The sequence below is a fragment of the Mobula hypostoma genome, chromosome 1 (genome assembly GCF_963921235.1).
Source record: "Mobula hypostoma chromosome 1, sMobHyp1.1, whole genome shotgun sequence".
Lineage (NCBI taxonomy): Eukaryota > Metazoa > Chordata > Chondrichthyes > Myliobatiformes > Myliobatidae > Mobula > Mobula hypostoma.
Genome location: NC_086097.1, coordinates 60,161,303 through 60,233,391, shown reverse-complemented (window position 1 = coordinate 60,233,391; position 72,089 = coordinate 60,161,303).

Below are 72,089 nucleotides of genomic sequence, written 5' to 3'. Positions count from 1 at the left end.
TCGTTACAGCCGCACCAACCAAGAATAGAGCATAAATATAGCAATACAAAAACCACAAACAATCAAACAACAAAATGCAAACTATGCCAGATGGAAATAAGTCCAGGACCAGCCTATTGGCTCAGGGTGTCTGACCCTCCACAGAAGGAGCTGCAAAGTTCGATGGCCACAGGCAGGAACAACCTCCCGTGACGCCCAGTGTTTTATCACAGTGGAATATGGCCGGAGTCCAACAGCAAAAAGTTCAATATCCAGTCTATAAAGACGTTCCTCGATTGTAATATGACCCAGATTGCACCATCCGTTATTAACCAGAACAGAAAGCACCCAACTCCTTTATGCTTACTGCTCTCAGTGCACTTCCGGTCAGCCAGAACGGTCTGGAAGCCGTCCATGGAAAAGGTTTGATCAGGTATGTCCTTGTGCAGCCCCGTTCCCGTAAAACACATAAAACTACACTCCTGAAATGTTCTCTGACGCCTGGCTAGTGCCGTGAACTCGTCCATTTTATTACCCATCGAACTCCTCTTCTCCATAAGTCTCTGTTGTCTCAACCCAGTCCTCTTTCCTGCCTTTGTGATCCCCCTCTGCATCCTCTGTGTGTTTTCCTCCAGATTTCAGCAGGGGTGTCCGCTGCTCTGCTCGCTAAACCGGCCGGCTTAAGCTCAATCAGCTGGTCCCTGGAATAAATGATGCGACCACGCTTCTTCCCCGCTAATGAGACGTGTCGGAATGTAACTATTTCCAGCTCTAAAAACTCAAATAAAGCTCTCTCTACCAGCAAGTTAGAGAGGGTGCAGCTTCAACGTGTTACCATGAAAAAAGATACAAAAACCAACGTAAGTTAAGAGTAAGAAGAAAAAAGTAAGAATACTTGTTGGAACAGCTGTAACAGGCTGCATGCATGACCGACGCATGCACACTAAGATGTGCGCATGTAGATGTACTCAATGGTTGGGAGGGTTTTACTCGTGATGTACTAAGCTGAACACACTACCTCTCGGAGGATTTTCCATTCAAAGGCATTGGTGTTTTCATACCAGTCCGTAACACAGCCAGTAAGCACACTTTACACCAGAGAGGTTTGCCAAGGTTTTTAATGGCATGCCCAAACTCTGCAGACTCCTGAGGAAGTAGAGGGACCATAGTACTTTCTTCGAATTATATTTATATGATGGGTCCAGGACAGATCCTCTGAGATAGTGACACCAAAGAATTTAAAATTAATGACCATCTCCACCTCTGATCCTCCAATTATTACTGGTTCATGAAACTCTGGTACCCCTCTCCTGAACTCTACTGTCAGTTCCTTGGTCTTATTGACATTGAGTGAGAGGTTGTTGTTATTACACTACTCAGCTTCCTGGCGATCTGTGGATTGAAAATGTACACCAGTGGTTGGTGATCAGTAATGAGGGTAAACTCACTTCCATACAAGTACTGGTTGAAATGCTTTACATCCCAAACCAGACTCAAGGCCTCTCTGCCAATCTGTGTATAATTTTCCTCTGCAGCAGTTAGAGAATGTGATGTAAAGGCTATGGAACAGACACTTCCGTCACTCATAACATGTGACATGACTGCACCTATAAAATAAGGTGAGGCATTACAAGCAAGCTTAACTAGACAATTTATATTATAATGTGCAAGTACAGTGTCACCTGTCACCATTTCCTTTGTCTTTTGGAAAGCTGTCTCTCACTGCATTGTCCATTGCCATTTCTACATGATCTGTAGTAATAATTTGAAGGGGTGGATCAAAGTAGCCAGGTTTGGCAGGAAACTGTTAAAGTAATTGGGAAATCCTAAAAGGGACTGTAACTGTGACACATCCTTCGGCCTTCGGGCATCCACTATTGCTTGAATTTTCTCAGAACCCTCTTGCAACCCTTGTGCATCAATGGTGTGACCACAGTAAGTGATGTTTGGTTTAAAGTATTCACACTTGTTGTGTTGTGTCATGGTCCGATCTGTGAAGTCCGCATTCCAGTTCACGGTCCGGTCCGTGGACTCAGGACTCCGGGTCTTCCAGCTGTTCCTTGTCTGAGTTAGTCATAGGCACCTGATTCCCATCTTTGGGCTTGCAATATAAGTGTTGCTGAATTGTTCTACTCCAGTAAGGTTTACAAAGCATGTATTGATGGTACTGGGTTGATGGTGATGTTAAAATCACTACAGATCCTGACAGACCTATTCTTCTTGGTTACTGGGACCAAACTTGGAAATAATTCCTACAGCAACCATGCAATCTAGCTCATTGGCTGTGGATGGTATAAGGAACCAGGCGAGCTTTGTAAAGCTTGGGTGTGACATTTTCCTTTAACTGTTTTTTACCCTTGATAGGTTTGAGTTTTCCATTGCCATCCCTGAACACTGCTGAGCCATCATCCAGAACCTTTTATTTGCTTCCAGTATACTCTATTACAGGGATTGCGGCATGTAAATTGTAAATGGATCTCCAATCAATTTGTAGTTCTCTCAGCCAATCACAGCCACACAATGATGCCCCTCCTGCTTTTACCACAAACAAGCCCGATGTAGCTTTTTGGCTGCTGTATTTCACTGTTACAAGTGTCATCTCCACGGGAGTTATCTTTTTTTCCAATATAAGGTCTTAGTTTGATATCTGCAGGCTTCAGTTCAGTATCTCCGTAATGCCATTGGAACTCATTTTGTGGAATAACTGAAACTGTGAAGCCAGTGTCTAATTTCATTTTAATTAATTTTCCTTTCACTTGTGCTGTAAGCAATATTACTTGTCTCAAGAATTTTCATATTATAAGTATAAAGGCTATTCAGTCATGTGCCACTCTCATCATTAGTAGATTGTTCATCAGCAGCATGATAGGATAGTAAATTGGATTAGATATTGGCTTTGTGGAAGAAGCCAGGGAGTGGTAGTAGAGGGTTGCTTCTCTGTTTGGAGCCCCATGACTAATGGTGTGCCACAAGGATTGGTGCTGGGTCTGTTGTTGTTTGTCATCTATATCAATGATCTGGATGATAATGTAGTTAACTAGATCAGCAAATTTGCAAATGACACCAAGATTGGGGGTTAGTGGACAGCAAGGAAAGCTATCATGGCTTGCAGCCAGATGTGCATCCGCTGGAAAATGGGCAGAAGAATGGCAAATGGAATTTAATGCAGACAATGCGAGGTTTTGCACTTTGGTAGGACCTACCAGGATAGGTCTTACACAGTAGGGCACTGAGGAGTGTGGTACAACAAATGGATCTGGGAATACAGGTCCATAATTCATTGAAAGTGGCATCACAGCTAGATAGGGTCATAAAGAAACCTTTTGACAATTTGACCTTCATAAATCAATGTATTGAGTCCAGAGGAAGATATGTTATGTTAAAGTTGTATAAGACATTAGTGAGGCCTAATTTTGAGTATTGTGTGCAGTTTTGGTCACCCACCTACAGGGAAGATGCAAACAAGATTGAAAGAGTGCAAAGAAAAGTTGCAAGGATGTTGCCGGGTCTGAAGGACCTGAGTTATAAGGAAAGATTAAATAGGCTAGAACTGTATTCCTCAGAACGTAGAAGTTTGGGAGGAGATTTGATAGAGGTACACAACATTATGAGGGGTACATATAGGCTAAATGGAAGCAGGCTTTTTCCTCTGAGGTTCAATGGGACTACAACCAGAGGCTATTTGTTAAGGGTAAAACGTGAGAATTCTACAGGGAACATGAGGGGAAACTTCTTCACTCACTGGGTCTTGGGAGTGTGGAATGAGCTGTCGGCACAGCTGGTGCATATGAGCTCAATTTCAGCATTAAGAGAAGTTGGGATAAGTACATTGATAGCAGGGATATGGAGAGCAATGGTCCTGGTGCAAGTGGATGGGAGTAGGCAGCTTATAAACTATCTCAACATGGACTAGATGGGCCAAAGGGTCTGCTTCTGTGCTGTACTTCTTTATGACTCTTATGAGTCCCCCACTAAAGGAAACATATGCTCTTTGTCCACTCTATTTAATATTCTATAGGCTTCAATGAAATTTCCTCTCATTCTTCTAAGCTCCAGCAACTACAGGTCATCAAATGATTCTCATACATTAATACTTTCATTCCCAAGATAATTTTTATGAACATTGTCCGGACTCTCTCCAATGCCAGCATATCCTTTCATAGATAAGGGACCCAAAACTCCTCACAAATCTCCAAGTGCGGTCTGACCAATGCCTTATAAAGCCTCAGTATTATATCCTTCCTTTTATATTCTAGTCCTCTCGAAATGAATGCTAACATTACATTTACTTACTCAACCTGTAACTTTACATTTAGGGAATCCTGCATGAAGATTCCCAAGTTCTTCTGAACCTCTGATTTCTGAAATTTCTCCCCATTTAGAAAACAGACTAAGCTTTTATTCCTTTTACTGAAGTGCATGCCCATATTATATTCTTCCCTATACTATTTCCAGTTGTCACTTCTTTGCCCATTCTCTCAATTTGTCAAAGTCCTTTCACAGACTGCAGACTATCTGCTTCCTCAACACTACCTGCTCCTCCATTTATCTGTATATTGTCTGCAAATTTGGCACAATGCCATTAATTCCATCATCTAAAGCATTGACATATAATATGAAAAGAAGCGGTCCCAACATTGACCCCTGTGGAATAGCACTATTCACAAGCAACCAAACAGAGTACGCCCCCTTTATTCTCACTTTACTACTAGCAGGTGGTAAGGATGAGCACCCTCACCTCTGCCCCTCCAAATATCAACACAAGAGCCCCCCCGTGCTGTGTCCTGAGCCCCCTCCGCTGCTCCCTATACATCCACAATTGTGTTGCCACACGCAGCTCTAATCTGATGATCAAATTTTCTGATGACACAACATTAAGAGGCCTTATTTCCAACAATGATGAGACAGCCTACAGAGGAGAAGTCTGATGCAGTGGTGTCAAGAAAACAGCCTTCCTTCAATGTCGTAAAGCAAAGGATTTGATTGTGGATTACAGGAGGAGCGGAGATAGGTTAGCCCCTGTTGACATCAGTGGTTCTGTAGCTGAGAGGGTAAGAAGTTTCAAACTCCTCAGGAAACATATCACTGAGGATATCTCGTGGTCCGTACATACTGGCTGTGTGGTGAGAAAAGCACAACATCGCCTCTTTCACCTCAGGCGGCTGAAGAAGTCTTGCATGAATCCTCAAATCCTCAGGACTTTCTACAGGAGCACCATCGAGGGCATCCTGACTGGCTGTGTCACGATCTGGTATGGGAACTTTACTACCCTCAATCATAGGGCACTGCAGAGAGTGGTGGGATAGCTCAGTGCATCTTGGATGTGAACTTTCCTCTATTCAGGACATTTATAGCAGCAGGTATGCAAAAAGGGCCTGGAGGATCATCAGGGACTGCAACCACCCCAAGCACGAACAGTTTCAGCCGCTTCTGTCTGGCAAACAATACCGCAGCATTAAGGCCAGGACCAATAGGCTCCAGGACAGCTTCTTTCACTAGGCCATCAGATTTATCAATACACATTGATCTGTTTGCATATCTGGCTGTACATTGTATCCGACTGTACATAAATGTATGCAAATCAACTATGCATACAATTTTAGTGTTTGGGAAATATCCTCCCACATTTCCCTTCCTTATTGCTAGTACATAGCGACAGAGTTGCAACATAAAGACTTTTTCTCCCTCATGTTGCGAAATGGATGTAAGAAATAAAAATTCTAATTCTAATTCTACCATTCCTACCAATCAGCTAATCTTCTGTCCATGCTGCTATCTTTTTACCATGGGTTCTTGTTGAGTAGCCTCATGTGTGGCACCTTGTCAAAGACCCTCTGAAAACCCAAGTAAACAACACCCACTGATTCTCCTTTGTCTATCTTGCCAGTTATTTCCTCAAAGAATTTGTGCAGATTAGTCAAGCAAGATTTCCCCTTAAGGAAACCATGCTGACTTTAGCCTATTTTATCATGTGCCTCCAAGTATCTCAAAACCTCATCCTTAAAATGGCAAATTCTTCCCAACCACTGAAGTCAGGCTGACTGACCTATAATTTCCTGTTTTATGTCTCTTTCCCTTCTTGAAGAATGGAGAGACATTTGCAATTGTCCTATTATTTGAAACGATTCCAGGTTCTAGTGATTCTTGAAAGATCACTATCAATGCCTTTACAATTTCTTCATCTACCTGTTTCAGAGCCCTTGAGTATTTTTTATCTGGTTCAAGTGATATATCTATCTCGAGACCTTTCAGTTTCCAATACCTTCTCCTTAGTAATAGCACTACACTCACTTCTATCCCCTGACATTCTTGAATTTCTGGCATACTGCTGGTGTCTTCCTCAGTGAACGTCGAATAATATACTTATAATATACCCAAACTACTTATTAAGTTTGTCAACATTTCTTCGTTCTCCATTATAACTCTCCAGCATCATTTTTCAGCACTCCAATATTCACTCTCACCACGCTTTTACTCTTTATATATCTGAAAAAACTTTAGGTATCCTCTTTTCTATTATTGGCTAGCTTATCTTTATCTTGCATCTTTTCTATCTTCATTGTTTTTATTTTACTTGCCTTCTGTTGATTTTTAGAAGCTTCCCAATCTTTTAACTTCCTATTATTTTTTGCTATATTTTATAATCTCTCTTTTGATTTTATGCTGTCTTTGACTTCCCTTGTCAGACACAGTTGCCTCATCTTCCCTTCTTCTTTGGAATATATCTTTTCTGTGCCTTCTAAATTACTCTCATTGTTATTGCAATTATGTTTTGCAGCACACTCACTTTCATATTTCCACCTCTCCTGCTAATAAACGTGGCTTATAACCAAAGACTGGAGCAACATCCTGGCAGGAATTTTGCCATGTTCACTTGGTGATCAACCTGGAGGTGGCTTTACTAGTGATCTCTGCCAAGCCAACTCAGAACTGGTGGGCGGTGGAGGACGGAATCAGCATGATCATCTCTAATTCTTCTCACAATTCACTTTTCCCTTATCCACAAATTTCCCTACCTGACTACTTGAGTGGTTTCCACATGTCCCTCAGACCAGACCCCCTCCATTCTGATCAATAAATTACTGAACCTGGGCCTTCGTACCTCCCTCTGCAATTGGATCCTTGACTTCCTAAGCAGAAGACCACATCTATGTGAATCGGTAATCATACCTCCTCCTTGCTGATGATCAACACTGGTGCACCTCAGGTGTGTGTGTTTAGCCACTGCTCTACTCCCTCAATACCCATGACTGCGTGGCCAGGTATAACTCAAAGGCCATCAATAAATTTGCTGATGATGCAACCGTTGCTGATAGGATCCCAGATGGAGATGAGAGGGCGTGCAGGAGTGAGATATAGCAGCTAGTTGAGTGGTGTCACAGTAATGACCTTGCATTCAATATAGTAAGACAAAAGAGCTGGTTGTGGACTTCAAGAAGGCCAAGACAAGGAAACACAAACCAATCCTTATAGAATGATCGGAAGTGAAGAGAGGGAGCAATTTCAAGTACTTGGGTATCAAGATCTCTGAGGATGTAACCTGGTCTCAACATATTGATAAAGCTATAAAGAAAGAAAGGCTATATTCCATTAAGAGTTTGAAGAGATTTGGTTTGTCAACTAAAACATTTGAAAACTTTCATAGATGTACCATGGAGAGCATTCTGACAGGCTTTATCACTGCTTGGTATGATGGGTGGGGGTGTGGTTACTGCACAGGTTCGAATAAAGCTACAGAAAGTAATAAAATTAGTCAGCTCCATCTCGAGTACTATCCTTCGTAGTATCCAGGACATCATCAAGGAGTTGTGCCTATGAAAGGTGGCATCCATTATTAACGACCTCCTTCACCCAGGACAAGTCCTCTTTTCACTGTTACCATCAGGTAGGAGGTACTGAAGCCGGAAGGCATATGCTCAGCGATTCAGGAACAGCTTTTTCCCCTCTGCCTTCCGATTCCTAAATGAACATTGAACCCGTAAACACTACCTCAATTTTTAAAATATTATTTCTGTTTGCACTATTTTTAATCTTAATATTTAATATACATATATATGCACTTACCATAATTAATTTACTTTTTTTCTATATTATCATGTATTGCATTGTACTGCTGTTTCTAAGTTAACAAATTTCGCGACATATGTCAGTGACAAAAACCTGATTCGGATGCTGATTCACCATGGCATTACCCTTGTTCCTTTCATAGCAGTGAAACCTCTGTAGCCCCAGCAGCTGAACTGCCTGTCAGAAGAAGATAGTGTTCTGTTGCTGCACCTGTCCATGCACCTACTAATCTAAGTCCTGACACTGAGGTCGTTCAGAGATGAAATCTATGTATGATGAACAAACAGGCAGAATTCACAGTTACTAGTTTAGAGAGTGAGAGTAGCTCAGATGTCAGCTTCCAGAGGATACCTCTTCTGTTCTGAAGGACTTAAGTTAGGATTATAAGGGGCAGCCTACAGACAAAGTTTTATATGGAGGCATACGGAGGTGGTTGGATTATTAACCAGCCTATTTTATAGCTTGTGTAAGATAACTAGAAGTTTGGAAACCACTCTAAATTGCACACATCTTGGTGCAGAGCTTGGAGCCCATTCTTTACAGCATAGAATAGCCAGTATTCTGAAGCCAACCAGGTATGAACTAATGTATGCAGAGAGGTATCGAAGTCTTCATATAAATAAAGGTAAAAGTGAAAGCTCCAACTTCACCTTGGCACCTCAGCTTACTGACATCCAAGCTAGACTTGTGCATTCGTGATTCGGGACCCCATTCTAGCAAAGACATTCAATCCGTCTTCTAGCAAACGGGTAATGCCTTGTGCTTGGAACATGGGTGGCTCCATAAAGAATGAGTCAACTTCCTAACTTGTGCACTCCTGCTGCGTCACTGCCCTTGTTGCTGCCATGAACCATCTAGTCTGTACTGCTACCTCTCATGCCCTGATGTGGTGGTCCGAAGCTCATCGAGATGTGGGTGATCAGAATTTGGAGCCACTTGCAAATTTCTCCTCAGCAACCATGGCCCAGCGATCTCACAGCCACTGGAGTGCATCTTGCAGAAGTACTTGAAATTGCAAAGACATTTCTAAGGCAGACAGACAAAGCACAAAAATAGTAATTGATGAAAGAATCTTGTTATTATTTGTCCTCACAAAGCACAGAGAATGCACAAAAATAATTAGTTGACAACTTTAAAGCTTTGCCCTTGAGTGGAAATATGAGTCTGTTTGACATGCTGATTTGATTTATTCTAGGATTTACAAACTGAGCAAGATCCACTTCAATAAGAAGGCAAATTGGGAACTGTGTTACAATGGGGATTTGGGTTTATCTATATCCATTATTTGTATGCTCTAGTAGCAGTTGGGAAGAAAGCATGCATTGTTCATTCTTAATTATTATTAAAGGGACCTCTTCCTAATTTTGCTGCAGTGCATTGAGCATTGCAGATACAGATCACCTCCTCTGTAATGAATAAACCAAAGATAAGTGAACATATAGTTTCAGGTGAAGAGGTTCAAGTTGTTTGCTGATGTTGGAGTACCGAAATTAAAGTGGCACAAGTCAAGTTGACAATTTGCAAAGGAGATGGTGCTTTGGTGAGCTGTTTCTGTCCATTTGTTAGATGACGCTTACGGCTAGCTTTGTTCAGCCCGAAACTGCAATGTAAGCTCAGGTGACTAATGCAGCTTAGCAGCTGGATTTTGCTAAATGAGGAAGAGTGTTATTTTGTGGATTGTACACCATGAGGATTCTTCATTAGCCTCTGTTGCTGCACTTTGTGAAAAGTAGGAGACTCTGTACTCTTGTTATAATTTCATTAATTGATAGAAAATATCATGTTATTATTTACAGTATCCTCACAAAAAGTTTCATGTTCTCCACTCTTCAGGGCTGGTAGTTCGTAGTTCCTTTCTTTTCAAGCTTGCAGCCTACGGACATTGTGTTTCCTTGAGTGTAAGACAGCACTGACAGAGATAATCTTGGTGTGACTATGACCATGGAAGACCTGGAAATCCAGTAGTGAATTGAATTGAATTGACTTTATTACTTACATCCTTCATTTACATGCGGAGTCGAAGTCTTTACGATACGTCTCCATCTAAATGTCCAATGTGCAATTTACAGTAATATGTAATAAATAGTAGGTACAACAGGACAGTCAATGTAACATTGTATCATCATGAACTAATCAGTCTGATGGCCTGGTGGAAGAAGCTGTCCCGGAGCCTGTCGGAACTGGCTTTTATGCTGCAGTACTGTTACTCGGATGGTAGCAGCTGGAACAGTTTGTGGTTGGGGTGACTCGGGTCTCCAATGATCCTTTGGGCCCTTTTTACACTCCTGTCTTTGTAAATGTCCTGAATAGTGGAAGTTCACATCTACAGATGTGCTGGGCTGTCCGCTCCACTCTCTGCAGAGTCCTGCGATTGAGGGAAGTACAGTTCCCATACCAGGCCCAATCTATACCCAACAAGAAAGCAGCAAGGGAAACAAACTCAAATCAGATGAAGGGAAGTTTCTGAATTAGATTGTTTGTTGAAGTAGCTAACAGGGATGTAATGATCTTGTTAGCTCACAGTCACTAATCTTCCCTTTTAATCACAGACATACAGCAGGGAAACAGGCACTTCAGCACGCAACATCCAGTCTCCCTTCTACTATTTATCCACATAATTTCTGCCTCACCCTACAGGGTCAATCCTTTTTACATTTTGTGGATCGTTTCCAATAACCCTGCTCCCTATGCTTCACCCTGCGACCTCTCACTGTCACACATTCCTGGGTTAGGTGCCCCTTCACGCTGTCCACCTCTGCTTGCATGGTCTGCTCGGCTCTATCCCTCTCAGGTCTGTGTGACCGCCATCCTGTTGTTATCCATTCAGGTTTGTCTGAGCTTCACCCAGCAAGGAACCCACTGGGTTGCCAGATCCTCTCCGGATCATCCCATTGTCTCTGCACCAGTGCCTCTCTGGTCTACGTGATTTCTTCTCCCTTCTTAGGTTGTTTATGTTCTCCCTACCTCCACCATATGTGCTGGCTCATCACCTCACTACTCCTCATTTTTGTGGCCCATTTCCAATCCCCTGAGACAATTTCTCACTTGCTCTGTCCACCCCCTATGTGGTCCGCTGGGCACTATTCCTTTCAAGTCCGCGGGAACTCCACTGTCTTGTCCCTTTTTTTGTTTGCACCAAATTCACCAGAACCACACCGGATCAGCCTGCTTCCTCTGCGCTTCTGCCCGCTACCAGCAACCTCATAGTCCCATGTGGGCCACTCTCACGTTGCTCTGCCTTGTCAATCTGTTCATGCTGCACCCAGCCTGTCACCCCTCACCTCTTCATATTTCATGGCCCCCCCGCGGTGGATCACTACTCTGCATTCCTTAGTTAGTTATCTTTCACTCTGTTCACTATGCACAGACTGGTAAGCCATCTACCTTTCAAGTCCACTGAAACTCCATTCTGCCATGACACTCTTAGATCTGCATGACACATCCATTCATGTCTCTTTCAGTCCTGCTCGGGCTCCACCTTTCCAACTTCCTTCCAGGCCCGCTGGGACACCTCCCTGCTGGGCCCCCAGCCAGTTTATCCACTCGCAATGATCCTGTTTCTCACTGTCGCCTTTGACCTCCGTGTCCTTGGTGGTTCATTTTCACTATGTTCGGCCTTTCCACGTTTTATCCCACATGCTGCACTGGCTCATAACCCTGCACACCTCCTCACATGTCATGGTCCACTTCCGAACAACCTGCGGATGATCACTATTGCACCTTCCTTGCCTTGTACTCCCTTCACCCTACACAGTCTGCAAGGCCCTTACCCTTTCAGGTCCATTTGAGTTCCAATATACATTCTCCCGTTCACGTCTGCTTCACTTCCACCATTCATTCTCCTTTTCAGGTCTGCTTGATCCACCACCTACTGCACCACCACCGGTTGCACTGCACCCGGTTTGCCAGATCCACTGAGGAACATCCTCCAGCCTCTCTGTCCAAGCTTCGCTCTCCCTTCTCAGACTGCTTATGTTCCACCCCACCGGGGCTGCTGACTCTCACATATTCCGACCTCTCTGCTCTCCTTACTTCTCTGGGTATCAATCACTGTTGCCTATTTCTCCTTAGATTAAAATCCTAACAAATGTTAACATAGATGTAATTAGAATGCTCCATTTTAAAATTTTAAACACTGGATATGAGTATTTCAATGTGCAGCTAGATTGGGAAAATCAGGTTGATGCTGAATTTGAAGAGAAGGATTTGCAGAATGAATTCAAGATGTCTTTTTAGAGCAGTTTGTAGTTGAGCTTGTCAGAGAAGGGACAATTCTGTAAAGGGTATTGTGTAATGAACTAGGTTTAATTAGGGAGCTTAAAGTAAAGGAACCCTTCAGAGGCAGTGATCATAATATGATAGAATTTACCTTGCCATTTGAAGCTAAAATCAGATATATCAGTATTACAGTGAAGAAAGGTAACCTCAAAGGCATGAGAGAGGAGCTGAGCAGGATAAATAGAGTCAGAAAATGATGTTTACTTGGATTTTTAGAAGCCTTTGAAAGAGTGCCACACAACAGGCTGCTAAACAAGATAAGAGCCCAAGGTATTAGAGGGAAGATACTAACAGGGACAGCAAAATAACTGATCAGCAGGAGGAAGAGAGTGGGAATAAAGAAGGCCTTTTATAGTTGGCTGGCAGTGACCAGTTGTGTTCCGCAGGAGGCGGTGTTGGGTCCGCTAATTCTCACGTTATATGTTAATGATCTGGATAACGTAACTGATGGCTTTCTGGCCATGTTTGTGGATGATACAAAGATCGGTGGAGTGGCACAAAGTGTACAGGAACGAAGAAGTCTGCAGATGGACTAGGACAGTTTAGGACTTAGGAGAATAGGCAAAGAAATGGCAGATGGAATATCATTGTGGGGAAGTGCATGGTCATGCACTTTGGTAGAAGGAATAAAGACATTGACTATTTCTAAACAGGGAGGAAATTCAGAAATCAGAGATGCAAAGGAACTTGGGAGTCCTAGCGCAGGATTCCCTAAAAGTTAACTTGCAGGTTGCGTTGGTCGTAAGAAATGCAAATGCAGTAGAGTGGCAGAGTAGAGCAGCATTTACTGTGACGCTGTTAGGGTGCCAGCAACCCAGGTTCAATTCAACCACTGTCTGTAAGGAGTTTGTATGTTCTCCTGATGAGCACTGAGTGCTCCACTTTTCTCCCAGATTTTGAAGAAATACTGGTTTGTAGGTTAGTTGCTGACTTTAGGGTAATTGGGTAGTGCGGGATCATTGGGCCATGAGGGGCTGTTATGGTGTTATATCGCTAAATAAAAACAAATGTTAGCATTCATTTAGAGAGGACTAGGATATAAGAAAGGATGCAAAGCTAAGGGTTTACAAGGCATTGGTCAGACCACTTTTAGAGTAATGTAAATAAACTTAAAGGTCAAAATCCATTTTATTGTCAAAATATGTATCCTTTATACAACCTTGAGATTTGTCTCCTTACTGGCTGCCACGAAACGAAGAGCTCCAATCAAACCATTAAAAACAAAAGAAGACCATCAAACACCCAGTGTGCAGAGAAAGAAAAAAAACACCAAAAAAATTTGTGCGAACGATTAAGCAAGCAAACAGCATTCATAACTGAAGCTCACAACACCAGGCACCAGTGCAGTTGATTCAGAAGTCCACTAGTTGCAGACTACAGCCTCAGTCCAGTGTTGAGCAAACAAACTGGAGCAGCGAGCTGGCACAGCCCATTTCTCACCTCTGACCCTCACATCCTGACTATTTCAATTTGGCCCAGCACTTAGATCACCCATGGGCTTGGGCACCATTGCCTCGATACAGACGGTACCTAACCTTTCCAATTCAGCTTGGTTCTTAAATCAATCAAACCTCAGATCTTTCCACATGTCGCCTCAGCTGTGCCACATTGAATTGCCTCCATCCACTCCAGCAGCTCCAGCCCAAACATGCTGCAACACTCCTGTACTAGCAAGACTCCTGCCACGCCACAAAAATGCCAATCGTACATGCGATTCAGCTCAGATCTGATAGGGAAGCCACAGACCACTGTTTGCAGTGATTGTTTACCAGGAACAATTGTGAATAACAAAGTATTTCGGCCACATATCTAAGCAAGGATGTGCTAGCATTGGAGAGGATCCAAAAAGGGTTTAGGGGAGTAATCCCAGGCAAGAATGTTTTAATGCAAGAGGAGTGTTTGATGGATCTGGATTTGTATTCACTAGAGTTTAGAATGAGTTAAAATATTCATTGAATCTTAGTGAATATTGAAAGGCATAGATAGAGTCAACATAGAGAGGATGTTTCTATTAGTGGGAGAGTCAAGAACCAGAGTGCACAGCCTCATAATAGAACAAATTTCCCTTATCTCTATTCTAAAGGAGGAATTTCTTTAGCTAGTAGCTGTTGAATATGTGGATTTCATTGCACAGACGGCTGTGGAGGCCAAGTCAACGGGTATATTTAAAGTGGAGATTGATAGGCTCTTGATTAGTAAGGATCATGAGCTTTATGTGTAGCAGTTTCTACTGTTTCATTAAGCCATTCCACTTTAAAAGATCCAGCAGTTCTTTTGTGCTTCACACCTTTTGCTTCTTTGGAATTCTACATAATGAATCAATAATTTCATCAATAAAAACAGCACAGATAAGTCTATTCTAAAATCTGCAGACAAATCAAACTCCACGTTGTCAACGCTGTCTGCATCAGAAATCTGTAAAGGAAAGGTGATTGTGTATGATCGTAAAATATACTTCATATGCCAATGAGGTAGAGGGTGGCAACCTTTTTGCGCAGTTGAAAGTCCTTTGTGTACTAGTAGCAAAAGATGTGTGCATGCACACCTTAAAGGGAACATTGGTAAGGATGTCAGCGATTACATAGAGAAGGCAGGAGAATGTGGTTGAGAGGGATAATAATTCAGCCATGATTGAATAGTGGAGAAGAGCCAATGGGCGGAATTGCCTAATTCTGCTCTTTTGTCTTATGGTATAAACATGGGTTATTTCCTGAAGGTTTATGGTTTCGAGGAATAAATAAAATGACACAGATGATAGCTTGAAGGAATAATTGCAGCTCTATGTTTCATGCTTTAGGCCCTTAGCTTCAGAAGAGCCTGTATTTGTGTATTTGAAGTGAATATTTTTGATGAAAATAAACTAAAGTTTTCGTCTTTGAGAAGGGTTTCACCTATAGAGAAATAAAATGCATTCTCTTATGGCAAATAGAAAAGCTTCATTAAAAAGTAATAGTAAAGGAGCAAAGCTTACATAGATGAAGAACCAAAAAATAAAATGCTTGAATTGCATCAATTAACTGGTCCTAATTTGCTTTGGAAAATACTTTTCCCGAAAACTATTTATCTATGTTTTATTGACTACTCTAAAGTCTTCGACAGCGTGGACCATAATAAACTATGGCAAATCCTTAAGGAAATGGGGATACCTGGACTCCTGATCTGCCTTATGAGAAACTCATACGAAAATCAAGAAGCAACAGTTAGAACTGAACATGGAACAACAAACTGGTTCAAGATTGGGAAAGGAGTACGACAAGGCTGCATACTGTCACCCTACTTATTTAATGCATCACGAGAAATACTGGCCTAGAGGACTCAACTGTTGGAATCAAAATTGCCAGATAAAATATTAACAACCTCAGATATGTAATTGATACTACTCTAATGGCTGAAAGTGAGGAGGATCTGAGGAAGCTTCTAATCAAAATGAAAGAAGAAAGTGCAAAAGCTGGCTTGTTGGTCAGTATTAATAAAACCAAGATTATGTCAACCATCCCTATTAACTCTGTGGTAATAGATGGAAAGGAAGTGGAAGCAGTGACATATTTTGTTTTCCTCAGTTTAAAGATTTCTATAGAAGGTAAATGCAGCCATGAAATCAAACAGTGCTTACTTCTGGGGAAGGCAGCAATGGCAAATTTAGATAAAATACTGAACAGCAGAGGCATAACATTATCCACAAAGGTCCATATAGTCAAGTGTATGGTATTTCCAGTTGTGATGTATGACTGTAAGAGCTGGACTGTTCGTAAGGCTGAATACAAAAGAATCAGCTCCTTTGAACTTGGATGCTGGAGGAAAGTGTTTGTTGGACAGCAAGAAGATCCAACAAGTCAATACTTGAAGAAAAACAGCCGGACTGCTCACTAGAAGGCTTCATTATGAGACAAAAGCTCAAATATTTTGGCCACATCATGAGAAGACAGGTTTCCTTGGAGCATACTCTCGTGTTAGGTAAAACAGAAGGTAAAAGAAGGAGAGGACGACAGAGGCTGTGATGGATAGATAATGATACTCAGACAATGTGTATGACCTTGGGGGACCTTTGACAGGCAGTTTCCAACAAGAAAGCTTGGTGTGCAGGAGTCCATGATGTCATGAAGAGTCAGACTCGACTTAACGACTGAACAACAACAATTTGCTTACGTACTCCATTTTCTTTGCCCACATCTCGCTCCGGACTTGGGTGAAATGACAGGTGAAGAAAATGGGACCAAGCTGGACTGAGTTCCAAGCTTGGTTGAGATTTTCTACTTAAGCTCAATACCTGTAATTTAAGGACATTGATGTGGACTGTATGGACACGGAACAGCAACACATGTCTCATTTAAATGCTGCTTGTAGGGATACTAGAAGAGCCCATATTATCCTTTAGACACTCTTCTCAGTGAATCAACCTGGGCTGAAGATTTAAGCCCATGTGATCATCTTCCTCCCATGAGCAACAGGTCTCAGCTGGAGACTGGATCATACAATGAAAATTTTAAAATTTCTGGGCTGTATGAAGTAATTGACCACCCCTCCCAACATCACCAAGCACATTATCTTCAACAATTCTCCACTTTTTAGATTAAATACTTTTTGCACATTGAAAGCAGAGTAAATTGTTTTGGGTATCAAGCTTTGTCTACATCAAGTACAGGCTTTAATTTCTGAAGGATCATATGAGGCCTTCTCAATCCAAAGTGCAACCAACCAAGTAAGAAAACCAACTCCTATGACTCATGCTTGAATATTCATTACTAATTGCAAACTCTGATTGTTTTAATAATGTTCCCAGGTGCAGTAAACGGATGCCTTTGGTGACTGCAGGAAGTCAACAGATAAGAAGAAAATCCTGAAGAATGAGAGATTATCTTTTTAGTATGAATCACGCTGGTTTAAAATCAACAGCATTTGTCTTGTTCACGCGAATATCAGTTCTGCACAGCTCCAGAATCATCACTTGGCTGTTGCTGCCTTATCAGCAATGGCTAGTTTTGAAATGGTTATGTCAATAAAACATAGTTCAAATGATTTAACCACAATACCCATCATTCAGGCAGCATTGCTACAAAGAGTCAATGAACCTTCATAAACAAAAAAAAAACATTTCGGAGGAAAGTAAAAGTCAAAATGCCTACATTGAGAAATGCACAGCACAATACACAAAATGTGAATCTGTTGAAACAACAGAATACCACCATGTCAAAGGATAGTACATATTAGGAAGTTCCAATATCCACTCGTCAGTTTCCTTTATGCAAGGGAATACTTCAAGGTGGGTTTTCAGTAAGATTCGACTCCTTTGGGAAATTAGACCAATACATAGAAAATAATGACAAATCTACAGTATGATAATTAGTCTGAGGGTAAGAAAACAAATTAGGGAGTGTACTGAATATTGAATACATTAAATATTATCAGGAAGAAGAATTCATGAAAATGTTTTAATAACTTTAAAAGGAATTGATCAGACTCCATTATTTTATTTAAGAAGTAACAAATAGTTTTCATTTTTCTTCTCTGCTAGTGTTAATTGCATCACATCACTTTGCCTGAGAGCAAAATATTTAAATGATAAAAGTATCCCAAATTAACACACAAAGAACAACTCAGCAATATGAAGAAATGCTAGAATACATCATAGTTCAAAAGTTCAAAGTAAATTTATTATCAAAATGTTACCATATACAATCTTGAGATTTATTTTCCTGTGACCATACTCGGTAAGTCCAAGAAAGGAAAGGGGAAGATGCCAGAATAAGGCAAAGAATAAACCAGAATAAGACAAATTTAATGTAATTTTTTAATTAAAACATTATTTGGATTAGGTGCATTATATGCCTGCCTATGCCTGTAAATTTCAAGAACGTATTTTTTTCAGACATATTAAAAACGATAGAAAAAGGATCCAGATATATCATTGGTGGGAGGTTCTAAATGATACCTTTGATTTTAGGACAATTTGTACCTTGCAAGTGAGCCAGACAACTCATTCTCTTGAATCAATTCATAGCTTTGGGCGATCTTCAGTGCCATCATTAAACATCCTTTTTGAATCAGAAATACAATTTAAGAACTATATGTTGTATAAAAGTTTGTAATCTGGCTTTTTAAGACTTAGTTGGAGGTAACATCATTGATAAAGTTTTTGACAAAACCCTGCTCTCTACCACAATGGTGCGTGTCTTCTACAAGACCATAAATAATGAAGTTAGACAACATTCAAGTTTAGACTAAAGTTTGTAGAAAATTGTCCACACTACAGATGACAAGCAAAATTACTATAAGTAGACAAGGGAATGTAGTCTTGATGGAAATGAGCCGATTTCCCAAAGAAAGCTGAAGAGGCTAACCACCAGCATCCCAAAGCTACACAGGATTTAGCAACACGCTGTGCAATGAAATCAAACCATGGGCCTCTGGAGCTTGCATCAAACTCTGGTCGAAAATACATCTTTTCCTTTTCCTTTTCCTGTGAATGTGCAACAAGCAATAGAACTGCATTCTGATTGGAGCAGCACAACAAAGCAAAGGAACAGGCCCTTTGGCCCATCATTAAGTTAATGATGTCTAATTAAACTATTCCCTTCTTCATTCACATGATCCCTATCCCTCCAGTCTCTGCATATCCATGTACTATCTGCAAGCACCTTAATCAGCTTAGTCATATATGCCTCTACCACCACCTCTGGCACTGCATTTCAGGCACGTACCGCACTGTGCTCCACACATCTCCTTTGAACGTTCTCCCTCTCAGCTTAAGTGGATGCCCATTACTATAAGAATATAAAACTGAGGGGAAGAAGAATTTATTCTTCCTCGGGTTGTGACTCTTTGGTACAGGTTGCCACAAAGGGTTGTAGAGCTGAGTCTTTTTGGAGCATCTAACAGTGAGATAGATAGATTTCCAATCAGCAAAGGAATTGAAGAATACAGGGGAAGGGCAACAAAATAAACTGAAGATTATCAGATTAGTCAGACTCCTACTAAATGGCAGAGTAGGTTGGGGAAGTTAAATTCGCTACTCTTTCTTTTTGTTATTGTTGTTCAGTCTTATTTCTAGTTTACGTACTTAGTTTACTTATGGTGTTTGATCAATTTTAATAAAACTTTTAAAAGAGCTCTGGCTGTATTGCTTTATGACCTTAATTAGTTTTTCCATCTGGATTTGTTCATGCTGAACTCTGAGTGCAGGTGAAATCCAGCCACAATATGTTCAGAATCAGAAGCCGAGATCTCGTGGGTACTTGAAAGATGGATGCTTAAGGAACAGCACAGCTGCTCACATGATCTGCAGTCAATTTCTTTGGGCATGTAGCTGTGACTCTGGAATCTATTTGCGGTAATATCAGGAAATACTTCTCCTTGTCGCAGACTGGTACGTGTGACGGTCTCTTTGAAGTAATTAATAACACTCATCTCAGTTAAAGCAAATTCTCTCCATGACAAATAAAACCACTGATAGATTGCAGCAAGTGAAAGATTTCGGGATCAGATAGTTGATGTCAGACACGCCTTTTGACAAAAAAATAGAAAGGCGTGACCTGACGCAGATTTAATTGTGAGACGCTTCTACCCCTTACTGCCAATTTACCAGCCTTCTCTAACAACGTGTAGTAGGTGGAATTGCTGACACCAAATAGTAGACATGAAGCTACTTTCAGCATTAGATCCGAACCAAATTCCCATGGGATAAGATTGACTCCAGTCCTATGGGCTTGAGTACCACAGGAGAGATCAGTCACCACTCACAATACTGAATTTAGTAGACCAGGAAACAAAAGGGCAAATTAACACACACAAAGTTCAGAAAGACTAAATTGGGGTCAGCTTCTGTTCACTTCTGAAGTTCATGTAAAAAGGGCAAAGGTAAATTATTTGCATATTTGTCTGCACATGCAGATTATAATTATTCTACAGAGGGTGAATTAATGTTGCACAATGTTATTATTGGATATTATGTGTAAATGCAGATTTATGTAGCGTCAAAAGAGACTGAAGTGATGTGCAGATATGTGCTGGATTGAAGGGTTAGTAATTTATATGAAGGACCAATAACACTGGGTGGAAAAAGTAAACAATTAAATAAAGGAGCACTTATGAGTGAATAGATTCAGAATGTCTGTACTTGTACACAATCACAAACAAGAGAAAATCTGCAGATGTTGGAAATCCGAACAACACACACAAAACGCTGAAGGATCTCAGTAGGCCAGGCAGCATCTATGGAAAAAGTACAGTTGACGTTTCAGGCTGAAACGTTTCAGCAGGATTGGAGAAAAAAAAAACTGAGGAGTAGATTCGAAAATTGGGGAGAGGGGAGAGAGAAATGCCAGGTGATAGGTAAAAGTTAGAGGGAGAGGGATGAAGCAAGGAGCTGGGAAGTTGATTGGTGAAAGAGACAGAAAGCCATGGAAGAAAAAAGGGGGAGGGGAAGGAGCACCAGAGGGAGGTAACATGAGAGAGGGACAAAGGGATGGGAAATAGCGAAGGGGGGAAGGGGGACATTTGAGAAATTGGTGTTCATGCTATCAGGTTGGAGGCTACCCAAAAGGAATATGAGATGTTGTTCCTCCAACCTAAGTGTGGCCTTATCCCAACAGTGGAAGAGACCATGGATGGACATATTGGAATGGAATGGGAAGTGGAATTAAAATGGGTAGCCACTGGAAGATCCCGCTTGTTCTGGCGACGGACCATAGATGCTCGGCAAAGCAGTCTCCCTATCTATGTCGGGTCTCACCGATACACAAGAGGCCACACCAGGAGCACAACACGCAGTATATGATCCCAACAGACTCACTGGCGATGTGTAGCCTCACCTGGAAGGATTATTTTCGGCCCTAAATGGTAGTGAGGGAGGAGGTGTAAGGGCAGGTGTAGCACTTGTTCAGCTTGCAAGTATAAGCGCCAGGAGGGAGATCAGTGGTGAGGGACAAATGGACAAGGGAGTCGTGTAGGGAACAAAGTGAGGGGAAGGAAAAATGTGCTCGATGGTGGGGTCCAGTTGGAGGTGGCAGAAGTTTTGGAGAATTATGTGCTGGATGCAAAGGCTGGTGGGGTGATAGGCGAGGATGAGGAATCCTATCCCTGGTAGTGTGATGGGAGGATGGGGTAGCTCAATCGCCAGCATCTTCAATGAGTCCATACCAAACAGCGCAGTCCCTACTGCCAGCTATCATCTCCATCTTCATTCAAAACTTCCATCTCCTGATAGATCAACTCAGTAGACAAAATACAATCTCATAGCCAGAAGGCAACATTTCCTCCTGAGTACTGAACAGAAGGAAATCAAAAGTTCACCTACTTTCTGGAAACATCCTTCATTAACCATTTAAAGAAAGGAGGTTTTGGAACTTAGTACAGAATGGAAAACAGACCCTTCAGCCCAACTGATCCATGCTGACCACAGCATCCTTCCTGTCACTGTCAGTTGACTGTGTTCGGCCTATAAGCCTCTAAGCCCTACCTTCCATGTACCTATCTAAATGCCTCTTAAATGTTGAAATTGTTCCTGCCTTGACCACTTCCTCTAGCAGCTCATTCCAAGTATTCACTACCTTCTGTGTGAAGAAGTTACCTCTTATATCTTTTCTAAATCGCTCCCCTCTTATCTTGTATCTGTACCCTCTAGTTTTGGACTCTCCAAACATGGGTAAGAGACTATGACCCTCCAACTTATCCATACCCCGCATGTCTTATAAACTTCCCTGAGGTCAGCTCTCATTCTCCTGCACTCCAAGGAATAAAGATCTGGTGTAGCCAAACTCTCCCTATAGCTCAGGCCCTCTTGTTCAGGCATCATTGTCATGAATCTGTTCTGCACTCTCTCCAGCTTGGCATTGTTTTTTATTATAAAAGGGTTACCAAAATTGTACACAATAACCAAGTTCAATCTCACCAGTGATTTACATAATTGCATCATAATGTTCCTACTCCTAAACACAGTGCCCTGACTGGTGAAGGTCAGCAGGTTAAACGCCTTCTTCACCACCTTCGGCAAACTGTGCACTTGCACTCCCAGGTCCCTCTGTTTCACAACACTCGTCAGTGCCCCTGTCATTCATTGTACAGGTTCAACACTGGCTTAACTGTTCAAAGTGTGTCACCTCAAATTTATCTAAATTGAAATCCATTTGCTATTTCTTTGCCACCTCCCTAATTGATCAAGTCCTCTTACCCTGATTTAATATCACAAAACTTCTACGTACCTTATTCCGAAACGTTGACTGTTTATTCCTTTCCATAGATGCTGCTTGACCTGCTGTTCCTTCAGCATTTTGTGGGTTATTTCTATGTGGAAGTTGGTTCTTAAACATATAATCTGTAAAATCTACTGAAAGTTAGATTTGATGATTCCATAGCATGAAAAGCTGTGCAAACATTCAGCAACATTACTTGTCTTGCCCTAGAACAGGATACAACCAAATCTCCTGAGAAAATTCAAGGCCAGTTCTATTAATTCATATTATGGAACCATAGTATGCTGGTTCAAAAAACAGTTTATAAATACAGCATAAAATTCAAACTTGAAAGAAGGAAACGTCATAAAATCTCCACAACTACCATACCAGTTCAATCACTACACAACCCAGGTAGATCTTGCCAATCTTTTAATTTATGAAGAAACCAATGCTATCTCAAATTCATTAAAAGAGCTCACCGAGTGAGCATTACACAGTTAAGATACATACCTACTGCTGCAGGGATGAAAGGAATTGTTCACACACAAAATGTCATGACAAGATAATTGGTCAAGGATTTTCTCTTCTGGTTCTCCAAAGAAGCTGCATGGAAAATGGCAAAGGGTGAATAAAAGGAGCTGTGTAATGACAGGCCTGGAACTTCAAATAGATATTATTCATTTCCTGCATAAAAGGATGGTCATTTGGCTTTATAGGCAGCTGTTGAATGTTATAAAATTTTACTTTTTTTTTGCAGTTTTATTCCAGTTAAATGCATAATCATAATACAATCTATAATCTGATCTTTGAATATCCATGCATTCTCAGCTTGATCTGGATGAGATCCAAATAATAAATGAAATTATTTATATTTCCTTTTACTTACAAACTATACCCCTATTGCTGATTGACCATGGTTTCAGATATAATATTTGCAAGGTAAAGTGCATATTAAATTAGGTTGTCCATCTTAATCTGTCTGAAGTACACAACTACTTCAAGCCATACCAGTGTCCAAGAAGAATCCACTGAGGTGAAGTTCTTTGGGAGATTGGTCATAAAGCATATCAACTCCTGTCCGAGGAGTGATTTGGATCTGCTCCAATTTGCCTATTGTCACAACAGGTCAACAGCGGATGCCATTTCATTAGCCCGTCACTCAGCTCTGAAAAGCCTGGGCAATGATGATGATGATCATCATCAGGTACCGTGCCCAGTTTGAGCTTTGACTGCCATGGCCCACACACTCCTGTTTCGGTTCAAGTGGATCAATTCATTCGTATTCATTTCCAGTTCTCCGGCTGCTGTATCCATCATCATTTGTCTTTGTCTTCTTGCTTTCTTTCCTTCAATCTTTCCCATAACTACTATGCATTCTAACTCCTCTTTCCTAATCACATGTCCAATGAAGTTACATTGTCTTTTCATGATCTCATACGTTATTTCTCTTTTTGTGTTTGCTCTGTTCATGACATCCTCGTTAGATATTCATTTCTTCCATGATATTCTTTGCATCCTCCTCAAAAACCACATCTCTGCTGCTTCAATGCCTTTCCTCATGTTACTAGATATTGTCCAACATTCTGAGCTATATAACATAACTGGATAAACGTAACATTTCAGTACTCTGAGGCGGATTATCATGTCTAGTTTAGTATTGGTCAGTATACTCTTCATTCCCATAAAGGTGTCTTTTGCCATCCCTGTTCTTCTTTTGATGTCCATGTCGCACCTGTCATCTGATGTCACCCAGCTTCCTAAGTAGCAAAAGTTGTGTACTTGTTTTATGTTTTCCCCATTTATTCTCAGCCTGCAGATAGGATTCTCCTTCTTTTTGGATATCATCATACACTCTGTCTTTTTGCAATTGATAGATAGACCTATTTTTGCACTTTCTTCAACAATTATATCAATTAAGTTTTGTAGTTCTTCCTCCGTACTTGCAATTAACACAGTGTCATCTGCATATCTGAAATTATTGATGTTTTCACCAGCAACTTTGATTCCCACGATGTCTCTTATTTTTTGGTAATATTGTTTCACTGTGCACATTATATAAATCAGGGGAGAAAACACACACTTGTCTAATGCCTCTCTTGATTTTCGTAAACTGACTCACTTCTCCATCTATTCTTACAGTGGCAGTTTGTTCCCAGTACAGATTTCTGATTAGACGAAGGTCTTTCGAATCTAGATCCAGAGTTTTCTTTAATATTTCAAATAACTTATTGTGCTTCACATTATCAAATGCGTAGTCGATAAAACAAACAAACAAATCTTTTTGCACTTGAATAGCTCGTTCTGATAGTATCCTTAACATCAATATTACATTTCTTGTACCTTTGTCTTTCACAAAACCACATTGCTCTTTACCTATTTCAGCTTGTATCTTACTTTTAGCTCTTATTATCAAAATTCTTAGAAGTATCTTGGTGATATGACTCATTAAACTTATGGTCCTATGTAATTCACATAGGTTTCTTAGGAAGAGTGATAAATACTGATTTTTTTCTTGACGTTGAAATAAAGGGAGCCTTTTCTGACTGGCTGCCAGTGACTAGTGGTGTTCTATAGGGGTGTATTTTAGGACTGATTTTTTTAATGTTATGCTGTATGTCAATGATTTGGATGATGGAATTGATAGCTTTTTGCAAAGTTTGCAGATGATATGAAGATATGTGGAGGAGCAGGTAGTTCTGAGGAAGTAGAGAAGCTACAGAAGGACCTAAATTAGGAGACTGGACAAAGAAATGGCAGATGGAATATAGTGTCTGGAAGAGTATGGTCATGCATTTCAGTAAAATAAATTAAAGGGTTGTCTATGTTCTAACTGCAGAGAAAATACTGAAAACCAAAGCATTGAAGGACTTGGGATTCTATGTGTAGTATTTCCTAAATGTTAATTTGCAGGTTGAGTTAGTGGTGAGAAAGGCAAATGCAATGTTTTCAATCACTTCAATAGGACTAGAATATAAAAAGAAGAATCTATTGTTGAGACTTTATAAAACACTGGTGTGGCCTCAGTTGGGATAGCGTGAGCAGTTTTTGGCCCCTGATCTCGGAAAAGATATGCGGAAACTGAAGAAATTTCAAAGGAAGTTTATGAAAATTATTCCTGGATTGAATGGCTTGTTATATGAAGAGCGTCTGATGGCTCTGGACCTGCATTCACTGGAACTCAGAGGAATAAGGGGTGACCTCATTAAAACTTGTTGAATGGTGAAAAGCTTTGAAAGAGTGGATATGGAGAGGATGTTTCCTATTGTGGTAGAGTCTAAGACCAGAGGACACACCCTCAGAATAGAGGGGCATCCTTTTAGAACGGAGATGAGGAGGAACTATTTTAGACAGAGAGTGGTGGATCTGTGGAGTTCTTTGCCACAGGCAGCTTTGGAGGCCAAGTTTTTAAGTATATTTAAGGCAGATGTTGATAGATTCTTGTTTGGCCAGGGCATAAAAGGATATGGGGAGAAGGCATGAAATTGGGGCTCAGAGGAAAAATGGATCAGCCATGATGAAATGGCGGAGCAGACTCAATGGGCTAACCGCCCAAATTCTGCTTCTATATTTTATGGCCTTATGGAATCAATCCTCAGCAGGATATCAGAGATTTAAGGTCCTTGGTGTTAACATATCAGAGAATTGGTCTTAGGACCAACACATAAGTGTCATCACAAAGAAAGTCTGACAGTGCCTCTAACTTCTTAGAAGTGTAACGCGTTGTAAGGTTTCACTGCTAATGTAATGGCCTCTCTGTAATCTGTCATTGCTAATGTAATGGTTTCTCTGTAGCAGCAATGTTTGGGTTATGACTAGAGATAACAGGGGCTTTGCAATGTGTGCCATCCAATGAGAGGCACGTTGTTTCTTTCTTGTGAGTCTGAGAGAAGTGATTTGTGGTCTTTTTGCCAGTGAGAGATGAAGTAAGAAGGTGCGAATGGAGATAGTTGGTAGACTGCCGGATGGAGAGGACTTGGAGCGAGGGTCTGAGTGTCTAAGGGTCTGCGACACTCAGAGGGGGTCGACAGGAAACAAATGGATGGAACCGTGAGTTCCAATGTTGTTCATTGGACTGTTTCATGAGAATGGGACCTTTTCTTTTTTGTTTCTTTACTAACCATATAGTCAAATTAAGAATTATAAAGCTCAATCGTTCAATTGCATATTGTGTGCTGTTTGTTATTTTGTGCTACTGATTTGTAACAGGGGAACACATCATGCAGCATCCACCCAAACAAGATTTCTTAAGTTTGGCTGGGCTGGGGGGCTGTTGTAATATTGATGTGACTCGGACACTGCTGTAGATTGAACAACCACGTTTATTCACTAGGCTTCCATTTTTACCTCTCCATGTCCTGACGTCATACACACTCTGACGCTATGAATACTCACACAATACATTACATCCCCCTTCTCAAGATTTTTTTTACAACACTGTGAATTACCAAAACAATGCCTCTAGGTATGCCCTTCTTACAGTGCAACAACCATGACATAAACTAAACAAAACACCTTAACTTCTTGTACTGTATTCTGCATTGTATCTTACAATTCTAACAACAGTGTATTTTCTTTTACTAACATAGACTAATAAACCTTTTATTTCACACCTTGGAACTTATAACATGTGTGACTTTGCCTCAAACTGTGTGAGACTGTATGTATGTCTAGTCTCTGTATCTAGCTGGAAGTTTGACTTGTCTCCCAGACCGTGTGTGATACAACTGTGACTGTGCTTGACTTTCATCCGTGTCAGTCTCTCGAGTGGCCTCTGTGTCTTTGCGGTCTGCATCACTCTTGGTGTTGTTTGTTTCCATGTCTGTATATGTGGAAATGTCCTGTGCATCTGTACGTGAAAACTCCCTCTCGCCTGTCTTCAGCAGATGCTTCCTGTTCCTCCTGTAGACTCTTCCATCCGGCGTGCGAACTATGAAGGACCTTGGTTGCTGATGTCTGTTCACAACCACAGCTGGCTGCCAAGTGTCTCCTCTCTGTATTCTGACATTTTCACCTGTATGCAGATCTGGCAACTGTCTCGTATGTCTGTCATAGTAGCTCTTTTGCTTTATCTGCTTGTACTTTTGCTTGTCACGTACTTGAGCATTACTTCAGGAGTCAGTAGAGTTGTGGATGTTGGCAGTTTGGACTTCAGACGACGTCCCATCAACAGCTGCGCAGGAGAGAACCCCACACCCTCAATCGGTGTGTTGCGGTATTCAAGCAGAGCAATGTAAGGGTCACCGTTGCTGCTTTGTGCCTTCTTGAGCATGTTCTTGACAGTTTGTACAGCTCTCTCTGCTTGTCCATTAGACTGAGCGTGCCCTGGGCTGGAAGTAACATGTTGAAATTCCCAGCTTTCTGAGAACCCTCTGAACTCGCCACTGGCATATTGTGGACCATTGTCACTAACAACAATATCTGGAACACCATGTCTTGCGAATGTCAACTTCTTTGCGGTAATGACACCTTGACTGGACGTGTCACTTAACTTGGTGATCTCCGGATATTTTGAATAGTAGTCCACACAAAGCAGATATTCTGCACCATTGTAGTGAAAGAGATTTGTGCCGATCTTCTCCCAGGACCTTCCTGGTAGTGGGTGGGGAAGCAGAGGCTCCCTTGGATTGTTGTTTTTGTTTTCATAACAGGCAGCACACTGAGACACAATGTCTTCTATCTGAGTTGACATGTCTGGCCAATAGAGAATGCCTCTTGCTCTTTCTTTACATTACACTATCCCCAGGTATGACTCATGAATTCTGTTGAGCATTTCCTGTCTCATTTGGTTTGGTACGATGAGCTTTGCCATTTTGAACATTAGTCCTGATGCATAGCTGATTTCCTCTTTAAATGTCCAGTATTTCTGCATTTCCTTTGGAACATCTTTTCTTTCTGTTGGCCATCCATTCATTGAAATGTCTCTCAGTATTTGCATTTCTGGATCATCTGTGGTCGCTTTCCTAAACATGTTCAACCTCTCCTCAGAGATGGGTAGCTGAGGTGTAACCCAGTTGACCTCCAGCTCTCTTTCTAGCGACTCTTCCTTTTGCTCTTTGAGGTAAGCACGGCTCAAAGCATCAGCGATGTACAGTTCTTTTCCTGGCTTATAGGTGACTGTGAGAGTGTACCTCTGTAGCCTGAGAAGCATCCTTTGCAGCCTCATAGGAGCTTGGTAGAGTGGATTTTTGAAGATGCTCTCAAGTGGTTTGTGATCACTCTCAACCTGGATTTCTTTGCCATATACATATTGGTGGAACTTCTCACACCCATAAACTATGGTGAGTAAATCCTTCTCGATTTGAGCATATCGGCATTGACAGTCCGTAAGTGCTCGTGATCCATATGACACAGGCCTCCCATCCTGCAGTATAACAGCTCCCATTCCCTCCAAAATGGCATCAACAGACATCGCCACCGGTTTATTGACAACATAGAAATTGAGTGCTGGTGCATTGGTAACCAGCTGCTTTAATGTGTCAAAACTTTTCTTTTGTTCGTCTTCCCAATGCCATTCAGTGTTGCTCTCTAGTAGCTTTCGGAGTGGAGCGCTGACCTCTGATAAGTTGGGAATGAATTTGGCAAGATACCCATGCCCATGAACCTCAATAGTTCTTGCTTGTCTTTGGGTGGTGGTAGCTGTACCACAGCTCTGACCTTTTCATCATCAGCGCTGAGTACATGACCTATGTATTTGATCTCTGTAGTTCTGATCTTACATTTACTTTTGTTCAGTTTTAGGTTGTACTCACGTGCTCTCTCCAGGAGCTTCCTCAGTCTCTGATCATGTTCCTCAATTGTGTCACCCCATATCAGCAAACCATCAGTGATGTTGACCACCCCGTCCAGGCCTTCAATCATTTGTGCCACAGATCTCTGGAATACCTCTGATGCAGAAGAAATCCCAAAGGGTTGGTGCAGGAAATGATATCTCTGTATGGGCGTGATGAAAGTACGTAATTTGGAACTTTCTTCATCCAGCTTGATTTGCCAGAAACCTTGATTTGCATCTAATACTGAAAAGTATTTTGCATTAGGCATGCGGGAGACAACCTCTTCAACTGTGAGCAGCGGATAGTGCTCTCTTTTGATGGCTTGGTTGAGATCTTGTGGATCCATGCAAATCCTCGTCTTTTTTTCTGTGACCACTGTCACCATACTATTCACCCAGTCGGTCAGTTCTATTTGTCTTGTTACGACTCCCATCTGTTCCATTCTGTGTAGCTCCTCCACTACTCGATCCCTGAGAGCTACTGGAATCTTCCTTGGGGCATGCACGACTGGTGCAATAGTTGGATCAATCAGGATATGGTGTTTCCCTGGTAAACATCCTAATCCAGAAAACAAGTCATCAAAGTCTTTGAGAATGTCATTTTCGGGAGACTTCCGGTAGCGCTCATGGAGTGAAGTCGCGTTCTTGACTCGCTCCATTACCTCTGAGTTTTTTCTCTCTATGGTCAGCTATACTTTAATTAACTATTAAGGCATCAATTTTTACAATACTTTGAATTAAACTGAATTCTCTGACAATTGGATGGAACTTAGATCTGCTATGTCTAAGAACGGGAAAGACGGCAAGGATGGTAAACCTCCGGTTAAACCGAAAGCTACGGATCTCCCTCCGACTGAATCACCGGTGACTTTGGAAGCTATATCGGAGTTAATTCAGAGGGAAATTTCAACCTCTGTTAGGGAGATGATTCGTACAGAAATTATGGGCTTTGTTAAAGACCTGATTCATATGGAAATCTCAACTAAGTTCCAGAAAATTGCCGATTTAATTGATAAGATGCAAACATGTATTGCGGAACATCAGTCGGCTATATCTGGTCTTCAAAAATCCGCGCAACAAAGTGAGCTTAAGATGGGGAAAGTCGAAGAAACAATTAATGTAATGAAGAAGAAACTTGACTTTTTGACTTTTAAAAACTCTGACTTGGAATCTAGAATGCGACGGCAGAATTTACGAATGATTGGCGTCAGGGAAGCCGTGGAAGCTAACAACCCTATGAAATATTTCTCCCAACTTTTAAAAGATGCATTCCCTACTGTATTTCCTGACCAACCACCGCTACTGGATCGTGTTCACAGAATCCCATCATACTCGTCTAGGTCAGATAGACCTAGGCATGTTATCTTACGTTTTCATTACTTTCAAGATAAGGAGAGACTGTTTCGATTCGCTCGATCTAAAGGTTTCATTGATTTTTCGGATCTTAAGTTCCGATTCGTGGAAGATTTCAGTAAACCAATCTGGGACCAACGGGTCCGTTACAGATCCGTGATGTCGGAATTCTATAAGATGGATTTAAGACCAGCGCTGCTGTACCCTGCACGTCTAAGGATTCGCATGTTAGATGGAGCTCTTCGTTTTTTTGATTCTCCATCGGATGCCCAGAGTTATCTGGATCAACTTTCATCTTCAACATCTTAATTGCCTTTTTTTAATTTTCTCCGTTGATCGGAGGCTGTGAATTGGTTGGTTTTAACTTTTCTGTGCCCTATTTGGGCAGAAAAGTTTACTTTCGATTTCTTAATATGGCTGCTAAACTTTCTTTTTAACTGCGTCATTTCTTTCTTTTCCCAGGGGATTCTGGGTGGTTACTTCCCTTTTGTCATCTTACGTATTTCCTGTGCGGCCTTAAATTTTGTAGTTTTTTTTAAATTTTATTCTGTTTTGCTTTTTATAATCATTTTATGTTAATAATCCTATTTTTTTTGTTGCTGTGTCTATTCATGAGTTTGAGGTTTATTGTGGTTTTTTTTAATATATACTTTCCGGCTTTTGTTCTGTTCTGTGTGTATTTTAATTGAGCTAACTTTTTTTTACTTATTTTTTACTGTTTTACAATTAGCTGATCCTTTTCATATTTATACCTTTTTTTTAGGGAGCGTATACCGGAAGTCATGGGGGTAGTTTTAGCGCTTGCTTCTTTCTGGCGGGTCTGCTTTAGATTTCGCCTTGGGGTCCTGGGGTGGGGGGCGGTGGGAGGGGCTTCACGTTTTAGTTTGTTTCTCTTTGGGCTATATACATTATTGAAGTATTGGTTACGTCCTTTTCCCCGGTATCTTTTGTATGTTCTGTTTCCTCTCCGGGTCTGTGGGTCGCGCCTATTGTCAATCCTCCTTGTTATGGGTTGACTTTAGGATTTATGGAGTCTATTATTAATTTTGTCTCCTGGAATACTAATGGTCTTAATCATCCTATTAAAAGGAAAAAAGTTTTTAAAGTGTTCCGGAGACTTAAAGCACAAATTTTATTTTTACAAGAGACCCATGTACGGAGGGGGGACAGACTACGTTTTTTCAAATTTTGGAAGGGACAACAATTTCATTCGAACTCCAATGCTAAGATTCGAGGCGTCTCTATCTTTATAGACTCCTCAGTTACTTTTATACAACAGGATATTATCTCTGATCCGAATGGTAGATTTTTATTGGTTAGTGGTTTATTATTTAATAAAAAAGTAGTTTTGGTTAATGTTTATGCTCCTAATATGGATTGTCCGGAATTTTATAAATCATTGTTTGATCAGTTTCCGAATTTGAACGAGTTTTCATTGATTTGGGGCGGAGATCTTAATACCTGTTTATCTCCAGCTTTGGACCGTTCGGCTCCTTTACGGACTTTACCTAATAAATCTGCAAATTTGATTAATTTTTTCCTTTCTGATTCTGGGTCGACGGACATTTGGCGTTTTCTGCATCCTCAGGAAAAAGATTTTTCCTTCTTTTCACATGTTCATCATTCCTATTCAAGAATTGATTATTTTTTCATTGATTCTCGTCTCATTTCTTCAGTGATTAAATGTGATTATGATTCTATAACCATTTCGGATCATGCTCCACTTAAGCTTTCTATTAAAATTATGGCCAATATACCAAACAATAGACAATGGCGTTTTAATTCGCTGTTGCTTCAGGACTCGGACTTTGTTAATTTTATGAATGAACAGATTGAGCTTTTTTTTACAATTAACCATACAGAAGATATTTCGGTTAACACTCTTTGGGACACTTTTAAAGCCTATATTCGGGGTCAGATTATTTCGTATTCCGTTGCTTTGAGGAAGAAACAGAAGCAGGAGGAGATGGTAATTGTGGACAAGATTAAAGAAATTGATAAGAAATATGTTATGGCTCCTTCTGAGGAGCTATACAAACAAAGAACTGAACTTCAAATGGAACACAGTTTACTACTCTCGTCCTCGATTGTAAACCAATTAAAGAAAACAAGAAGTGATTTTTATGTTCACAGTGATAAAATTGGCAAGCTGCTGGCTAATCAATTGAAATCTAATTATGTTAAATCTCAAATCAATCAGATTTATAACCAAAATGATCGATTGATATTGGATCATGTGGGGATTAATCAAACCTTTTGTGATTTTTATTCTTCTTTATACCAATCAGAGTCTCCTCGAGATTCTAAATATATGAATGATTTTTTAGATAAGTTAGACTTCCCTCTGATTTCACAGGATATGTCTTCTTTATTAGATACTTCCATTACAATGGATGAGATTAAGAATGTTATTTTTTCTATGAATCTGGGGAAAGCTCCTGGCCCTGATGGGTTTACCGTTGAATTTTATAAATGTTTTGCTTCTTTATTGATTCCTTGGCTCTATAAGGTTTTTGAGGCTTCTTTGAAACTTGGTAAACTTCCGGAATCTTTTAATAGAGCATCAATTTCTTTAATACTAAAGAAGGATAAAGACCCTGCTCAATGTGCATCTTATAGACCAATATCTTTATTAAATGTTGATTCTAAAGTTTTTTCTAAGTTATTAGCAAATAGACTAGAAAAAGTACTTCCTTCTATTATTTCGGAAGACCAAACGGGTTTTATTAAAGGTCGTTACTCTTTTTATAATATTCGTACATTGTTAAATATCGTTTATACTCCCTCACAAAATGTTCCTGAGTGTGTTATTTCTTTAGATGCCGAGAAAGCTTTTGATAGAGTAGAATGGCCTTATTTATTTAAGGTGCTTGAAATGTTTAATTTTAGCTTGAAATTTATATCCTGGATTAAACTGTTATATTATTCCCCTGTAGCCTCGGTTCGTACTAACTCCTTAAACTCACCTTTTTTTCCTCTCTTTCGTGGTACTCGACAAGGCTGTCCTCTTAGTCCCCTATTATTTGATATTGCATTAGAACCTCTTGCAATTGCTATTCGAGAATCTTTAAATATTACTGGGATAACTCGGGGATTAAAGTCCCATAAATTATCACTCTATGCTGATGATTTACTTTTATATATTTCTAATCCTGAGAGATCCATTCCTGCTGTTTTAGAGTTATTAGCACAATTTGGTCTTTTCTCAGGTTATAAATTAAATCTTAGTAAGAGTGAACTTTTTCCGATTAATAAACATCTTCCCTTATATTATAAATTTCCATTTAAATTGATTAATAATTACTTTTCATATCTTGGGATTAAAATTACTTGTAAACATAAAGATTTATTTAAGACTAACTTTTTACCATTAATAGACCATATTACTCAACTTTCATCTAAATGGTTTCCCTTATATTTAACTTTGATTGGTCGTATTAATGCAGTTAAGATGTTTTTTTTGCCAAAATTTTTATATGTGTTTCAGGCATTACCAATTTTCGTTCCTAAATCTTTTTTTGATAAAGTTGACTCTAAAATTTCTTCATTTATTTGGCAGAACAAGAATCCGAGACTGGGTAAAATACATTTACAGAAAGCTAAGAGAGATGGAGGTTTAGCATTACCTAACTTTAGATTTTATTATTGGGCTATTAATATTCGACATATGAAATTTTGGTTACTTGATCGGGACATACTATTTATTCCTAAATGGGTAGCATTGGAATTACAATCTGTTCAGGGTTATACACTTGGTTCTATTTTAGGTTCCTCTCTTCCTTTTGATTCGAAACGTCTTAAGCAGGTCTCTAACCCGATAGTTAAATATGCTTTGCGCATTTGGTTTCAATTCAGAAAATTTTTTGATCTTAATCAATTCGGGTTAGCGATTCCTATTTTAGGTAACATATTTTTTCCTCCCTCTTTTACGGATCGCGCTTTTCAAACTTGGAAGACTAAGGGTATTTTACGGTTTTTGGATTTATTTTTAGATGGTTCCCTTATGTCTTTTGAACAATTATCTAACAAATATAACTTATCAAGAATACATTTTTTTAGATATTTACAAGTTAGAAATTTCCTAAGTACTATACTTACTTCCTTTCCAATGCTTCCTCCTATATATATTTTAGATTCGATAATTAACCTTAATCCATGTCAGAAAGGTGCATCGGCTATGATTTATAATATTATTATGAAACTTAGGAAAGCTCCATTTGATAAGATTAGGGTAGATTGGGAACAGGAATTGGGGCTTACCATTTCTGTGGATGATTGGGGGCAGATTTTACAATTAGTTAATACTTCCTCTATTTGTGCTAAACATTCCCTAATTCAATTTAAAGTGGTTCATAGAGCACATATGTCCAAAGATAAGTTAGCGCGTTTTTACTCGCATATTAATCCTTTCTGTGATAGATGTTCGGGGCAGATAGCCTCTTTAACTCATATGTTTTGGTCTTGCCCTACTTTGGAAACTTTTTGGAGAGATATTTTCAATATTATTTCTAAGGTATTAAATATAGATATCTCTCCTCACCCTATTACTGCTATCTTTGGACTACCTAAAATTTCTAGTAATCTTTCCCCTTCAGCCCGTAGAATGATTGCATTTCTTACTTTAATGGCGAAAAGATGTATTTTACAACATTGGAAAGAGCTTAATGCTCCAACTACCTTTTTTTGGTTTTCTCAGACGATTTTATGTTTGAATCTGGAGAAAATTAGAAGTAACCTTTATGATTCTTCATTTAAATTTGAACAGATTTGGGGACCTTTTATTCGATATTTTCATTTAATGTAATATTTACCCTTCTTGTTTTCTCTTCACTGTTTTAATGGAGGTCGGGATTGAGGACGTGATTTTAAGTTTAACTCTGTTTGGTTTCAAGTTAGCCCATTGCTTTGCTTTGCTTTTAGTTAGTTGCACGGTGGGTTTTTTTTTGGGGTTTTTTTTTTATTTTTTTCCATTGATATATATAAAATCTAGTATACTATTATGTTATCTTGGTTTCTTATGCTTAAATTACATTGTTTGTAGTATTTTCTTTTTGGTATTGTTATCTTTTGGAATTTTATTATACTTTAACATTGTATTAATGTTTATATGGCTTACCTTTTTTGTATACTTACTCAATAAAAAGATTTAAAAAGAGAATGTCATTTTCTTTTTCAACACCATAGATTCGCTTCACCAGGCCTAGCTTTGTGCATTTTGCTTTGCCCAGTATTGCTGGAACATGTTGCTGTACTACTTAAAACTCAATCTTGTATTGTTGACCTTTGTACACACAGGTGAGTGTTTTTTTGCCCAGTGGTGCCATCTTGTGACCAAAATATGCAACAAGCTTGCAGGTGGATTTTCTCAGTCTTCTCTGATGTCCAGAGAGTTGAATGTTTCTGCTGACATTACATTGCACTTTGCCCCAGCGTCAAGCTTAAATGTCACATTCCTCCTGTTTATTATCAGATCTTGAGTCCAATCATCTTCATCCTCCATCTCTGCATTGTCAATATTCTTGATGCATACCTCCTGTCCCACTTCAACCGTGCCAATGAACATGTCACTGTTGCCCTCACTCTGTTCCACAGCATGCATTTTCCTTGTGTGCTCCTTTGATTTGCACATCCTTGCAAAGTGATTTCTTTTCTGGCAAAACCTGCATGTCTGACCAAAGGCTAGTCATTTTCCGTATCCATGTTTATAACCACATCTGTTGCAGTTAATTTCCTTTTGATCATCCTGTGGAGCTGGCTTTGTCCTACTCTTGTCAGTTTTCACAGTTTTTATTTTGTGCACTTCAATCTCTTCATTGAGCACTTTAACCTGACTTGACGTGATCTTACTGGCACGGCAAACATCAATCGCCTTTTCTAATGTAAGATCCATCTCTCTCAATAGCCTGCCTCTCATTTGATCATCTCGTATGCTGAATACAATCCTGTCATGTATTAAAAAGTCATACAGTTGTCCGAACTCATAGTCTTTTGCCTTGTTCTTCAAATCTTTTACATAGGCGTCTGTGGTCTCTATTGGTCCTTGAGCCCTTATGAAAAACGTATGTTGGATGTACGGTAGGTTTTTTCATGGTTCGCAGTAATCTTGAAACTTTTTCTTCAACACTTCAATTTTATCTTGCTGATCATCTTGGAAGACAAATGTGTTGCAAACCTTTATTGCCTCTTCCCCCGCCACATGCAGAAACGTAGCACATTGCACTTCCTCCGTCTTTTCAGCTACGCCGGTAGTGGTGCAAAACAACTCAAACTTCTATATCCATATTTTCCATTTCTCAGCAAGATTACCTTGTAGGCTTAAACTTGATGCTGGCTGTAACTGTGACATCTTTTACGAGTATTCTCTTCCTTTTTATTTTCTTCGTGATTTTTTCTGACACCATGTAATATTGATGTGACTCGGACACCGCTGTAAATTGAACTAACAAGTTTATTCACCAGGCTTCCATTTTTACCTCTTCATATCCTGACGTCATACGCACTCTGATGCTATGAATACTCACACAATACATTACAGCTGTCTTCCCCTAGGTTAAGCCGCTAGCCGAACCTAGGGTTATGATTGTGGGGGTACCGTTCAGGATTGATTTCATTGGATGCTGTGTGATTACTTGAGTATTGTACCAGTGGGATAGATATTTGTACTCCAGATGAATTGTTAATTCACCTGTTAAGTACTGTTAAAGTTGTGATAGTGGGGCGGAGATTTGATAAAAAGGCGGGCACAGCTCTTGTTTCAATGCAGACCAGTGCTGACATAGCGGCAGCGGGGCAGGCCAAATCTCAAGTCGAGTTTCCTGTAGCTGGGAGTGGAGATTTCAAAGACGGGGTTCTATCATTTCTGAGGAGTGAGGGGAAGGAGTAGTTGGATTTGTAATGTCTATTTAGTCCCCATCCCTCACGGAGAGTGAGAATTCTGAGTTGGTATCCGTCCTTACCTCTCTGGCGAATAAATGGAAAAACGTCCAGGTCCAAAGCCCCTGCTACATCAGGCACCGCCATTCTCTGGAATGTCGCCCACCCCTAAAGGGGAAGAGGAGTCTGAGACTTGGGCAGAGCAGACCTCTCAATTGTTGGATGAGTGACAGTGCTGTGATGATGTAAAGTGACAGCGATTGGTTGAGAGTTTGAGTGGGCGGGCTGCTGACGTTGTGAGAGCTGTCAGGTTGCGGACTCTAAGCAATTAAATGCAAGCACTGAAAAGTGCTTTTGGCCTCACAGGAAGCCCAATGGAGCTTATGGTGGGGTTTCAGAACATGCATCAGGAGAAGGGGGAGAAGCTTTCTCTTTACATCTTTTGGCTAGAGAGGCAGCTAAATTGCTTGTGGCACAGAGGGGTCATTCAGGCAGCTGAGGTGAGTCAGTTAAGAATGGACCAGATAACCAAGGGCGCCCAGTCCTAGGACCTGATTGCTTGGGATCTCCGACAATTTCATAAGACACGTCCCCCTCACTCTTTTGTTGAGCTGATCAGAGAGGCATGGAGGAGGAGAATGTGTCGGAGGCGCGGGAGGGCTCCGTCAGCAGGGTACAGTCCTTGGTAGTAGTCCCCTGCGGTGAAGGGACCATGGATAGCCTATCCCAGGGAACGTTAGAGGAGATTGTGGCAGAGTTGAGAACTGAGATGTCTTGGATGTTATCAGTGGGTGTGACCCCCCCCCCACATATGATGGAGCTGATGGTGGGGCAAATCCCCCAAGGGGACAAACACTGTGGAGGGCTGCTGGCAGCAGGTGTCACGCCAGAAGGTGAGTGAGCCCCCAAGTACCTAAGCAGAGAGAGTTGTTGGGAAAACTTAGAGGAGACCCAGTGAGGAAACAGCCTGGTGTTTCTGGGGAGCACATTCCCAGCAATATACCAAGGAACCCTTGAAAGCGAAAGACCCTATTCCTGAAGGTTTAGTGGGACCATGCTCCAGTGTGTTGCTACAGATAGAGGGTATTTATGCTAAATCCATATTTAACACCGGGTCGCAGGTCACGCTGTTGTACCGTTCATTTTACAACTGAAGCATTTACCATTGACACCATTCAGGACACCAGAGATCTGGGGTCTTAGTGCTGGTGATTATCCATATGATGGTTATTTGTCAGTGAAGCTGGATTTCCCGGAGGCCGATGTGACAGTGTCTGAGGTTATTGATACATTAGTGCTGGTTTGTCCGGACCCTGTTCAGAAGGGCGGCATTTCAATTCTGGAGGGGACCAACACCCCTCTTGTGAGGAGGCTCATAGGGGCCTGCAAGGCGAAGGCTAGTGAGAGCTTTCTGGCAACATTGTCCGTGCACCCAGTGCTTTGAGCTGGTTTTGAGGAAGTTCATGGCTGCATTGAGCTGGATACTGAATTTAGACAAGGGACTGTGTGGTTTACCTAGTCGAAGCCAATGGTGGTACAGCCCCGGGAAGTCTTGACAGTGATGGGGACCCCCAAATTTCCCAGACTGCCTGAGGGCAAGGCCCTCTTAATGGACACTCCGGAAGACCACGAGGGGGAATCTGGAATTCTTGTTAGGGTACTGGTGAGGCCCAAACTGCAGAAGCTTTCGGTTGTACAGATGAGCGGATTGGCAGTGATTGTCAGGAACTCTATAAAGAGGGAGGTCACCTTCAAGCGGGTGATGTCCCTGGCGCATCTGTTCCCAGTGATGGTAATGTCTAGTGTCCCTGTGAGACAAGCCTGGGAGAAACTATTGGGAAAAGGGGGAAAGTTGACAACTTTCAGGGACACCCCGGTTCTTGCAGGTTGGAAGAGGAGGTTGGTAGAGAAGATGTTGAAGCTGCAAGGTGTCTTTTCCACTGCCGAGTTTGATGTAGGTTGTTCCAAGAGAACTCATCACACTAACCAGGTGACTGAGGACACCCGTTTAGAGACAGGTTGCGGAGACTGGCCTCTGCAGAAGTGAAAAATGTTCGGCAGTATTTGTGTAACTTGAAGGAAGCTGGGATCATCACTGAGTCCTGAAGCCCCTATGTGTCCCCAGTAGTAGAAGAATGGGAAGGTACGGATGTGTGTGGACTATAGGACTCTGAACAGGCGCACTGCCCCTGACTAGCATACGGTGCCAAGGATTGAAGACGCGCTGGCCCGTCTGAGTAGTGCGAGTTGGTTCAGTGTGCTGGATTTGAGGAGTGGATATTACCAGATCCCCATGAGTAAAGCTAACAAAGAGAAGATGGCATTTATATGTCCCCTGGGATTCTTCCAGTTCAAACGGATGCCCAAGGGCATATTGGGAGTTCCTGCAAACTTCCAGTGTGTCATGGTGAAGATGGTGGGGAATATGAACTTGTTTGAGGTATTGGTGTATCTAGATGATCTCATAGTGTTTGGATCCACCTTGGAAGAACATGAAGCGAGGTGCTGGGCCTCCTGAAAGCTGAATGGTTAAAACTTTCCCTAGACAAGTGCCAGTTCAGCAAAACGTCTGTTAGCGAAGTTGGGCACATAGTCTCATGAGTGGAGTAGCTACTAATCCGGCTAAGATAGAGGGAGTGATCACTTGGCCAACGCCCCAGACTGTGAGCACTCTGCACTCATTCCTCAGGTTCTGTGGTTACTAACGGAGGTTTGTGAAAGGCTACGCAAAAGTGAATCAGTTTCTGTGTGGTTACCCTCCCCTGGGGAAGAAAGGGAGGGGGAAGAAAAACAGGAGGGTGGAGGGTATCTTAGCTTGTCGGAGTCCTTTGGACCAAGGTGGGATGCAAAATATGAGAAGGCCTTTCAGTCGCTGAAGGAGCTGCTGACCCAGGTGCCGGGGGAACAGTATGTGACCCCTACCGTTTTGGGGAGCTATGTCACTGACTTTTACACCTGGGTTGGACTTTGTGCTTTGTAGGAAGAGTTGGCAAATTATCTCAACATCATGAGGACATGAATAAATTTGGTGGGGGGAGAGCGTAACACACTGTAAGGTTTCACTGTTAATGTAATGGGCTCTCTGTAAGGTTTCACTACTAATGTAATGATTTCTCTGCAGCAGCAATGTTTGGGTTATGGCTAGAGATAATGGGGGCATTGGAATGTGTGCCATCCAATGAGAGGCATGTTGTTTCTTGTGGGTCTGAGAGAAGGGATTTGCAGTCTTTACGTCGGCGAGAGATGAAGAGAGAAGACACGAATGTGAGAGTTATACAGAGATATAGAAGATATAGAATAGTACAGCACAGTACAGGCCCTTCAGCCCACAATGTTGTGCAGACCCTCAAACCCTGCCTCCCATATAAGCCCCCACCTTAAATTCCTCCATATACCTGTCTAGTAGTCTCTTAAACTTCACTAGTGTATCTGCCTCCACCACAGACTCAGGCAGTGCATTCCACACACCAACCACTCTCTGAGTAAAAAACCTTCCTCTAATATCCCCCTTGAACTTCCCACCCCTTACCTTAAAGCCATGTCCTCTTGTATTGAGCAGTGGTGCCCTGAGGAAGAGGCGCTGGCTATCCACTCTATCTATTCCTCTTATTATCTTGTACACCTCTATCATGTCTCCTCTCATCCTCCTTCTCTCCAAAGAGTAAAGCCCTAGCTCTCTTAATCTCTGATCATAATGCATACTTTCTAAACCAGGCAGCATCCTAGTAGACCGCCGGATAGAGTGGACTTGAAGTGAGGATCCGAGGGTTGGCTACACTTGAAAGAGGTCGATGGGGAATAAATGGATGGAACCATGAGCTCCAAAGTTGCGCATTAGACTGCTTCATGAGACAGGACCCTTTTCCTTTTTTGTTTCTTTACTCACCATATAGTCAAATTAAGAATTATAAAGCTCAATCATTTCATTGCATATTGCGCACTGTTCGTTATTTCGTGGTACTGATTTGTAACAGGGGACCATATGACGTAGCATCCACCCAAACAAGATTTCTTAAGTTTGGCCGGTCTGGGGGCTGTCTTCCCCTAGATTAAGCCGCTAGCCGAGCTGAGGGTTACAGAAGTTTGTGTAGATTCAGCATGTCAGCAAAAATCTTTGTCAAACTTCTGTAGATGCAGGTTGGTTTCGTGATGGCCTGGCATGGAAATACTAATACCCAGCATTGGAAAAGGCTCGAGAAAATGGTGGTACAGTCAAGGTCATCACTGATGAAGCCCTCCCCATGATTGAGTATACTTAAATAGAGCACTGCTGCAAGAAGCAGCATCCATCATCAAATCAGAATCAGAATCAGAGCTAGATTTAATATCACTGGCATATGTGGTGATATCTGTTGTTTTTGGGCAGTGTACACTGCAGTACATAATAATAAAAATTATAAGTTACGATAAATTCAATAAGTAGTGAAAAAAGAGTGGGACAATAGTGAGTTAGTGTTTGTTGGTTCATTGTCCAATCAGAAATCTGATGGTGAGGGGAGAACTGTTCTTGAAATGCTGAGTATGTGGCTTCAACTTCTCAGCATAGTTCATTACAGCAGAAGTTTATGCTACTGTGTGATAGCTGTAAAGGCAGCTCACACTGCTCTCTTGGGCACTGGTATGATTGTCCCCTTTTAAAGCAGATGGGAACCTCCGACTACAGCAGTGAGAGACTGAAGGTGTCCTTGAACACAGGTTAGCACAGGTTTTGAGAGCCCTGCCTGGTACACCGTCAGGGCCTGATGCCTTGCAAGAGTTCACCATCTTGAAAGGTGTTCTGATGTCAGCCCCCAAGAAAGAGATTGCAGGGATTCACACAGGTATTCCCCTTTTCAAAGCATGCATAAAAGGCAAGGAGCTCATCTGGGAGTGAAGCATCACAGCCATTCATGATGTTAGAATTCACTTTGCTATAAGTAATAGCCTGCAAACCCTGCCAGAACTGACATTCATCCAAACTGTTTTTCTTTCACCCTCCATACATTGTACCAAGACTTCCTGTAAAGTTCTGAGTCACCATTCTTGAATGCTACAGATCTAGCCCTCAGCAGACTATGATTCTCCCACCACCAACCAGGTCATGCCTTTTCTCACTATTATCTTCGCAGGAGGTACGAAGAGCTGAGGTCCCACACCACCAGTTATTACCCTACAACTATCAAGTTCCCAAACCAGTGATGATAACTTCAATCACCACGACTCTGAATTAAGTTTACAACCTACAGTCTCGCTTTCAATGACTGTTTAAAGCTCATGTTCCCAGTATTTTATTATGTAGTCTGTTTTTTGCAAATTGGTTGTTTGTCAGACTTATTTTTTTAAAGTTCTATTGTATTTTCTTTTTTTCCTGCAAATACCTGCAAGAAAATAAATCTCAAGGTAGTACATGGAAACACATACATGCACTTTGATAATAAATTTACTTTGAACTATGAACTTTTAATTTAATCTTGTTTGATGTAGAAAACTTTCATGTTCTGCCTGCTGTACTTATGTCTCTGCAGCAGAGATCAAAGACAGCTGCAAGTCTTCTTGACTGATGCAGCAGAAAATTAAAAAAAGCATTTTACTTCCTGAGTGACGCAGGAAGTATTTTCACTGCTCGTGTTAATAGGTTTAAAGGTAGAATTTCAAAAACTGCAATGATAGAGCTAACCATTAAAGGTTCTCTCATATAGTCTTTTGAAATTCATAAAATATGTTTTGGAGAAAAGAATTCTAATTAGAATGTCAGATCAGCTAAATATGGACCAGTATTTTAGCATATTTTGAACTGAAACTGTAAAAAAAGCATCACTATCATTAAAAATAATGTGTTCACTATTTTAACTTATGAAACATGCTTGATTAAATTCTTCCCTTCTGATTATATTCAGGTGGAATTTAAATTGCCTATGATATAATATTTTCTTCAAGAATGTTCATCACGCAAGTGGAATGAATCCAGTATAGCCCCTTTTGGAGAAAGAAGAAATTCTGGAGAATTTTTTGGAAGTTCTGCGGTAACCTAACAATACCTTTATTTGTATGATCAGAACAGCAACAGTCTTGTGGGATTGTTAGAGGTCAGACGGATTGCAGATTCTCTAACTCAACTCTGCACATCCGTAGGTTCGAAACGGGAAAGCAAATGGGAGGGATATTGGGCACTGAAGCCAAGATATGAAGATGATTGGCTGCTTGAAGGAAGAACGCAGAAGCAGTTAATGCTACACCCATCACTCTAAGAGTTATTATTGTTCCTGGCTACAAGGCAATCATTCACCTTTAGACGCAAACCCAGATGCTCATTGCATGTGATTCCATGGATTGGTTTAGACTACCTAAGGGAATCAATGAAGAGCATTCCAGAGAATTTTCTTTCCTGGGCTCTGCATTTTTGTTACTTAGATTATCTGCCCCAGAATACATTGTGGCTGGGGTATATGGGTGGGAGAGGGTTAGGTAAGTTGGAGGAATAAGATCTTTAACCAAGGTGCTTCAACAATCATGATATGGAGCAGATGAAGGATCTTTTCTGTCCCTCAGTTCTGCACATTGACATGATGTCAATCTACATCAACTACCACTCATAATACATTTGACCTCCTCTTGACCTATATAGAACATCACTGCAATAAATCCTATGGAGATTATCCCAGGCCAAACTACCTTAGATTTCACAAATAATTTTACCTTCATCATAATGGCAAATGCAGATATTTTCAATCTTGATTGTTATTATTCATTTCTATTCTTTTGATACAGAAATAATTTGTGCCCATGTACCATGCTTATGCATGTCCTGATTAACATTAAGTAACATTTATGCCTCACAGGAGCCAGGCTATCTCCAAATAAAACAGGGTTTGTGAAGAAAAGGATCATACTCTGGTTGGTAAGTGGAGTAACATAAGGATTAGTATCCTAGACTTCCTTTATCCATGTCCATGAACTGGCTGAGAGGACCAAATTACATACAGAACTGTGCAAAAGTCTTAGGCACATGTGTATGGCTAGGGTGCCGAAGACTTTAGCACAGTACTGTATGTGTCAACGTGGAGTAGAGAGCAAGTTTGTAAATTTGGCAGGAGCAGAGGATGTTGGGAATGGCGAGTGTGGAGCATCGAGGGAGGGAAGTGGGACAGGCAGCAAAGAAGGAGTGCCAGCCCCGAGACACCAGGCAAGGTAATTTGATTCCAAACAATTGGGTTATTGATCATTACAGAATGACTCTCTGGTGCTTCCCTCACCCTTCACTCTCCCTTTCCCTTTTCCCGACTGAGATTCTCCTCTCCCTGCCTCCTCCCACTCCCAGTCCACAATAGAGACCCATATCAGAATCAAGTTTATCATCACTCATATATGTCATGATTTTTTCTATTGTGGCAGTGGTACAGAGCAATACATTAAACATCTTGGCCCGAAACTTTACTTTTTTCCACAGATGCTGCCTGGCTTGCTGATTTCCTTCAGTATTTTGTGTGTGTTGACTGTATTTCCAAGTTTGCTGACAATACAAAACCAGGACTGGGCGTATATGGGCTCTGAGGGTGGAGGATTTAAGGGCAGTTTTGATACAGTTATATAAAGAGAGAATCAAAATGTGAGGTAGTGGGCTAGAATATGGTAGATCGTATATACCTTGTCAAGTATTTTCCATAACACTTCGGTGCACAAAGTGTTAAATGGTGAAAAGGGGTAATGCTGTTGTTTAATAGACCTAGATGTGCATAGACACAAGTCACTGAAGGCCAACAATTAGGTCAAGCTAGTGATTACAAGGGCAAATTGCACGTTTACCTTTATTACAGGAGAAATCGAATATAGGAGTAAGCAAGACTCTATTGTTTGTATAGGACCAAATGGTAAATCCACACCTGGAAAACTGTGTACAAGTCTGGTCAGCACACATAAGGAAGGATCTCCTTGTCATAGAGGAAGGGAACAAGTATGCACTCCAGAGATGCTGGGTTGCTGCATGGGTAGACCGGGATTACATTCCCTAGGTTTCAAGGAAGATTTGGAGATAACATTTTGCAACATGTAAACTTCTTAAACGGTATTGATAAGGAAATTCTCTACAGTGGAAGCCTATGGAAGATCAGTCCTGTCATTCAGGCAGGATAGGCAAAGGAGAGTCAGTGGATGCTGTTTACTTGGATTTTCAGAAAGATGCTGCATATGTGACTGCTAAACAAGATAAGAGCCCGTGGTATTACAGGAAAGATACTAGCATGGATACAAGATTAGCTGACCATCAGGAGGTGAAGTGTGGGAATAAAGAGAGCCTTTTGTGGTTGGCTGCCACAGGGGTCAGTGTTGGGAGTGTTTTTTTTTCACTTGATATGTCAATGATTTGGATGACAGAATTGATGCCTTTATGGCCTAGTTTGCAGACATATGAGGATAGGTGGAGAAGCAGATCATGTTGAGAAAGTAGGGAGTCTGTAGAAGGACCTAGGTTAGGAGAATGAGAAAAGAAGTGGCTGATGAAATATAGTGTATGGTCATACACTTTGGAAGAAGGAATAAAGGCACAGACTATTTGCTAAACGGGGAGAAAATTTCAAAAATCAAAGGTGCAAAGGGACTTGAGAGTCCTCATGCAGAATTCCCTGAAGGTTAACGAAATTAAAAAAGCTGAGATAGAGTGGATATGAAGAGGATGTGTCCTATAGTGGGGGATTCTGTGACCAGGGAGCACTGTCTCACAACAGAGGATGTGCCTTTAGAACAGAGATGAGGAAGAAGTTCTTCTGCCAGAGGGTGGCGAATCTATGGAATTCATTGTCATAAACAGCTGTGGAGGCTAGGTCATTGGGTATATTTAAAGCAGAGGTTGATATGTTCTAGATTAGTGAAGGCGTTAAAGGTTATGGGGAGAAGGGAGGAGACTGGGACTGAGGCAGAATATATCAGCCATAATGGAATAGCAGAGCAGACTGGATTGGCTGAGTGGCCTAATCCTGCAACTATGACTTAAGGACTTATTCAGTAAAGAATCTAATTGATCTCTGCATATTGAGGGGTTTAGTGATTATGAGGGTGAAGATCAAAAATGATGTTGAGGTAGAAAATCATGAATCATCCCAGTGAGTGGTTGAGCAGGCTTGAAGGGCCGATATCCTACTCCTGTTCCTATTTCAAACAAGAGAAAATCTGCTAATGCTGGAAATCAAAGTAGTACACACAAAACGCTGGAGGAACTCAGCAGACCAGACAGCATCTATGAAAAAGAATAAACAGTTGAAGTTTGAGCCAAAACCCTTCATCAGGACTAGAAACAAAGAAATGAGATCTTAGTGTAAGAAATTGGGGGGAGGAGAGGAAGAAGTACAGGGTGGTAGATGATAGACAGAATTGGGAGAAGGGGAGGGATGAAGTAAAGAGCTGGGAAATCAGTTGATGAAAGAAATGAAGTTCTGGAGAAGGGAGGATCTGATAAGAGAGGACAGAGAGACATGAAAGAAAGGGAAGGGGGAGGAGCACCAGAGGGAGGTGATGGACAGGTAAGGAGATAACGTGAGAGAGGGAAATGGAAATGAGGAATGGTGAAGAAGAGAAGGGCGGGCAATTGCCAGAAGTTCCAGAAATCAATGATCATGCCGTCAGATGGAATATAGAGTGTTGTTCCTACAACCTGAGTATGGCCTCATCGTGGCAGTAGAGGAGGCCATGGATTGATATATTGGAATGGGAATTCCAATGTATGTTGGGTCTCACCGATATACGGCATACTTTCTTAAGTGATTGCACAGCTCACCAAGACTTCTTTGACAGCAATTCTGAAGTCTATAAACTCAGGCACTGAGAGTTGGCAGTTAAATGGAAAGCACCATCACCTGTAAGTACTTTTTAAAGTTATATACCATCCTGAGTTGGAATACTTTAACACAGATTTTCTCTTACCATTACCTGTGGGAGGACAGTATTGCTCTGAACTATTGGCTTTCTCTTACATTCCACAATTTCTCCTGTATCATCTAAGTGTTTCCAGGATGCTCTTTTTAATTTTCAGTTTTATGTAACATGTTAACTCATATGGTTGTCTTCAAGGACTCTTGCTCTACTGTACCCACTCCAGTGATAGAGATGTAACACCCCAGTTTTCATCATCATGGTGTATTCATTTATATAATAATTTCTTTTAACACCTGTACAGGAAGTGAGGTTGGTGTTACTGTAAGGGCATGGGGGCCTCAATCATCAAAAAGCACTTACAGAACACATATACTTAATATGCAACCATTTAAGTCCCCATCCAGTATACAATCAAATTAAAATGCTTGAGTGCACCTCCATTCCTCACCCCGTTCAAAGGACAAATCACCTGTCATCCCATGAGAAGAAAACATTTCTGCCAGAATCATTTGCAGCAGATTGAGATCTTGCAGCTGGATTGTACTTTCAATTGCAAATGGATTGAATATGAGACCTAAGCAACAAATGTCATTTATGTAAAATTTAAATCCATGACAAAATTATTCAACACTGCTGGAATCTTATACTTCTGATGATATTTTCAGATAGGTTGTTTGATGATATTACAAGTCAATTACAGACATGCTGTGCAAAAATATGACGGGAAATAGTTTATCAGTCATTTGGGAATCCTCCTGTTGCACCCCCGCACTGTCCTATCTTCTTAGTGGAGACCTCATGGGGTCTTTTCTTCATCCTTTCAGTTACGTAGTATACATTAAACATTGCTCCAGTAACTTACTGAAAATTAAACATATGGGTTCCAGAGCCAGGAAGACACTAGATATCCTGTGAGTTATCATCCTAACTGCTTTTCTTGCGATTGCAAGATCCTTTTGGACTTTGCTGGTGTGGATAGATGCAAGTCCAATCATTGGTTTATTGGTGAATAGAGGGGGCAGATGGCCGGAGAGCTGTGTGGCTTCGAGTGCAGTTTGGACTAGGCCTCGAGCTAAGGTGCCGCCTATTTGCAGCCACCCAAGCGGAGGTGGCAGAGTCAAGCGCTCCACCGGAGTGCTTGAAGCTGTGTGGCACAACATCCATGCTGGAATCCCAGTATTCACCCAGTGGAGGACAAGCTTTATTGTGTTCGACTGCAGACTACTGCAACATTCATGGACTCAGGGACTTGCAATACATTTTTTATATGATTGTACTTTACTACGGTCTTACTACGGTGCTATATGTGCCTTGTGCTGTGTATGACTGTTGTTACTTTGTTTTTCACCTTGGCCTCAGAGTAACAATGTTTTGCTTGGTTGTATTCATGTATGTTTCAATTGAACTTGACTCACTTCCTGAGACTTCATTGACGTTGCATGATCTATAAGGCATAATTCAAGTGTATGATGGAAAGCTCACCACTTGCCTGATGGGTGCAGCATCAACAACTCTCAAAAGGCTCGACAACATCCAGAGCAAAACAGTCTGCTAACTGACAACCCCTCAACTAATCCAACCACTTATTCCATCCATCACTGGTACACTTATTTACTGGCCGTTACACCATTGGCATCTAGGGTAGCAATGAAGATCCTCCATCTCTGGTGGTATTCAGGACTTCCTTCATCATGCCAATGGCTTCTTCTTGGTTTTCACTACTGTCAGTCATGAGAGTCCCAGGTGGAGAATCAGGAATACCATCACACTCAAATGTAGAATAAGGTTCTTCTTTACTGTTTCCATAACAATTTTGTTTTACCTGTCAGGGTTGTTAGCCCTGAGCTGAACACCTGAACCTGCAGGAATAGTGGACACTCTTAGTCTGGCCTCTACCCTTTGACCTGTTTGGCATGGGTGACCCTACCAAGAGCCAAAGCATTAAGCCCTGACTCCAGTTAACATAACTCTCTGGGTTATTAAGGCACACAAGCTTCCACACCAAATGGCAAGGTTGTGGTCCTCTTGAGGGACTGGTGCACAAAGGCTGCAACCATTACCATCCACAGAGCACTCTGTAGTTGTTCATCCAGGACACTCCAATTTCTCTCACTCAACAGGAACTCATATGTCATTGACCACACGTTTGTGATCAACAAAATCATCATCATGGGCATCTGTGCATTTCTCTACAACTGGTTCCTAATTTCGTCATTGGCAGACCACAATCAGTGAGAACGGTAATAGCATCTCTTCCTTGCTGACCATCAGCATAGGCACACTTCAAGGTTGCATGCATAGATTCCTGCTCTATTCTCTGTACACACTTGATTGTGTGGCTAAGCACAGCTCAAATGCCATCTGAATACCTGCCAATGAACCTACTGTTGTTGGATGAATCACAGATAGTAATGAGGCAGCCTACCAGAGTAAGATGGGACACCTAATTGAGGGCTGCTGTAACAGCAAACTTTTGATTAATGTCAGTAAAACTAAATAGCTCATTGTTGACTTCAGGAGGGAGAAGTTTACATTTGGGGATCAGAAAGTCAGCAGCTTCAAATTCATGAATGTTAACATTTCAGTGAACAGTCCTGGGCCCAGCACATTGATACAATTCATGATCACAAGGAAGATTAAGGACACTCTAAGAAACTTCTACAGATGTACTGTTGAAAGTAATTTGGCTGATTATATTATGATTTTGAATGGCAACCTGAATGCATCAGAACAAAAGAAACCGCGGAAAGTGGTGGAGTCAGATCACGTACCTCCCCGCCATCAGTAGTATCTACAGCAGGTCTTGTGTCAAGATAATATTCATTATCAAAGATCCCCACTATCCAGGCTATGTCATCTTCTTCCATCTTGCACCAAGAGCGACAGAAGCCTAAAGTCCTACACCACCGGGTTCAAGTACAGCTGCTTCCCTTCAACTATTCAATTCTTGAACCAGTCAGCACTACTCAGATCATCACAGTTTAACAACACCATTGTAGACCTTTGTAAGTAAAGCAGCAGAGATGTTTAAGGGAAACTGTAACAACGCTTTTAATCGTAACCAAAAAAAACATAAAGCATGGTAAAAAAAAACTGTACATGATTGCAACATCATGCCAGACCACCTCTGAAAGTGAGCACCAACTCAATGTCAGTGGCTGTAAATTACGCGTATGTTTCCAACCCTTACATTATCTTACACAGTCTCCCCTCCTCCAGAATTCACCAAAACTAGCTTTGTAAGTCTGTCTGGAGCTCAGACGGGCCACTCGGATAAGGTCCGATGTTCCATGGGTGGAGTAACAACAGGTGCCCCTGGCTCATCCAAGGGTGCGTTGACATGCTTATGGTCATGTCTTGCCGTCGGGGGCACGATGGTGGAATCCTCCAAATCGGTGTTGGTGGGTGGGTTTATGGCGATCTATGGAAATGCTTTCAGGTTTATCCCGCCTATCTATAATAAAAGTCTTTTCTCTCTTTTCCAAAACACAGAACACGACAGTGTAAGGGGGCCTAACGGAATGCTGGTGCTATATGCCATGATGGAAGATAGGAATAGGTGAAAAGGAATTGAGTTTACTAAGGAGGGTGGAACCCTGTTAAGAGGTTGGCCAAGCAGTAGTGGCACCTGGAATAAAATTACCTAGCACTTGTAACAGTTGAATATATACCAACTCAGCCGCAGATGACTGTAAGTCCTCTTTAGGAGCCATTCTGAGCTCTAGCAGGACCCACAGGAGAGAACCATGCCAATACTTATCCATAGGGAACACTCAGCCCTAAGTGCAGCCTTTAAGGAGCGGTGAAACCACTCATATAGGCCATTGCAGATGATATGCCGTGATATGATGCAGCCTAACACCAAGGTTCTGTACCATCACAGTCCAGAGGTCTGATATGAATTGGGGATCATAGTCAGAGGAAATATCACATGGGGTACCAAACTGAGAAACCCTGGTGCTGATGAACACCCACGCTACATCAGCGGTCATTGTCAATGCCAGAGTGATGACTTCAGGCCACCTGTTGTTGTGCCACCACGGTGGGGAAGTGCATGAAATTGCAGGAGGGGGGACGAGGATGAATAAGGTCCACATTGGCATGGTCAAACCATCACTCAGTGATCTCTAAAGGTGCCAATGATGCCTGAACATGATGGTTAATTTTTACCCGCTGGCACTCAACGCAGGCTGCAGTCCAATCATGCACGTCCTTTCTAAGGCTGTGCTACAAAAACTTTAGTGTAATCAGTTTCAGTGACACTTTCTGGCCCAGTCTGAGAGGCTGTGAATGGAGTTAAAAACAGTGCACTTCCAGTTTGCAGGAACTATGGGGTGAGGGTGACCAGTTGAGGCATTGCACAGGAGAGAAACCACAGCTCCCCTGAGAAACCACAGCTTCCCTGAACTTCATGTCAGCCAATTGCAGGCCTATGGCTACTGTTCAGTAAACCTGGGCCTCTGGGTCAGTTGTTTGGTCAGCTGTCAAGATGTGTATGGGATCAATGCTAGCCATGAGGGGCAATCAGGCATAATATTATTTTCCCCTTGATGTGTGGTATGTCAGCTGTGAACTCTGATATGTAGGCCAGGTGGTATTGCTGTGTGCAGACCAGGGATCTGATATTTTGACCATCAAGTGCATGAGGGGTTTGTGGTCAATGAACGCTGTGAAGTGGTGACTCACTAGTTAAAAAACAAAAATGGCAGACAGCTAAATAGAGACTGAGAAGCTTGTGGTCAAGCATGCTGTACTTCCTTTTGGGGCGGGGGGGGGGATGGAGCTGTTGGCTGAAAATGGCAAGCAGCTGCCATACGCCTCCGATCAACTGTTCATGCACAGCACCCATAGCATAGTCTGAAGTGGCAGTAGCAATGGCTACAGGTGCATTGGGAGTGGGTGTGCCGGTAGGGTCATGTTGGAAAGACTTCATTTGGTGTCATCAAATGTTTTGGTCAGGTCCACTAACCAGTCAAGCGTGCGATTGGGGCACTATACAGGGGGAGCATAAGTTCAGTAGAATGAAGCAGTGATAGAAATTCACCATATCTAAAAAACTCCTGTAGTTTTTTAGTAGTTTGCGGTGGTGGGAAATCTATTATAGCGATGACTTGTGGGTTTTCGTTGCTTCTCCGGAGATGTGAGGGCCAAAAAAGTCAACAGTTGCCAACCCAAACTGGCCTTTAGATGGATTAGTAATCAACTCATGATGGCGTGGGCACTCAAAAAGTGTGCGGAGATATGATATGTGTTCAGTTTGTCATCCAGGTAAACAATATAAATCCAAGTATTTTAATACAGAGTTCATCAGCTGTTGGAAAGTCTGTGCTGGATTTTCCAGACCAAGCAGCATGCGCAGAAACTCAAAGAGGCCAAGGTGCGTTATCACACCTGCCTTGGGAATGTCCTCTGAGCACTCAGGCACCTACCTGATGGTAGCCCCTAATTAAATCAACTTTAGAAAAAATTAACATTCTGGTTAAATATGGCAAAAAGTTTTGGATGTGTGGGATGGGATAATGATCCGGAGTGGTGACCTCATTAAGACAGCTGTAATCGTCACGTTGGCAGAAACCTCCACTGGATTTAGGGACCACATGGAAGGGTGAAGCCCAGGGGCTATTTGACTGGCATACAATACCAAGCCTTTACCAGCTTTTCTAGGTCCAGTCGATGTGCATGGGCATGGACCGGCAGACCAGTTGTGGAAATGTGGTGTTTGTCCCCATGTTTTGTGACTGTGGTAGACAACATGGGCTTGGTGAGGTTTGCAAATTCACTCAGCAGTTAAGTGAACTCACATCCAATGGTGCCAGTGTTTGATGGAGTCATTATTGGGAACTTACTGGGGGAGCAGGGTAATGACCCAAAGTCCCTGACATCTACAAGCCTGTAGTTCTTAAGATCAACTAATGGTCCTTGAGCACACAAAAAATCTGCACAGAGCAGAGGTCTAGCCACTTTAGCCAGGACAAAATTCCAAGTGAAGCAGAGCATCATCCGTCGGTTCCCGTAAGTCTGAATCCTGCTACTGTAGGCAGCCTCCAGTGGGGTTTCATTGCTCTTAAACTTCTGATCGAAGCTACAAGGAGGTTGGCACTTCCTGGCGGTCACACTACAATGAGGATGAAAAAGCATTAACACCCATTATCTGTTTCATAGCCGTGAATGTGCATGTGTTGGAGGCCCTGCTAACCAAGCTTATTGAGACAGAGACAGGAGGAATTATGCACCTCTGCCTGGCTGAGTGTAGACTATCAGATATTTTAGCAAGTCCTTCACAGGTGCATTAGCAAAGGCTATGCGAGCTTAATCGGGCATTTGCTGCATGAAGAGTTCTTTAACAACAAAACAAGGATGGTGATTTCCCAGGAGTGTCAGCATATGGTCCATTATCTCCAAAGACCTAGTATTCCCCAGGCTGGGCAAGGAGAGCAACTGTTCGGCACGCTCAGACTCCAATCGTCAAAAAGGTTTGTAAAAGGTGAGTTTTCAGAATGCCATATTTTTCACGTTCAAGCGGGTGTTCAATCAGTCTCATCACTTTTGTTGTCGTGGAACTATTGACCAACGCTATTATGTAGTAATATCTGGTGTCGTCCATGGAGATTTCTTGCAGGGCAAATTGGGCCTCGGCTTCTACAAACCAAACAACAGCAGTTTGCTGCCAAAACTCCAGCAATTTTAATGCAACTGTTGGCCAACATGTTTAATAAATCTGGAATCGTCAGAGACCATGGGGGTTACCAATATACGGTAGATTTTCGTAGATGGTAGAGGTGTCTTACGTTTAAGGGAAATTGTAACAATTCTTTTATTCTCAATCAGACACAGAACATAAAATGTGGTAAAGAACTTAATATCATTACATCATCATGTTAGACAAGATTCTTAAAGGGAACCCCAACTTAATGTCAGTGTTATGAATTATGCATATATTTCCAGCCCTTACATTATCCTACACCATGATCATTTCAATCATATTGCACTAAAATGGGACCATTCTTTTTTGTTCTAATTGTATTCTTCCTTAAAGATTGTGTATAATATACATTTAATGCATGTTTTTTTCTGTCAATGATACTGATGACTACAAGTTTCACATAGCACCTATGCACTTGTGCAAATCAGCTCCACTTTGACTTTGACTTTCCAAACTAGTCACCTTTACTTCCAAGAAGGACAATGGCAGCACCTGTAGGTTTTCCCTCCAAATCACACCTCATCCTGATTTGAAACTATATTGCTGGTCCATCGTCATCATTGCGCCTAAGTCCTGTAACTTGCTCCCATAAGGTATACAGTTATTCAAAAAGAAATTTCATGACATCACCTTCCCGAGGGAAACAAATATTGGCCTTACCAATGATGCTCAGATGCTGAAAATTATTTTCTTATTAATTACTTCAGGATATGTATATTGCTCTTAAGGACAGTATTTGTTCCTCATAGTGGCCACATTCCTGGACTGCTATGGTTTTTCTGTTGTATGTTCTTGTGCAATATTCTTGAGTGGGGATTTCCAGAATTTAGTTTCATTGTCAACAAAGGAACATCAAAATATTTGAAGGTCAATGCCAAATGCAGCTTGAAGGTGATGTTCCCATGCAACCACTGTTTTGTCTTGCATGGAAAAGGCCAGGGGGTCTGTCAGGTCCTGACGAAGGGTCTCGGCCTGAAACGTCGACTGCGCCTCTTCCTATAGATGCTGCCTGGCCTGCTGCGTTCACCAGCAACTTTGATGTGAGGTGCTGTTTAATTAGCCTCAATTAGTAACTGTCATGTAATCTGCAGTGCAAATGTAGTGCAATCTTGGATCTAAGTATCTCTTTGAAGGTGACTTTTAAATTTTACTATTTTTATCAGTTAGTAGATTCTAAATCCTATTCTTTGATTGCATAAAAAATCTCATTTCCCTTCGGTTGTTCTGTGAATCAATTTAAATCTCTGCATCTAAGGATCAAGTATGTCATTTGAACATAATTTCCAATTGTTGATTCTATCTCCAATCTTCACAATTTTGATCACTTCTATCAAATCTTTATATAACCTTGCTCTTTGGGGTAAAATTCAAATATTTCCAGTTTGTGAATGTAAATGGAATTGCTCAAACTTCAAAAAACCCAAGGAAATTCTTTTTGGTGCACTCTTAAAGCCAAATTAAACAATATAAAATAGAAAGCCCAAAGCTCTAAAGTCCATTTGTAGCTCCCATTCCTGATGAATTTTCTCAACCCAATATGTCGACTATTTATCCTCCTCCATAGATAATGTCTGACCTTCTGTGTTCCACCAGCATCTTGTGTTTGTTACTCTGGAGTTCTAGCATCTGCAGAATCTCTTGTGTCTCCAAAGTCCAAAGTTGTGTTTTTTAATCAAATGCATTAGCACAATGAAAAACCTACTTGCAGAGATCACAGCCACGTGGCATCATATAAGCAGCATTCACAAGAAAAACATGAATTATACACATTTTTAAAAGTACAAAAAGCATCAAAGTCCTCTTTAGTGCAAAGTGATCAAAGTGGTCACAGTATTGCCAAACTGTGGTGAATCAATTTTTACTGAAGCCCTCTGTGTTCGACACATCCAATTACACTTCAGCTCTCATGCTGTGTTTAACCATAATTGAGTACCAACTGCTTTCAAAGGAAAATTCAAGCATTTTTGTCACATAGCACAAAATATAGCTTCTAAATGTTTTCCAAATCTACAAACTTTTCACTGGTCTCCAAAAACAGGAAGTGGGCTGCCTTGTTGTCCATTAAAAAAGAAAATTTGGCACAAAAACTCTGAAAGTTGCAGCTACACATCTTGTCTTGTCTCTATCTAATTAAAGCTTATATCAAACTAACACCTGTGTAGCACTGGTCCTATCTTGTGTGACTGGTCGCCGCACTCTTTATGAGAAAATCAAATTAACTAGTACAGGTCCACAATCTCTTATCCAAAATCCTTGGGGTCAGTACATTTCGGAATTCAGAATTTTTTGAATTTCAGAAAATTGATAATTATATTGATAATTAACCTGTCTCAGTGTGGGTGGACTTTAGGACCCAGGGGAGTCCAGACCTACTCACATCCTCCCGTATACTTTAAATCATCTCTAAATTACTTATAATACCTAATACAATGTAAATGCTATGCAAAATAGTTGTTATACTGTATTGTTTATGGAATAATGACAAGAAAAAAATGTCTGTACATGCTCAAACCACGAGTACTGGAGAGAGAACTTCCGGGTTTCCCAATCCGCGCTCTTTTACAAATACTATTACAGTTTATTTATAGAGTAATATACTGATAAATGAAATAGTGGGATAATTATAGACCATAAATACACTATTATATTTTATTTACAACAAAAACATTCAATAAAATATAAGAATATACAGCTTCAAACGAACCGAATCAAAAACATGGTAAATGACTTATTGGAATAAACGTAGAACGTAAATACTCTAGGACATATACAGATTCAAACTAAGCTAAGTACGTACAGGTACCTCTAGTTAAGTTGCATTACGTCTGGCAAACAAAGCTAAATACTCTACAGGTACCTAATGGGCCAGGAGCAGGATTCTCAAGTTATGAAGCAGCACTACGACAGACAACGTTTTTAAAGACTTCTTCAAGTGTCATCTGTCTCATTAACTTAGGTTTATGTCTAAGCAATCTCTCTTTAACTGAGTAAACTGCCATAATATCTTGCTCACTGATAAATGCACGTTGTTCAAGGCCAGCAATTAACTGATCACACATGTTCACTGTATGGTCTACGGGGATTTTTTCACCTGTATTCACTATGTCATCATCATCACTACTATCTTCATGCTTATCTGTATTTAACACCATTTCATCAATTTCCCCATCGCTCAAGGAATGCACAACAGGTGCATCATTACAACATTTCTTCGATGCCAGCTTCCTCTAACTTATTTACACTTCTGTTCAATAACATTTTAGCATAAGTTACAAGGTTTGATATCATCATCTTCTCATTAGTGACATGAAATCCTTCAAAGTCTTGATTTGTAGGTTCATTTACATCAAGCGTCGTTGTAGGCCAAAGTCCAGCTTGCCTGCAATGAGGCAATTGGTACAAAATGGTTATTGAACCAGTCAGAAAACATTGCTCGGGTTACCCATGCTTTCTTGTATCTGCAGCTCTTTTTGACATTTTCACAGTGAAATTAAACACAAAGTCAACAGTGAACACAAAATATCAGCGAACAGCAAATGCAAATGTAACCAGTACGAGCACTGAGGTCTGTCATCTGGCAGCCTCTGCTAGTGCTGCCACATCACACCTGAGTGACATCAGCTGTTGGCGCGCCAAACAAGCCTTGTTACAACACGCTCCACACTCCACGAAAAATAACATTTTCGGAGCTTTTCGGATTTCAGAATTTCGGGTAAGGTATTGTGGACCTGTACTACACTAGGTGCTACTAGGTCATCAGAAGCTCTAAATATTGGAAGGAGGCAGTGAGTAGAAAACACACTTCTGGATGTAAGTTTTCTTTATTAAAAAAAGCAAGATACTGTATACAAAGTATTTATATAAGTAAGAACAATTCAAAAATCCAACATTCTATTCAGGTTCCAAATCTCAGACACCAAACAAAAACCAAATTCCTGTTTAGTTAGAATCAGTGAAATTCATTAGAATAACCTTTGTTATTCCAATTTCTCTGATTGGAACTAGTGTTTTTCCCTATTTAAAGGTTTATAGACTAACAATTTCCTTTCTATTTATCCCGAGTTAGTTAGAGAACTAATTGAATTCCTATTCTTATTATGGTTAACGTCTGATTCAGTTCAAGTCAGTATATCTACAAATTCAAATTGAAATTCTAAATATATATGTATATATGTGTGTGTGTGTGTGTGTGTGTGTGTGTGTGTGTAGATAAACAGCTTAATTCCTTTCACCACAATACTCCAACATCACGACTTTAAAACAAAGTAAATCTCATTCGGTAACTTATCAAAGTCTTTGCAAAAATAATCAGTTCTTGCAGAAAATCAAATTCAGATCCTTCAAATGAAAATAAACTTATACATCCAACCACATTAACTCCTCTACGTAATTAAACATTTTGTTCCCATGCTGGTTCTTCGAACTTGGGTGCCTTACCATCTTGTTTCTTGGTTCATTGGATGATCATCCGCGGGAAGTTGATTCACAATACTTACACAAAATAAAACCTGACCTGTATACAACAGGATTACAATCTGTAAGTTATTATACACATCTATTTTCTATTTCAAAATATCTCAATATCACATTGTCATTTCCAAACATTTCTCAGTTACAACACTACTGAACATATTTCACACACAAATTTATACACTTGGAACAGTAAAAGTTTAAACTCAGCAAATCCCTTTGTACGATTTAACAGAACTAATTGCTGGTTACCCAGTAGAGATCTTGGACACTCATCTCTGCCGATATTATCTCGTTATAGCTGCTACTTGTTGTAGCTATAGAAACATAGAAACATAGAAAATAGGTGCAGGAGTAGGCCATTCGGCCCTTCGAGCCTGCACCGCCATTTATTATGATCATGGCTGATCATCCAACTCAGAACCCAGCCTTCCCTCCATACCCCCTGACCCCTGTAGCCACAAGGGCCATATCTAACTCCCTCTTAAACATAGTCAATGAACTGGCCTCAACAGTTTGCTGTGGCAGAGAATTCCACAGATTCACCACTCTCTGTGTGAAGAAGTTTTTCCTAATCTCGGTCCTAAAAGGCTTCCCCTCTATCCTCAAACTGTGACCCCTCATTCTGGACCTCCCCAACATCGGGAACAATCTTCCTGCATCTAGCCTGTCCAATCCCTTTAGGATCTTATACGTTTCAATCAGATCCCCCCTCAATCTTCTAAATTCCAACAAGTACAAGCCCAGTTCATCCAGTCTTTCTTCATATGAAAGACCTGCCATCCCAGGAATCAATCTGGTGAACCTTCTTTGTACTCCCTCTATGGCAAAGATGTCTTTCCTCAGATTAGGGGACCAAAACTGCACACAATACTCCAGTGTGGTCTCACCAAGGCCTTGTACAACTGCAGTAGTACCTCCCTGCTCCTGTACTCGAATCCTCTCGCTATAAATGCCAGCATACCGTTCGCCTTTTTCACCGCCTGCTGTACCTGCATGCCCACTTTCAATGACTGGTGTATAATGACACCCAGGTCTCGTTGCATCTCCCCTTTTCCTAATCGGCCACCATTCAGATAATAATCTGTTTTCCTATTTTTGCCACCAAAGTGGATAACTTCACATTTATCCACATTAAATTGCATCTGCCATGAGTTTGCCCACTCACCCAACCTATCCAAGTCACCCTGCATCCTCTTAGCATCCTCCTCACTGCTAACACTGCCACCCAGCTTCGTGTCATCCGCAAACTTGGAGATGCTGCATTTAATTCCCTCATCCAAGTCATTAATATATATTGTAAACAACTGGGGTCCCAGCACTGAGCCTTGCGGTACCCCACTAGTCACCGCCTGCCATTCTGAAAAGGTCCCATTTATTCCCACTCTTTGCTTCCTGTCTGCTAACCAATTCTCCACCCACACCAATACCTTACCCCCAATACCGTGTGCTTTAAGTTTGCACACTAATCTCCTGTGTGGGACCTTGTCAAAAGCCTTTTGAAAATCCAAATATACCACATCCACTGGTTCTCCCCTATCCACTCTACTAGTTACATCCTCAAAAAATTCTATGAGATTCGTCAGACATGATTTTCCTTTCACAAATCCATGCTGACTTTGTCCGATCATTTCACCGCTTTCCAAATGTGCTGTTATCACATCCTTGATAACTGACTCCAGCAGTTTCCCCACCACCGACGTTAGGCTAACCGGCCTATAATTCCCCGGTTTCTCTCTCCCTCCTTTTTTAAAAAATGGGGTTACATTAGCCACCCTCCAATCCTCAGGAACTAGTCCAGAATCTAACGAGTTTTGAAAAATTATCACTAATGCATCCACTATTTCTTGGGCTACTTCCTTAAGCACTCTGGGATGCAGACCATCTGGCCCTGGGGATTTATCTGCCTTCAATCCCTTCAATTTACCTAACACCACTTCCCTACTAACATGTATTTCACTCAGTTCCTCCATCTCACTGGACCCTCTGTCCCTTACTATTTCTGGAAGATTATTTATGTCCTCCTTAGTGAAGACAGAACCAAAGTAATTATTCAATTGGTCTGCCATGTCCTTGCTCCCCATAATCAATTCACCTGTTTCTGTCTGCAGGGGACCTACATTTGTCTTTATCAGTCTTTTCCTTTTTACATATCTATAAAAGCTTTTACAGTCCGTTTTTATGTTCTCTGCCAGTTTTCTCTCATAATCTTTTTTTCTCCTTCCTAATTAAGCCCTTTGTCCTCCTCTGCTGAACTCTGAATTTCTCCCAGTCCTCAGGTGAGCCACTTTCTCTGGCTAATTTGTATGCTACTTCTTTGGAATTAATACTATCCCTAATTTCTTTTGTCAGCCACGGGTGCACTACCTTCCTTGATTTATTCTTTTGCCAAACTGGGATGAACAATTGTTGTAGTTCATCCATGCAACCTTTAAATGCTTGCCATTGCATATCCACCGTCAATCCTTTAAGTGTCATTTGCCAGTCTATCTTAGCTAATTCACGTCTCATACCTTCAAAGTTACACCTCTTTAAGTTCAGAACCTTTGTTTCTGAATTAACTATGTCACTCTCCATCTTAATGAAGAATTCCACCATATTATGGTCACTCTTACCCAAGGGGCCTCTCACGACAAGATCGCTAATTAACCCTTCCTCATTGCTCAAAACCCAATCCAGAATAGCCTGCTCTCTAGTTGGTTCCTCGACATGTTGGTTCAAAAAACCATCCCGCATACATTCCAAGAAATCCTCTTCCTCAGCACCTTTACCAATTTGGTTCACCCAGTCTACATGTAGATTGAAGTCACCCATTATAACTGCTGTTCCTTTATTGCACACATTTCTAATTTCCTGTTTAATACCATCTCCGACCTCACTACTACTGTTAGGTGGCCTGTACACAACTCCCACCAGCGTCTTCTGCCCCTTAGTGTTACGCAGCTCTACCCATATCGATTCCACATCTTCCCGGCTTATGTCCTTCCTTTCTATTGCGTTAATCTCTTTTTTAACCAGCAACGCCACCCCACCTCCCCTTCCTTCATGTCTATCCCTCCTGAATATTGAATATCCCTGAACGTTGAGCTCCCATCCCTGGTCACCCTGGAGCCATGTCTCTGTGATCCCAACTATATCATAATCATTAATAACAATCTGCACTTTCAATTCATCCACCTTATTACGAATGCTCCTTGCATTGACACATAAAGCCTTCAGGCGCTCTTTTACAACTCTCTTAGCCCTTTTTAATGCTTGCCCTGGATTTGTCGGCCTGCCACTTTTACTTTTCTCCTTTGTGCTTTTTGCTTCTACGCTCACTTTACACCCCTCTGTCTCTCTGCACTGGTTCCCATCCCTCTGTTGTGAACTTACCTCCTCACGCCTAGCCTCTTTAATTTGATTCCCACCCCCCAACCATTCTAGTTTAAAGTCACCTCAGTAGCCCCCGTTAATCTCCCTGCCAGGATATTGGTCCCCCTAGGGTTTAAGTGTAACCCGTCCTTTTTGTACAGGTCACGCCTGCACCAATAGAGGTCCCAATGATCCAAAAACTTGAATCCCTGTCCCCTGCTCCAATCCCTCAGCCACGCATTTATCCTCCACCTCATCGCATTCCTACTCTCACTGTCGCGTGGCACAGGCAGTAATCCCGAGATTACTACCTTTGCAGTCCTTTTTCTCAACTCCCTTCCTAGCTCCCTATATTCTTCTTTCAGGACCTCATCCCTTTTCCTACCTATGTCATTGGTACCTATATGTACCACGACCTCTGGCTCCTCACCCTCCCACTTCAGGATATCTTGGACACGATCAGAAATATCCCGGACCCTGGCACCAGGGAGGCAAACTACCACCTGGGTCTCTGGACTGCGTCCACAGAATCGCCTATCTGACCCCCTTACTATCGAGTCCCCTATCACAACTGCCCTCCTCTTCCTTGCCCTACCCTTCTGAGCTACAGGGCCAGACTCTGTGCCGGAGGCAGGGCCACTGTCGCTTCCCCCGGGTAAGCTGTCCCCTCCAACAGTACTCAAACAGGAGTACCTGTTGTTAAGGGGCACAGCCACCGGGGTACTCCCCATCACCTGCCTTTTCCCCTTCCCCCTCCTAACCGTGACCCACTTGTCTGCCTCCCGTGGCCCTGGCATGACCACCTGCCTTCCACTCCTCTCTATCACCTCCTCGCTCTCCCTGACCAGACGAAGGTCATCGAGCTGCAGCTCCAGTTCCGTAACGCGGTCCCTTAGGAGCTGCATCTCGATGCACTTGGCGCAGATGTAGACGTCCGGGAGGCTTGGAGACTCCTGGCTTCTATAGCTTCAATAGATCTTTTATTGCTATTGTCTGTCCTCCAAGGGTCACACCCTATGGATTTCGAGTCAGTAGAGTAGAGATATTCACTACTAATTCCACTTTTAACAGTTTATATCTTTAGTTTCTAATAGTTTGCTGTGTTTCTCTAGCTTTTCCACACCTGTGTCAGCCATGCCTCATTTTCACGTAGCATTTTTATTCCAAGCTCTCTTTTTTTTAGATTTGGAAAACCTCATTTTCATCCCTCCACAGGTGGAGCTTTCTTGTATTACATCTTTGGGTTTAATTAACATGGGTTACACCAGTCTTTGACTTTGCCATCAGCCTCTAATGGAAAACTCAGCATGGGTATTGAAAGATACAAAATGCTCCTATATTTAGCAGATATAATCTTCTGTACAATTCCAGTACTCTTCAAATCCTTCTTACAAGAGTCAGCTTGGTAGAAAACGAAAAGGCATTTGTAAAATCATTTGCTGTGATTCTATTAGAATGGTCTTTTCCTTTAAATTACAGATGTTTTTGATCGCACATGTTTGTTTAGTTGTGCTTGAAATTGTTACGGGTCTGTTTTTTAAGGGAAGTTTAGTTTTCAGGTGACTCAGACAGCATGTCAGAGATGGAATTACTCACGTCAGTACAGTTGATTGTATCTGAGCTCCACTATAATCTTCACAGATGTTTTGCAGTTGAATTATGCTGTTGCGATGAGGCTGATTGGAATGTTGGGTGCATTATTTTCAAGTGTTGTTATTGCCTCATCATTAGAATTTTGTCTTTGCACTCTCTGTATGCAAGGTGTAGGAATTTGCTACCTCCCAAGGTGTGAATAATTTGGCTGTGTCTAAAAATTGAACAAACACTGCTAAATTATATGTGTATGCATAAATGATGTGATCAATGTGTCTTGTGAATGTTTCATTATTCACACAGCCAAATTGTCAAAAGAGTCCCATAATGTCATTTTATCATTTTGAAAAGGTGGTTTAGCATTGCAATAATGGTAAATTTTGAAAGAGATCTATCTGAGTGTCATGAAGAATGCTTGTTAGACAAAGCAATCTCATATTTCTTGTTAGTGAATCTCCATATGGTATAGCCCCAGGGCAGTATCAATGTGACATGAAAATCATTGCAATCCCTCTGAGCAATTGATAATACCATCTAATTTGATTTAATTGTTCACAGAATATGGATGCTCCCAGCTACTCTGTCCAAATATTACTACACAAATTTGCCCCGTAACTGTGCAAGTGCAGATGACAAGTAGTATTGAGGGAGTTCCACGTCAGACTCAAAAAATGAGAGAAAATCCAATATTTTTAAAAATGGTGTAGGCAGAGTCAAAACTGAGTTTGTTAAATTCCGTTTAATATTTAGAATTTGCCACAACAATAAGATGAAAACAAAAGTCACTACTCTTTGGAATGTACACATAGTGTTAACTTATTAATTTAAAGCAACACTTAATCAAGCAATCACATTTAACATTCTACAAAAACAGAGAGAAGCAATGGTTGGAGGTAATTTTTCTAGGTTACAAATTGAATGTAACAATTGCTCCCAGGCATTTTTAAATAATCTGTTTAGTTCTTAATCTTTCAAAGCCCTTTGTGACCCAAAAAAGTTGGTGTTCTCTGTCACATCAGGCTACAAATTCTATGATATTGCATGGGCCATTTAACAAAATGTGAGCTTCAAAGGTTTCCAAAATGGAATGAGACACTTGTACATAATTACTTATTTCTAATGAATACTGAATATCTCAACTGCTGCTGACAGAACATGCAGAAAATGCATTTTATATGTAAAAACAATGTATTTAGCTTTAAAACTGAAGCACTTTCTTCTTTCTTATTTTTTTTCTTTCTCAGTCATCTTCTCAAACATTTTATTTGAACTATCATAATAATAAATTTTGGATGGCGAGAAGTGCTGTTCCACTGTAAGGAATCCATTTGACACTACATGCAAACTTATTTTAATGAAAATCTGTTCATTGGCATGTACCCTGCAGTTGAGCATTATTACCTTTTACAATATCCCTGTGGTGACTATTATTGCTAGTCTGCGATTCCCCACTATCTTAACTCTCTTTTGAGATATGAATAAATAATGTGATACTTTTAATATGTAAATTAATATTTTACTATCATTCAAAAATATTCTATGAAAGTCTATTAGGAAATGAAAGTTTATAAAATGAGGGTAAAATTCCTCAAAGCTCACAATGCCTTTAGCAATGATCAATGTTCACAGAGGAAGGTCACTCTTCAAAGGACTTCTTTGAAAAAAAGTCAAATACAGAGTAAAATTTCCCTGGTGAGACAGTCCTTTGTTGCATTTAATTAGGCTGCTAGTCTTTTCATTAAATTTCCTTGATGATGTCCTCTATCTAACCCATGTTAATTAAGGCAAAGTTTGCTTTGTATGTAAATCTAATTTTGGGATGAATCTTCAGCATATAGCAAATGAAATTGGTTTAGGCTTGCAGAGCTCCGAATATTTAAAAAATATTTTCAATATTAATTTGGAATTTTCTTTGGTCTGTCCAATAACATATTTAATAACAATAATAATAATATAGCTAATTGTAATAATAATAATAGTAACTATGAGGCATAGCCAATTTTTAAAAATTCATTGTCACTATCAATAAAACAAATTACAATTCACACATTTAAACATGAAATAACTCAGAAAATTATAAGACATACTGTTGGAGCTGTGTGCTAACAATTCCTTGGTGATTGATGAACTTCATCTTCAATTCTTAAAAAAGAGGCTGTTGAGATGGAGACACGAGGAAATCTGCAGATGCTGGAAATTCAAGCAACACACACAAAAAATGCTGGTGAACGCAGAAGGCCAGGCAACATCTCTAGGAAAAGGTGCAGTCGACATTTAGGGCCGAGACCCAACTGGAATAACTGAAGGAAGAGTGAGTAAGAGATTTGAAAGTGGGAGGGGGCGGGGGAGATCCGAAATGATAGGAGAAGACAGGAGGGGATCTAAGAGCTGGAAAGTTGATTGGCGAAAAGGATATCAGGCTGGAGAAGGGGGAGGATCATGGGACGGGAAGCCTGGGGAGACAGAGAAGGGGGGAGGGGAGCCCGAGGGTGGAGAGCAGGCAATGAGTTATAGTGAGAGGGACAGAGGCAGAAAAAAGACAGAGAAAAAAAAGGGAGAAATATATAAAATATATATTAAATAAATAAATAAGGGATGGGGTGTGAAGGGGTGGAGGGCATTAACAGAAGTTAGAGAAGTCAATATTCATGCCATCAGGTTGGAGGCTACCCAGACGGAATATAAGGTGCTGTTCCTCCAACCTGAGTGTGGTTTCATCTTTACAGTAGAGGAGGCCGTGGATAGACATATCAGAATGGGAATGGGACGTGGAATTAAAATATGTAGTCACTGGGAGATCCTGCTTTCTCTGGCAGACAGAGCATAGGTCTTCAGCGATCGGTCTCCTAGCCTATGTCGGGTCTTACCAATACATAGAAGGCTGCACCGGGAGCACAGGACATAGTGTATCACCCCAGCTGACTCACAGGTGAAGTATCGCCTCACCTGGAAGGACTGTTTGGGGCCCTGAATGGTGGTGAGGGAGGAAGTGTAAGGGCATGTGTAGCACTTGTTCCGCTTACAAGGATAAGTGATGGGAAGGAGATCGATGGGAAGGGATGGGGGGGGCACGAATGGACAAGGGAGTCGCATAGGGAGTGATTCCTGCAGAAAGCAGAAAGAGGAGGTGAGGGAAAGATCTGCTTGGTGGTGGGATCCTGTTGGAGGTGGCGGAAGTTACAGAGAATTATATGTTGGACCTGGAGGCTGGTGGGGTGGTAGGTGAGGGCAAGGGGAACCCCATTCCTAGTGGGGTGGCAGGAGGATGGGGTGAGAGCAGATGTGCGTGAAATGGGAGAGATGTGTTTGAGAGCAGAGTTGATGGTAGAGGAAGGGAAGCCTCTTTCCTTAAAAAAGGAAGACATCTCCTTCACCCTGAAATGAAAAGCCTCATCCTGAGAGCAGATACAACTTATCTATGTTCCAAACCTATTCTGTTATCTGTTCCCCACTTCTCCTTCGCTTCATCGACGACTGCATTGGCGCTGCTTCCTGCACGCATGCTGAGCTCATTGACATCATTAACTTTGCCTCCAACTTTCACCCTGCCCTCAAGTTTACCTGGTCCATTTCCGACACCTCTCTCCCCATTCTAGATCTTTCTGTCTCTATCTCTGGAGACAGCTTATCTACTGATGCCTACTATAAGCGTACTCACTGACTCTCACAGCTATCTGGACTATTCCTCTTCTCACCCTTTCTCTTGCAAAAATGCCATCCCCTTCTCACAATTCCTCCATCTCTGCCCCATCTGCTCTCAGGATGAGGCTTTTCATTTCAGGACGAAGGAGGTGTCCTCCTTTTTTAAAGAAAGGGGCTTCCCTTCCTCTACCATCAACTCTGCTCTCAAACACATCTCTCCCATTTCACGCACATCTGATCTCACCCCATCCTCCCGCCGCCCCACTAGGAATAGGAACTCCCAACCCCCAAACAATACCATGGCTTGTGACCCAGTCCTCACATTTGCAAGATAACAAGCCATATAGAATATCAGTTAAAAATACTACCACCACACAAAAATGTACATGTATATAGTCTGGAGCCTTAGTCCATTGAAATCTTCAGTCGACCACATGAGCTTGTCTTCAGCCGTGTGAACACTGTGGGATTAGCCCTGACTCCAGCTCCTAGAGGAGTGCACAAGATGCCTGTCTGTCCTGGGCTCTTAAAGAAAAATGTATCAAGATATTCGTGATTTTGTGAAAGGAAAATCATTTTTGTCAATTAAAGGAATAATAAGCACTTTGGATAAAAGATTCAACACCCTTAGTTTTCAAGAAGGAATTTGATAAAATGTTACAGAAAGTGTAAACCTATTGCAGAAGTGATAACATGTTGGTGTAGATTGTCTAACTGAAAAGAAAGAGTGGACATATTTGGGAGTTTATCTGGCTGGCAATATGTAATGAAACGTGTGACACAGGGATCTGTGCAATTCATCATCATTAAATGCCTGTTATGCCACTAGCGTTTAGGGCAGCAACAAAGGACCTCTATCTCTGTCTGTTCTTAGCCATCTTCTCTATTGTGCCCCTGTGTGGTTCAGGGTTCTCATATCTGCCTCTACAGCGTCAAGTTGCCTTTGGTCTCTCATGTTTCCGCCGCCCTTCAGGGGTCCAGTGAAATGCTGTACTGATGATGGAGTTGGCCTCTCTTCTCATCACGTACCTAATTCATTTCCAATGTTTCCTCATGATGGTGTGGCCACGTGCTCTTGCTGACACTGAAGGAGGAGGATGTGGTTCGAGATTTTTTTTGGCAAGAAAATACAGAGGATTTTCCGGAGCTCATGGTGTGGAATGATAACAGCTTGGCAAGATTGATCTCTGTCATGCGCCAACATTCTGACCCATACTAGAGTGAGGACAGAACACAGCTCTGTTACAGCTTCACCATGGTGTTCATGCTGTTCTTTGTTGATCCCCATATTTGCTTATTGATCTGAAGACGTTTCTAGCTTTGCAGAGTCTGCACTGAATGTCGTGCATGGTCCCACCATCCTGCCAAATGATGCTGCCTCGGTAGGCGAATTGGCGGTGCAGGGTAAGTCTATGGTTCTTTAGGTATGTGAAGAGGAAAAAATTAGTTAAGACCAAAGCTGGGCCCTTGAAGACAGAAACGGGTGAAATTATTATGGGGAACAAGGAAATTGCCGATGAGCTGAACAGGTACTTTGGAACTGTCTTCACTAGGGAAGACACAAACAATCTCCCAGATGTAATAGTGGCCAGAGGACCTAGGGTAATGGAGGAGCTGAAGGAAATTCACATTAGGCAGAAAATGGTGTTGGGTAAACTGATGGGACTGAAGGCTGATAAGTCCCCAGGGCCTGATGGTCTGCATCCCAGGGTACTTAAGGAGGTGGCTCTAGAAATCGTGGATGCATTAGTAATCATTTTCCTATGTTCTATAGATTCAGGATCAGTTCCTGCAGATTGGAGGGTAGCTAATATTATCCCACTTTTTAAGAAAGGAGGGAGAGAGAAAACAGGCAATATTAGACCAGTTAGTCAGACATCAGTGGTGGGGAAGATGCTGGAGTCAATTATAAAAGATGAAATAGCGGCATATTTGGATAGCGGTAGCAGGATAGGTCCGAGTCAGCATGGATTTATGAAGGGGAAATCATGCTTGACTAATCTCCTGGCATTTTTTGAGGATGTAACTATGAAAATGGACTTGGGAAAGCCAGTGGATGTAGTGTACCTGGACTTTCAAAAAGCATTTGATAAGGTTCCACATAGGAGGTTAGTGGGCAAAATTAGAGCACATGGTACTGGAGGTAGGGTACTGACATGGATAGAAAATTGGTTGGCAGACAGGAAACAAAGAGTAGGGATTAACGGGTCCTTTTCAGAATGCCAGGCAGCGACTAGTGGGGTACCGCAATGCTCGGTGCTGGGGCTGCAGCTATTTACAATATACATTCATGATTTAGATGAAGGGATTAAAAGTAACATTAGCAAATTTGCCAATGACACAAAGCTGGGTGGCAGTGTGAAATGTGAGGAGCATGTTATGAGAATGCAGAATGATTTGGACAGGTTGGGTGAGTGGGCAGATGCATGGCAGAAGCAGTTTAATGTGGATAAATGTGAGGTTATCCACTTTGGTGGCAAGAACAGGAAGGCAGATTACTATCTGAATGGAGTCAATTTAGGAAAAGTGGAAGTACAATGAGATCTGGGTGTCCTTGTTCATCAGTCACTGAAAGCAAGTATACAGGTACAGCAGGCAGTGAAGAAAGCTAATTGCATGTTGGCCTTCATAACAAAGGGAGTTGAGTACAGGAGCAAAGAGGTCCTTCTGCAGTTGTACGAGGCCCTGATGAGACCCCACCTGGAGTATTGTGTGCAGTTTTGGTCTCCAAATTTGAGGAAGGACATTCTTGCTATGGAGGGAGTGCAGCGTAGGTTCACTGAGTTAATTCCAGGGATGGCGGGAATGTCACATATTGAAAGATTGGAGCGACTGGGCTGATATACACAGGAATTTAGAAGGATGAGAGGGGATCTGATTGAAACATATAAGATTATTAAGGGATTGGACTTGCTAGAGGCAGGAAACATGTTCCCGATGTTGGGGGAGTCCAGAACCGAAGGCCACAGTTTAAGAGTAAGGGGTAGACCATTTAGAACGGATTTGAAGAAAAACTTTTTCACACAGAGGGTTGTGGATCTGTGGAATGCTCTGCCTCAGAAGGCAGTGGGTGTCAATTCTCTGGATTCTTTCAAGAAAGAGTTAGATAGAGCTCTTAAAGATAGTGGAGTCAAGGGATATGGGGAGAAGGCAGGAACAGGGTACTGATTGTGAATGATCAGCCATGATCACAGTGAATGGCGATGCTGGCTTGAAGGGCTGTATAGCCCCTACTCCTGCACCTATTGTCTATTGTCTATTGTCTATTGTCTATTGTCTATTGATGCCATAAGACTTGATGGGAGGAGGAGACTCTGCACTGAGAGTCATGGTCTCAGTCTTTCTCTAACTGACTCTGAGTCCAGCCTGTCCACCAGTGGTACACAGGCACTGAGTTTTCCTTCACATGTGCTGGTGTGTTTGTGATAGTAATGCGAGGTCACCCTCAAACTCAAAGCCTTCTGAAGTAGAGAATAAAGTCTACCTAATGCCTCTCTGCTTATCTTTCACTGTTTGCATCATAACCCAGTAAATCACCATGTTAAACATTATCGCTAACATCACAGAGTCTTGCCTGACTCCTGTCTTGACTTCAAAGCTCAAACTGTAGTCCCCAACTGTGCAGGTGAAGTTAGTATAGAGTTAGGATAAGCTGGATAATCTCAGAAGGGATTCTGTACGATCTGAGAATTTGCCAGAAGCTCTCCATGTGGATGCTATTAAAAATTTTCTCAATGTCTGCAAAATGCACATACAGTTGTCTCTGCCACTCTATGCTCTGCTCTATGATGTTGCGCAGCAAGAAGATCTGTTTGACACAGCCTCAGTTTCTCCTGAACCCAGCTTGCTCTTTCCTCAAGCACACATTGTCCATCTGTAATCCAATGGACAATGACTTTGTTGAGAATCTTGCCGGGCACTGACAAAAGTGTGATGTCACCCCAGTTGTTGCAATCACTTAGCACTCCTTTCTTGGGGATCCTAACATTAATTCCCTTTGTCCAGTTCTTGGATATTTTCCCCCATTCACAGATTATAGTAAACAGTGGTCGCAGGATGGCTGCTGCTGCTTTTGGCTCAACTTTGAACAGTTTGCCGTTCAAATTGTCATGTCTTGGAGTTTTGCTGTTATTTAATGATTTAATTGCAGCAACAACCTTGTCTTTCTTGAGTGGATCTGTGTTGATGTTGAATTCCTCGGAAGCCTCTTGTACGTGAAGTTCTTCAGTTGCTGGTGCTCTAATCGGTAATTCTCTGAAATACTCTGTCCGTTGGGTATTTTACTCTTCCTCATTTGTCAATCTTGGTTAAGGCATCAATATTTTACATTTGATTTGAATGAATTTAGAGAAGGTATTGCCACTAATTTGATGGTACAAAATAGATAAGAACATAGCTTGTGATGAGGTCATAAAACAGCTACAAAGGATATGCATAGCTTAAATAAGTGACAAAAACTGTTTATACTAGGAAGAAAATAAAGAAACAGCGTATTATTTAAAAAGTGAGGGACTGTATGAGTCTGAGATTCAGAAGGATCTGGGTGCCCTAGTTCATGATTTCACAAAAGGCTAGTGTGCAGTAAATAATTAGTAAAACTCACAAGAAGTTATAGTTTATTGTTAATCTGTTATTATGTGTGTATAATAAAGAACATCACTTCCCAATGGGCAACACAGGCAGTTCACCTGGACACAGAATCTTCAATGGTGATCTGGTTGCACGTGCTCAATGTTCAACAGAAGTTCAGTAATAAAATGTTTCAGCATTAAACTCACACCAAGTTTGTCTTTATTAAGAACAAATAACATGGTCTCAGAAGTCAGCGTGTGGTCTAAGCACAGAGATTAAATGACTGAGAAAAAGATGCTAGTTCTGACAGAGAGAAGCAGGCTAGCAAGAGAGCACACTGATCCAGAAATTCAGAAGTTCACTGGACTCACTAAGAGATTCATGAGAGAGGCCAAAAATTCTTGCCATGGATAAACTAAGTCCT